The 72,089-nt window shown below is 39.6% G+C and overlaps 2 long non-coding RNA genes across 2 annotated transcripts; one reads left to right on the top strand and one right to left on the bottom strand.

Annotated features, from left to right (window-relative positions):
* Positions 1–13,509: 13,509 nt before the first annotated feature.
* Positions 13,510–14,765, bottom strand: LOC147376520 (uncharacterized). The gene is made up of 2 exons (XR_015161681.1): positions 14,728–14,765; positions 13,510–14,047 (listed from the first exon to the last, which is right to left on the bottom strand). It is a non-coding gene; the product is annotated as an uncharacterized LOC147376520 (long non-coding RNA).
* A 38,727-nt stretch (positions 14,766–53,492) lies between these two features.
* Positions 53,493–54,762, top strand: LOC147376519 (uncharacterized). Its single transcript, XR_015161680.1, has 2 exons — positions 53,493–53,532; positions 54,226–54,762. It is a non-coding gene; the product is annotated as an uncharacterized LOC147376519 (long non-coding RNA).
* Positions 54,763–72,089: the final 17,327 nt, after the last annotated feature.

Below are 72,089 nucleotides of genomic sequence, written 5' to 3'. Positions count from 1 at the left end.
AGAGATTGAAAAAAAAATCATACCCCTGATCTTGAGAATGTTATCTAGTGGGGGATCAGACTTTCCTGCAGAAGATCAGAACATAGGGGCATGGAAGCATGGAAAGAACAATGCACAGAGTTGAGTGCAGCTTTGCTCACATGTGATTTGAAGAAAAAGTAACTGAAGGACTAGTGGACAAACTGTCTTTCTCATGGATGAGGTTATATTCAGAAAATGAGAATGTAATTTGCTGTACATTCCAAAAAGGAGACTATCTGTGCCAAAGGCATGTGATTTCTAAGGCAAATAGTCTTTCCACTACGTTCAGTTCAGTTCGATCACTCAGTCATGTCTGACTCTTTGCGACCCCATGAACTGCAGCACGCCAGGCCTCCCTGTCCATCACCAACTCCCGGAGCTTACCCAAACTCATGTCCATTGAGTCGCTGATGCAATCCAGCCATCTCATCCTCTGTCGTCCCCTTCTCCTCCTGCCCCCAGTTCCTCGCAGCATTAGGGTCTTTTCCACTACCTTCAGTTCAGTTCAGAGCAGTTCAGTCGCTCAGTCATGTCTGACTCTTTGCGACCCCATGAATCGCAGCATGCCAGGCCTCCCTGTCCATCACCAACTCCCGGAGTTCACTCAGACTCACATCCATCTAGTCAGTGATGCCATCCAGCCATCTCATCCTCTGTCGTCCCCTTCTCCTCCTGACCCCAATCTCTCCCAGCAGCAGAGTCTTTTCCAATGAGTCAACTCTTCACATGAGGTGGCCAAAGTACTGGAGTTTCAACTTTAGCATCATTTCTTCCAAAGAAATCCCAGGGCTAATCTCCTTCAGAATGGACTGGTTGGATCTCCTTGCAGTCCCTTGGAAGACTCTCAAGAGTCTTTTCCAACACCACAGTTCAAAAGCATCAATTCTTCGGTGCTCAGCTTTCTTCACAGTCCAACTCTCACAGCCATATATGACCACTGGGAAAACCATAGCCTTGACTAGATGGACCTTTGTTGGCAAAGTAATGTCTCTGCTTTTCAACACCTCAGCCTTCCTCAAAAATACACCGACCTATAGCAACTGGAATTACAAGGGACAGAGCCTTGACTATGTCTGAGGCTTATGTATTTAATTCTCCCCGGAAAAATTTCCCCATATATATAATTGCTGAATAATTTTTGTAAATTCCTTGTATCTTGCTAATGGATAAAAAAACCAGTCTGAAGCAGTTTTAAAGGCACTGACACAGCAGGATTTCTTTGGTTCATGTCTTGTATATGCAGGACATAAGCGAGAAGACTCTAAAATGTTCATGCTAGACGGGCCACATAGGAAAAGAGCAATAGATGTTCAAAATCATAATTGGGTAACAGTGTATATCAATTCCAAAACAAAAATGGAAAGGAGTGACCCACCTTCTTTTAGAACCTAAAATGAAGCCCTCAAATCCCTCGAACCTTGGCATTCTGTCCTCAGAAATTTTTACTCACCTTAACCCTTTGCTGTTCTCCTTTCTTAAGTTTTCACCCCATTTCACTGTATTTGTGTCTCAGCCCTGAGGAGGGGCCAGAGAACCATTAACATTTCTAAATACTCAGTTAACATCTCCACCTGGAATTCTCATGTGCTTTAACACAGTGTTCCCAAAATGACACCCATTTCCTTCCTTCATAACCTTGTACTCTTCTGAGAGACCAAAATTCTATGTCAACATAATCTATTCTGTCTCTCCGGGTCCAAAATGTGGAGTCACCGAAATACTTCCATAGTTCCCTGTCCTCACCAAATCTGTATATAGCATTTCATACTGATGTCAAATAGTACCGATAATATCAAAGCTATTAGAAAGGAGTGTATGTCATTATCATTTTTTCCTATCTGGAGATAGGAGATATGTCCAGGAGTGGGATTGTTGGATCATATGGTATCTCATTTTTAGTTTTTTGAGGAAAATTTCTAACCTCACTAAGAGAGTTAATTCAATCCCTCTTTGTTTATCCAACACTCTTGGTTATGAAATATTTTAGTTATCAACTGCAGTTTTCAAGTAGCAATTACTTGTGACATTTCAAGTAACATTTAAAAATCATGTAAAATACTATTTGATAAACAAAGTCATTCACAGCCCGAAGGACAGTGATAAAGATTATTTAAGTGCCCTTGGGGATGAAGAAGCAGAAGCCTCTGTCTGACAGGTTGACCTCAGCAATGAATCACTGTATCATGAGGAGAGGAAAAGAGATATGAGCTAGGCCAAAGGTGAGTACACCTGGAAGTTTTGCCCAACCAGTAACTATATTCCTGAGGACAATCAGTGAGTCTGGAAGTCCTGATATACTGCTGCTGGATGGACAGAGACTCATGAGAGCAATCTGAAGAGGGGAGGGAATTAAAGACCGTCTCTGTTATTTTAAAGTGACTTAGAGAAGAACAAATACTGTATGTTTTTATTTGTACTTGGAATGTAACAAATAAAACAAACAAATAGAATAGAAACAGACTCAGACATATAGAGAACAGACTTATAGTTATCAGAGAGGAGTAGGGTGTGGATGGAGGGGCAAAGTATGTGAAGGGGATTAAGAGGTACAAACTACTAAATAAGTTACAATTTTATACCTAGTAGTTTATTGTATGCAGGTCAGGAAGCAACAGTTAGAACTGGACATGGAACAACAGACTGGTTCCAAATAGGAAAAGGAGTTTGTCAAGGCTGTATATTGTCACTCTGTTTATTTAACTTATATGCAGAGTACATCATGAGAAATGCTGGACTGGAAGAAACACAAGCTGGAATCAAGATTGCCAGGAGAAATATCAATAACCTCAGATATGCAGATGACACCACCCTTATGGAAGAAAGTGAAGAGGAACTCAAAAGCCTCTTGATGGAAGTGAAAGTGGAGAGTGAAAAAGTTGGCTTAAAGCCCAACATTCAGAAAACGAAGATCATGGCATCTGGTCCCATCATTTCATGGGAAATAGATGGGGAAACAGTGGAAACAGTGTCAGACTTTATTTTTCTGGGCTCCAAAATCACTACAGATGGTGACTGCAGCCATGAAATTAAAAGACACTTACTCCTTGGAAGGAAAGTTATGACCAACCTAGATAGCATATTGAAAAGCAGAGACATTACTTTGCCAACAAAGGTTCATCTAGTCAAGGCTATGGTTTTTCCTGTGGTCCTGTATGGATGTGAGAGTTGGACTGTGAAGAAGGCTGAGCACCGAAGAATTGATGCTTTTGAACTGTGGTGTTGGAGACGACTCTTGAAAGTCCTTGGACTGCAAGGGGATCCAACCAGTCCATTCTGAAGGGGTTTCTTTGGAGGGAATGATGCTGAAGCTGAAGCTCCAGTACTTTGGCCACCTCATTTGAAGAGTTGACTCATTGGAAAAGACTCTGATGCTGGGAGGGATTGGGGGCAAGAGGAGAAGGGAACGACAGAGGATGAGATGGCTGGATGGCATCACTGACTAGATGGATGTGAGTCTGAGTGAACTCCGGGAGTTGGTGATGGACAGGGAGGCCTGGCATGCTGCAATTCATGGGGTCACAAAGAGTCGGACACGACTGAGTGACTGATTTGATCTGATCTCTGATACCTCTTAATAATATTTTATTTGTTAGATTCCACTCACAAGTGAAGATATACAGAATTTGCTCTTTACATTTGTACATGGACAACACAGAGAATATAGGGTTTCCCTTGTAGCTCAGCTGGTTAAGAATCTGTCTACAATGCAGGAGATCCTGGTTCAATTTCTGGGTTAGGAAGATCTTGAGAAGGGATAGGCTGCCCACGCAAGTATTCTTGGGCTTCCCTGGTGGATCAGCTGGTAAAGAATCCACCTGCAATGCAGGAGGCCTGGGTTTGATCCCTGGGTTGGGAAGATCCCCTGGAGAAGGGAAAGGCTACCTATTGCAGTAATCTGGCCTGGAAAATTCCATGGACTGTATAGTCCATTATATTACAAAGAATCAGACATGACTGAGTGACTCGCACTATATTTCCAATAAATACTAGCCACAGGAAATATAATCAATATTTTATAATAACTTAGTATGGAGTGTAGCTTATAAAATTTCTATTACTAGTGTAATCTGTAAAATTTCCAATTCAGGTGTTGTATGGCTGAAGTTAGACAAGACTGTGGTACATGTGATCAGTTTGTTTAGTTTTCTGTGATTGTGGTTTTCATTCTGTCTGCCCTCTGATGGATAAGGGTAAGAGGCTTATGGAAGCTTCCTGGTGGGAGAGACTGACTGAAGGGGAAACTGGGTCTTGTTCTGATGGGTGGGACCATGCTCAATAAATCTTTAATCTAATTTTCTGTTGATGGGCAGGGCTGTGTTCCCTCCTTGTTGTTGGACCTGGGGCCAAACTATGGTGGAGATAATTAAGATAAGGTAATGGCACCCCACTCCAGTACTCTTGCCTGGAAAATCCCATGGATGGAGGAGCCTGGAAGGCTGCAGTCCATGGGGTCCCTGAGGGTCGGACACGACTGAACGACTTCACTTTCACTTTTCACTTTCATGCATTGGAGAAGGAAATGGCAACCCACTCCAGTGTTCTTGCCTGCCGTCTATAGGGTCACACAAGTCGAACACGACTGAAGTGACTTAGCAGCAGCAGCAGCAATGAAGATAATGGCGACCTCCTTCAAAAGGTCCCATGCACACACTGCCACACTCAGGGCCTCCAACCCTGCAGCAGGCCACTGCTGACCCATGCCTCTGCTGGAGACTTCTGGATACTCACAGGCAAGTCAGGGTCAGTCTCTTGTGGGGTCACTGCTCCTTTCTCCTGGGTTCTGGTGTGCACAAGGTTTTGTTTGTGCCCTCCAAGAGTTTGTTTCGCCAGTCCAGTGTAAGTTCTGGCGGCTCTGTGGTGGGGTTAAGGTGACCTCCTCTAAGAGGGCTTATGCCATACCAAGGTCTGCTGCACCCAGAGCCCTTCCTCTGCAGCAGGCCACTGCTGATCTGTACTTCCACAGGAGACACTCAAACACAGTTCTGACTCAGTCTCTGTGGTGTCATTGGGTCTTGCTGTGCACAAAGTTTGTTTGAGCCCTCCGAGTGTCTCTGGCAGGTATGGGGTTTGATTCTGAATGTGATTTCACCCCTCCTACCATCTTGCTGGGGCTTCTCCTTTGCCCTTGGATTTGGGGTATCTTTTTTTGGTTGGATCCAACATTTTCCTATCAATGGTTGTTCAACAGCAAGTTGTAATTTTGGTGTTCTTTCAGGAGAAGAGGCCCACACGTCCTTCTAACCCACCATCTTGAAACTTGTCTGGCTCAGTGAAACTATGAGGCATGCCATGTAGGGCCACCCAAGACAGACAGGTCATGGTGGAGAGTTCTGACAAAACGTGGTCCACTGGAGAAGCAAATGGCAAGCCACTTAAGTATTCTTTCCTTGAGAAATCCATGAACAGTATGAAAAGGCAAAAAGATAGGACCCTGAAAGATGAACTCCCCAGGTCGGTAGGTGCCCAATATGCTACTAGAGATCAGTGGAGAAATAACTCCAGAAAGAATGAAGAGGTGGAGTCAAAGCAAAAACAACACCCAGTTGTGGATGTGAATCCTGATGGAAGTAAAATCAGATGCTGTAAAGAATAATATTGCATAGGAACCTGGAATGTTAGGTCCATGAATCAAGGTATATTGGAAATGGTCAAACAGGAGATGGCACGAGTGAACATCAACATTTTAGGAATCAGTGAATGTAAATGGACTGGAATGGGTGAATTTAATTCAGATGACTATTATATCTACTACTGTGGGCAAGAATCCCTTAGAAGAAGTGGAGTAGCCATCGTAGTCAACAAAAGAATAAAAAATGCAGTACTTGGCTGCAGTCTCAAAAATGACAGAATGATCTCTGTTTGTTTCCAAGGCAAACCACTCAATACCACAGTAATCCAAGTCTATGCCCCAACCACCAATGCTGAAGAAGCTAAAGTTGAGTGGTTCTAAGCAGACCTACAAGACCTTCAAGAACTAACACCAAAAAAAGAAATCCTTTTCATTATATAGGACTGGAATGCAAAAGTAGGAAGTCAAGAGATACCTGGAGTAACCAACAAATTTAGCCTTGGAGTACAAAATAAAGCAGGGAAAAGGCTAACAAGAGTTTTGCCAAGAGAACACACTGGTCATTACAAACATCTTCTTTCAACAACACAAGAGAAGGTTGTACACATTGATATCACCAGATGGTCAATAACAAAATCAGATTGATTATATTCTTTGCAGCCAAAGATGGAGAAGCTCTATACAGTCAGAAAAAAATAAGACCAGGAGCTGACCATGGCTCAGATCATGAACTCCTTATTGCTAAATTCAGACTTAAATGGAAGAAAATAGGGAAAACCACTGGACCATTCAGGTATGACCTAAATCAAATGCCTTATGATTCTACAGTGGAAGTGACAAATAGATTCAAGCATTTAGATTTGATAGACATAGTGCCTGAAGAACTATGGACAGAGGTTCATGACATTGTACAAGAGGCAGTGATCAAGACCATCCCCAAGAGAAAGAAATGCAAAAAAGGTGCAATGGTTGTCTGAAGAGACCTTACAAATAGTGAGAAAAGAAGAGAAAGGCAAAGCAGAGAAGGAAAGATACACCCATTTGAATGTAGAGTTCCAAAGAATAGCAAGGAGAGATAAGAAACACTTCCTCAGTGATCAGTGCAAAAAAATAGAGGAAAACAATAGAATGGGAGACTAGAGATCTCTTCAGGAAAATTAGATATACCAAGGGAACATTTCATGCAAAGATGGACCCAATAAAGGACAGAAATGGTATGGACCTAACAGAAGCAGAAGATATCAAGAAGAGGTGACAAGAATGCACAGAAGAACTATATCAAAAAAAAAAAAAAAAAAAAGATCTTCATGAACCATATAACCATGATGGTGTGATCACTCACCTAGAGCCAGACAGCCTGGATTGCGAAATCAAATGAGCCCTAGGAAACATCACTACAAACAAAGCTAGTGGAGGTGACAGAATTCCAGGTGAGCTATTTCAAATCCTAAAAGATGATGCTGTGATAGTGCTGTACTCAATATGCCAGCAGATTTGGAAAACTCAGCAGTGGCCACAGGACAGGAAAATGTCAGTTTTCATTCCAATCCCAAAGAAAGGCAATGCCAAAGAATGCTCAAACTACCACACAATTGCACTCATCTCACACACTAGCAAAGTAATGCTCAGAATTCTCCAAGCCAGGCTTCAACAATACATGAACCATGAACTTGCAGATGTTCAAACTGGATTTAGCAAAAGCAGAGAACCAGAGATCAAACTGCCAACATCTGTTGGATCATCAAAAAAGCAAGAAAGTTCCAGAAAAATAATCTACTTCTGCTTTATTGACTATTGCAAAGCTTTTGACTGTGTGGATCACAACAAAATGTGGAAAATTTTTCAAGATATAGGAATACCAGACCACCTTATCTGCCTCCCTATATATCTGTATGCAAGTCAAGAAGCAATAGTTAGAAGTGGCCATGAAACAACAGACTGGTTCCAAATAGGAAAAAGAGTATGTCAAGGCTGTATATTTTCACTCTGCTTATTTAACTTGTATGCAGGGTACATCATGTGAAATGCCAGGCTGGATGAAGCACAAGCTGGAATCAAGATTTCTGGGAGAAAAAACAAAAACCTCAGATATGCAGATGATACCACCCTTATGGCAGAAAGCGAAGAAGAACTAAAGAGCCTCTTGATGAGAGTGAAAGAGGAGAGTGAAACAGTAGGCTTAAAACTCAACGTTTAGAAGACTAAGATCATGGCATCCAGTCCAATCACTTCATGGCATATAGATGATGAAACAATGGAAACAGTGAGAGACTTTACTTTGGGGGCCTCCAAATTCACTACAGATAGTGACTTCAGCCATGAAATGAAAAGGCACCTGTTCCCTGGAAGGAAAGCTATGATTAACCTAGCTGCTGCTGCTGCTAAGTCACTTCAGTCGTGTCGACTCTGTGCGACCCCATAGACAGCAACCCACCAGGCTGCCCCATCCCTGGGATTCTCCAGGCAAGAACACTGGAGTGGTTTGCCATTTCCTTCTCCAATGCATGAAAGTGAAAAGTGAAAGTGAAGTCACTCAGCCGTGTCCGACTCTTAGCAACCCCATGGACTGCAGCCTACCAGGTTCCTCCATCCATGGGATTTTCCAGGCAAAAATAATGAAGTGGGGTGTCATTGCCTTCTCCGATGATCAACCTAGACAGCATATTAAAAAGTAGAAACATTACTTTGCTGACAAAGGTCCGTCTACTCAAGGCTATGGCTTTTCCAGTAATAATGTATGTATGTGAGAGTTAGAATATAAAGAAAGCCGAGCACCGAAGATTTGATGCTTTTGAACTGTGGTGTTGGAGAAGACTCTTGAAAGTCCCTTGGACCGCAAGGAGATTCAACCAGTCCATCCTAAAGGAAATCAGTCCTGAATATTCATTGGAAGGACTGATGCTGAAGCTGAAACTCCAATACTTTGGCCACCTGATGCAAAGAGCTGACTCATTGGAAAAGACCCTGATTCTGGGAAAGATTGAATGTGAGAGGAGAAGGGGTCAACAGAGAATGAGATGGTTGGATAGTATCACTGACTTGATAGAAATGAGTTTGAGTAAGCTCCAGGAGTTGATGATGGACAGGGAAGCCTGGTGTGCAGCTGTCCATGGGGTTGCAAAAGTCTCAGATGATTGAGCAACTCAACTGAACTGATAAGCATGGTTAAGTCAACTATACTTCCATTAATAAATAATATATTTAAGAAATAATAACAAAAATACAGATAATTTAAGGACAAACTACATTTAATGGATCTATAATCTCCCCTCAAGCTGGAGGATAAGATTACTCTTTCTATATAAACTTTTCATTGCTCCCTGATGCAAATAGCTTGGAAAACTCTTTCCATTTCCATCAACCAAGTTAACCCAGGATAAAAGCCACTTGTGTCCTCTGAGAATAGAGGAACTTGAAGAGGATGATGAAGAAAATGGTTCTGCCTAGCAAGACAGGTTTTCATCCCACACATCCTTGATGGATTCCCATTGAGACCAAAAAGTGAATCCATCTTAGCTGGACCCAATCGGGCTTCCAGGTAAGATTTAGAGGGAAAAGATGCCTAGACAGGTAGATGGATAAATGGATGGATAGAGATATAGGTAGATCCTAAATATTGACAGTTATTGAATTATTAGTCTAAATAGTAAGTTCTAAATGGGAGGAATTTCAAAGATCATTAGTCCAAATACAGAAGGATCCTATTACAGGCATGAAACGGAACCCCAGAGCACATAATTGATTTCTCAACTATCCCATACCTAGATTTAGAAAAAGACAGAATTCTCCAGACTCCAGAGCTTGGTTCCTTTTTCTGTATTTGCTGACTTCTATTTGCCTAATTCACAATGTAAGTCCCTGGCTTCTCAGAGCATCAAAGAGAGACTCAGACTCCATACCTTAACAGCAAACTGCAAGTGGAAGTGGCTGTGACACATCCTGAGTGTTATCTTCTCTCCCAGGTCTCCTTTGGTTTAGGGATAATATATAAAATGTCTTAAGACTACAGCATGAATCAGGATGGGCAAGTGCCAGAAACAAAAAACCATTTAACCATTTCCAAAAAGTTTCTTTAAAAGATCATATGTACTTTCTGTTAAAAGAAAACAGATGTGATAGTAGAGAATTACATAGGAAGTTGAGACTCTGAACTTCAGCATAGTATGGATGGAAAACTGTGAATAAATTATCAAAATCTTTGATACATCTTTCAGATCCAATGTCTTCAACCCCATTTGGAGACATTGTCTCTCTGATGACTGTTCTCCCTGCAGTTACTCTGCCCTGCCTCAGCACTCACCATCTGCTCTCACTGGTACAGTGTACCCCAGATACTCAAGACTCACTCTTCCCTTCACTCAAGTCTTTGCCTAAAAGCCACTTTGGAAGAGCTTTTCTACACAGTTGTCTCTAACATACCCCCTGCATCACTATTATTTGCCTTGTATGTGCACGTGTGTGTGTGTGTGTGTGTGTGTTTGTGCAAAATCTCTTCAAGAGTTTAGATGGAAAAAGGACTTTAGTCACCATCCTCATGTTCCTAGCACATAAGAGACTGCCTGGTATGTGTTAATAATTGGGAAACATTTGTGATTACATTAATTTCTATGAGTACACTGAGTTGAATAGAGTCTGCCTACTGGTTTTACAAATAAGGAAACTGAGACTGAGAGAATTAAATTCTTTTCATGGTCTTCAAGGTAGACAAAGAAACAAGTCTGAAACCAATGAAGGAATTCTTTGATGGATCCAGTCCAAAAGACATATTTCAGGCAAAGCTGAACTCAATGATGGAAAAGTCTAATTCTGATAATCCAATGGGAATGAAAAGGAACACTCAGAAGAGTACTTGTAGTTGACAGAAGAGATGAAAAACACTATATGCAAAAGAAAAAGAAAGAAATAAAGAAATACATATTTCTGTCTTTGTGCCAGTACCATACTGTCTTGATAACTGTGGCTTTGTAGTAGAGCCTGAAGTCAGGTAGGTTGATTCCTCCAGTTCCATTCTTCTTTCTCAAGATAGCTTTGGCTATTCGAGGTTTTTTGTATTTCCATACAAATTGTGAAATTATTTGTTCTAGCTCTGTGAAGAATACTGTTGGTAGCTTGATAGGGATTGCATTGAATCTATAAATTGCTTTGGGTAGTATACTCATTTTCACTATATTGATTCTTCCAATCCATGAACATGGTATATTTGTCCATCTATTAGTGTCCTCTTTGATTTCTTTCACCAGTGTTTTATAGTTTTCTATATACAGGTCTTTAGTTTCTTTAGGTAGATATATTCCTAAGTATTTTATTCTTTCCGTTGCAATGGTGAATGGGATTATTTCCTTAATTTCTCTTTCTGTTTTCTCATTATTAGTGTATAGGAATGCAAGGGATTTCTGTGTGTTGATTTTATATCCTGCAACTTTACTATAGTCATTGATTACTTCTAGTAATTTTCTGGTGGAGTCTTCAGGGTTTTGTATGTAGAGGATCATGTCATCTGCAAATAGTGAGAGTTTTACTTCTTTTCCAATTTGGATTCCTTTTATTTCTTTTTCTGCTCTGATTGCTGTGGCCAAAACTTCCAAAACTATGTTGAATAGTAATGGTGAAAGTGGGCACCCTTGTCTTGTTCCTGACTTTAGAGGAAATGCTTTCAATTTTTCACCATTGAGGATAATGTTTGCTGTGGGTTTGTCATATACAGCTTTTATTATGTTGAGGTATGTTCCTTCTATTCCTGCTTTCTGGAGAGTTTTTTTTTTATCATAAATGGGTGTTGAATTTTGTCAAAGGCTTTCTCTGCATCTATTGAGATAATCATATGGTTTTTATTTTTCAATTTGTTAATGTGGTGTATTACATTGATTGATTTGTGGATATTGAAGAATCCTTGCATCCCTGGGATAAAGCCCACTTGGTCATGGTGTATGATCTTTTTAATGTGTTGTTGGATTCTGATTGCTAGAATTTTGTTAAGGATTTTTGCATCTATGTTCATCAGTGATATTGGCCTGTAGTTTTCTTTTTTTGTGGGATCTTTGTCAGGTTTTGGTATTAGGGTGATGGTGGCCTCATAGAATGAGTTTGGAAGTTTACCTTCCTCTGCAATTTTCTGGAAGAGTTTGAGCAGGATAGGTGTTAGCTTTTCTCTAAATTTTTGGTAGAATTCAGCTGTGAAGCCGTCTGGACCTGGGCTTTTGTTTGCTGGAAGATTTTTGATTACAGTTTCAATTTCCATGCTTGTGATGGGTCTGTTAAGATTTTCTATTTCTTCCTGGTCCAGTTTTGGAAAGTTGTACTTTTCTAAGAATTTGTCCATTTCTTCCACATTGTCCATTTTATTGGCATATAATTGTTGATAGTAGTCTCTTATGATCCTTTGTATTTCTGTGTTGTCTGTTGTGATCTCTCCATTTTCATTTCTAATTTTATTGATTTGATTTTTCTCCCTTTGTTTCTTGATGAGTCTGGCTAATGTTTGTCAATTTTATTTATCCTTTCAAAGAACCAGATTTTGGTTTTGTTGGTTTTTGGTATGGTCTCTTTTGTTTCTTTTGCATTTATTTCTGCTCTAATTTTTAAGATTTCTTTCCTTCTACTAACCCTGGGGTTCTTAATTTCTTCCTATTCTAGTTGCTTTAGGTGTAGAGTTAGGTTATTTATTTGACTTTTTTCTTGTTTCTTGAGATGTGCCTGTATTGCTATGAACTTTCCCCTTAGGACTGCTTTTACCGTGTCCCACAGGTTTTGGGTTGTTGTGTTTTCATTTTCATTCGTTTCTATGCAAATTTTTATTTCTTTCTTGATTTCTTCTGTGATTTGTTGGTTATTTAGCAGCGTGTTGTTCAGCCTCCATATGTTGGAATTTTTAATAGTTTTTCTCCTGTAATTGAGATCTAATCTTACTGCATTGTGGTCAGAAAAGATGCTTGGAATGATTTCTATTTTTTTGAATTTACCAATTTACCAAGGCTAGCTTTATGGCCCAGGATGTGATCTATCCTGGAGAAGGTTCCATGTACGCTTGAGAAAAAGGTGTAATTCATTGTTTTGGGATGAAATGTCCTATAGATATCAATTAGGTCTAACTGGTAGCGATCCAAAAGTCTACAAATAATAAATGCTGGAGAGGATGTGGAGAAAAGGGAACCCTCTTACACTGTTGGTGGGAATGCAAACTAGTACAGCCACTATGGAGAACAGTGTGGAGATTCCTTAAAAAACTGGAAATAGAACTGTCTTATGATCCAGCAATCCCACTGCTGGGCATTCACAGTGAGGAAAACAGAAGGGAAAGAGACACGTGTACCCCAATGTTCATCACAGCACTGTTCATAATAGCCAGGACATGGAAGCAACCTAGATGTCCATCAGCAGATGAATGGATAAGAAAGCTGTGGTACATATACACAATGGAGTATTACTCAGCCATTAAAAAGAATACATTTGAATCAGTTCTAATGAGGTGGATGAAACTGGAGCCTATTATACAGAGTGAAGTAAGCCAGAAGGAAAAACACCAATACAGTATACTAACGCATATATATGGAATTTAAAAAGAGGGTAACATTAACCCTGTGTACGAGACAGCAAAAGAGACACTGATGTATAGAACAGTCTTATGGACTCTGGGAGAGGGAGAGGGTGGGAAGATTTGGGAGAATGGCATTGAAACATGTAAAAATCATATATGAAACGAGATGCCAGTCCAGGTTTGAAGCCCGATACTGGATGCTTGGGGCTAGAACACTGGGACGACCCAGAGGGATGGTATGGGGAGGGAGGAGGGAGGAGGGTTCAGGATGGGGAACACATGTATACCTGTGGTGGATTCATTTTGATATTTGGCAAAACTAATACAATTATGTAAAGTTTAAAAATAAAATAAAATTAAAGTTAAAAAAAAAGAAAGAAATACATAATGGGCAATGGATATGCTTTATTGGAGAAGCAAAAGAATAGACACACTAATTGTTCATGGGTTAGATATCACAACACAGATTACAGACAGGCACATGGCAAAGAGAGATCAAGCAATGATTCTGCTACTCTTCTTCCAACAACGTGGTGTCAGCTTCAGGAAGCAAGCCTTTCCTCTGTCAGCTGTTGGTTGAGGAGGGAGATTAAGGAAGATGGAATCCGTCACCATGGTCAAAGGGAGGACAATGGAAGAGCCTGGATCTTGTTTCTTGGTCCAGATGAAATCTGATGCTGTTACTTCCACTTGGGTGGACACTTCTGCTCCCATGGTGGGCATGGTGGCCCAGGAGGGCATTTCTTCTGGCTCGGTGGAGATGGGCATGGATGAGGTGGGCAAGGCTCATGGCACTTGGGTGGGCACACTTTTGGAGGTGGATGGCAGGGCTCCTTGCACTGATGGTGATGCTGATGCTGATGTTGATGCGGATGCGGATGCGGATGCGGATGGTTAGACATGCTTCCTGGGTCTCAAGGAATCTGAAATACAGACAACTTTCTTCATAGCAGAGAGTCCAATTGGTAGAACATTTAGCTGTGCCAACAACCCTCCTGTCACTAAGGACTCTTCTTGATTCTTAAAACAGTCTTTATGGTTTTTGTAGCTTCTTCACCATTCTTTTTTAGTATCTCTTGCCCTCAGATCATCAGTCTTTTCTGGTTAGTCTCTCCTTCTACCACATTCTAAAACAGAATTACCTACACAGGTGTTATATGAATATAAACAAACTCAGAAGAAGAATCTGGATAATAAGCTTGTAGCAATCCCCAAACAAATCTCTACTTATTTCTCCCATCAGGTCTTGGTTGCTGGACAAGCTGACCTGACTGTGGGCTTCTGAGGAGAAATGCAAAGGCCCAAACTAGGCATTCAATGGGACTGAATGCTGAGAAGGGTGCATCTGGAACTAATGTGTGCTGTGCTGTAGCACAGTATCTCATCCCCCCTACTCTCTCTCAGGTTAAGACTGTGCCTCTGACTCCATTTTCTCTTCACATTTAAGATCGCATATGTGACCAAATATCAAAAATTTACCCCTAAACCCTCATTATCTTCTTTTTCCCATTAAGAGCACTAATTGCTTCAGTTAAAGCCACTTCTACCCCCAAATTAAACCCAACACCCAAGTTCCATCAAGATCTCTAAGAGTTGTGCTCACCAGAGGCTCCAAAGAAGACCTATGACCGTCACGACAATGACAGCACTGTGATGGAGACTCCTTTTATAAGGACCAGGCAGCTCCACCCAAAGGGAACATCCCAGGACTGGCATGATGCACTTGTTTCCCACCCCAAATACCACGTGCTTGCAATCTCAAAAATAAATTGCCACACTAATGCTGATATCACAAATTTCCCTTGTCCATGGATTTCTTTATCCTTCATAAGGAAGTGCAGAGTGATTCACTGGAGACCTGGTCACGTACTCCCTGTGCCATTGTTATGCACCGGTTAGGAAATATGAGGAATTCTTTGACAATAGTGTTGCTCCTCCATTGTCAGACTTGGTGATTCTTTCACTCCCCAGCCCCCAAGAAACTGCTATGTAAAACTTCCTCCCTATTCCATTTCACCTGCCAGAACCCAGCTTTGTTTCCCTTGATGGTCGAGACTAGGATTTACTAACCTCACATATCTTAACCCCTACGCACAGTTTTTTTAAACTCACCTTCCTTACACCATGCCCCACTGGTCTCTAGCCTTTTCTTGACAATTAAATGACTTGGGACCACAAAGTTGAATCTTGTTTTCCTAACTTTCTAGTTTCTGGTGTTGGCGGTCTCATGCCAGGTGTGTTTTCACATTGCTCCATTCATGGACCCGACAGGAAAACTTGATCCTTCAGTTTTCTGGGCCATAAGGTCACAAGTTGAGATGCTTTACTGAAGCTCTACTTCTGCAGATGTATACACTGATCTGGTCTCTGCAGCCACATGACCATGAGCAACTTGTAGTCTACTAGAAACCCAAATTCCTCTCTTCTCATTATTTTCAAAATTGACTCAATGTCTAGGCTGTATCCATTAAGAAGCTTTTCCACTAATACTCCCCAAATATCCTTTGCCACTTTACCCTACAACAGTTAATTCAATTGACTCTATCCTGCCATTTTTTTTTTTTTGAAATGACATTTAGTGTGTTTTCTGACATTCTTAGTTTACTCATGGAATGAAGCTCCATGAGTCATTGACCCCACCATTCAATCCATGGATATTTTCCTCTAAACAAATAAACTAAGGGTGACATAGAACCCGTTAGGAATTTATTAGTACAGTTTGCTGAAATACAGCAACCCTTCAGCTAATACTAAGCAATAAGCCTTCCATGGGGGACCTTGAGTGCCCTGGGTATGCAGACATCTATAGTCACTGGTACTTTGTGACATTAAATGTTTCCCAACCACTCTGAAGATCAGCTTACTAACACTGCTGTAAATTAAAGACAAAAGCTATACTTGCCTCTATTTTTTGCTATGAAAACAACAAAATGTCTAATCTAAGACACATGACATAGTCTGTACCAAGCCCATGCTTGCTCTGCTTGCTGTCGTGAATCTGAGATGAGGTGTCTAGACTAGGAAAAGGAGAAAACGAAATGAAAAATTTCATGTTTCACCCAGGAATCAAACCCAAGTCTCCTGCATTGCAGGCAGATTCTTTTTTTTTTTTCTGGATGTAATTTCATTCATTTTATTAACAAAATTGAGTTTACTCCTAATTATAAAAAGAATATTTTTTAAATGTAAGTATATCTACCAGTGCTCTCTAGTACATATAGCAAAAAAAGTGGAGTTATGTCTTATCTGCTGTACAAATTTAAGTAATTTTCTTTTTTATTTATTTTTTTTTCTAATTTTATTTTATTTTTAATCTTTACATAATTGTATTAGTTTTGCCAAATATCAAAATGAATCCGCCACAGGTATACATGTGTTCCCCATCCCGAACCCTCCTCCCTCCTCCCTCCCTATACCAACCCTCTGGGCCGTCCAGTGCACCAGCCCCAAGCATCCAGCATCGATTCTTTAACGACTGAGCTATGAGGGAATTCCTGGGTATGCAGACATCTATAGGCACCATCTAGGCTAGAAAGGGACTTTATTAGGGAACCCACGGGCTGAGACAATGACAAGCTAGTGCCTGAAAAATCATCTTGCTGGGGCCTGCTTGCCAGGTTCTTTTATGGGTCAGAAATGGGGTGCAGGTAAGGAAACAAAGTAAAAGACTACTCAATCTTGCAAATTTCCCCTAGTATGGCAAGCCTCAGGTGGGAGAATGTGTTAGATTCACTTCCTTACAGTCATTCACAGGTGGGCAGTTCAGGTTATCTCCCAAAGACAGTCCATTATGTATGCTTACAATAACAAAAGTGGCAAGATGAGGGTTAAAATCCAGAAGCTGATCCAGCATAAATTCAAAATTAACTCTTCCTGGTTATAAGGCTTAAGGAAATATGAACCCCATATATATGATAAGGGGTTAATTTCCAAAGTATGTAAGAAGCTCCTACAACATAATTGAAGACAATTTAACAACCTTAATTTTAAATAGGTAAAGGACTTGAATAGAGCTTTCTTTAAAGAAGACATATATATATATATATATATATATATATATATATATATATATATATAAAACCACAGGGACATGAAAAGGATTTTAATATCACTACTAATAACCAGGGAAATGCAAATTAAAACCACAATGATGTATCACTTCACTCCTGAAGAATGACTATAATCAAAAAAGCAAAATAACAAATGTTGGTGAGATTATGGAGAAAAGAAGAACCCTTGTACCTGGCAGTGGAGGGCACAATGGTGTGACCATTATGAAGAATATGAAGGTCACTCAAAAAGTTAAAAATAGAAAAAACAGAACTACCATAGGTTTCACCCATTCTACATCTAAATCATTGACCCAAAATAATTTAAATCAAAGTCTCAAAGACATATTAGCACTCCCAAGTTCACTGCAGCAGTACTCACAGTAGCCAAAGTGTGGTAACAACCTAAATGTCCATCAACAGATGAGTGGATAAGTAAACTGTAGTATATACATACAAAGGATTATTATCCCTTCTTAAAAAGAAGAAAATCCTGTCCTATGAGACAACATGAACTCACCTGGAAGACATTATGCCAAGAGAAATAAGCCAGAAACAGATGGACAAGTACCACATGAATCCCCTTATATGAGGTATCGAAAAGAGTCAAGCTCATGGAATAAAGAATAGAATAGTAGTTGCCAGGAACTGAAGGAGCAAGGGCATGGACTAAAACAGGGTGTTGCTAATCAATAGGTATTGTGAAATGTAAAGCTCTACTGCCAAATCAATAAACAAGAAATGTCACAGCCATCAGCGATTTCTGGCCTCCAAATGTGAATGCGGGCTCCCAAAGCTCAATCCAGCAGATGCCGTCACCTGCCATGGTGATTGCTGAGGAGCTGGGGGAACTCAAGGAGCAGCCATCTGCCACAGCTGCCACTGCTTAAGGTGAACAAGGAAACAGGATTTGGCCCACATAGCTGAGGTACATATGAAAGCAATGAATTCAGTGAGCCCAGAGGCTTGAATCTTCCCATACAGACCATGCTAAATTCCTTAATTTGATATCTGATCTTTGATGTTCAGACTGCCTGCTCCCTTTGCTGTAAATTTCTATGCAGCCTGACTCCCACTCCCATGTTCCAAGGGGAACACTTTTCTCAGAGCTACTGAGATGCTGTCTCCTGGGCTTGGAGTCCTAAACTTTCCAAACAAATAAAACAAAAGTCTCCTTTCAGGTTGTGACTGTATTTTTTAGTTGACGGTATAAAATTACAATCTTGAAAGGTATGTCAGTTCTAGAGATCTTCTCACACCATCAAGCCTGTGTATAACAACACTGCATTATACACTTAAAATATGTTAAGAGAATACACCTCATGTTTAGTGTTCCTAACACAATAAAACTTTTTTAAAAAAGTAAATTGATACAGCCACTATGGAGAACAATATTTGCTAAGCTGCTAAGTCACTTCAGTCATGTCTGACTCTGTGCGACCACATAAAGGTTAGCCCACCAGGCTCCCCCGTCCCTGGGATTTTCCAGGCAAGAACACTGGAGTGGGTTGCCATGTCCTTCCTCAATGCATGAAAGTGAAAGGCGAAAGTGAATTCGCTCAGTCATGTCCGACTTAGCGACCCCATGGATTGCAACCTACCAGGCTCCTCCATCCATGGGATTTTCCAGGCAAGAGTACTGGAGTTGGGTGCCATTGCCTTCTCCGATGGAGAACAATCTGGAGATTCATTAAAAAACTAGGAGTAAAACTAACAAGTGGCCCAGCATATGCCCTGAGAAAACCGTGATTCAAAAGGTCATGTATACCCTAGTGTTCAATGCAGCACTATTTACAATAGCCAAGACATGGAAGCAACCTAGATGTCAATCAACAGATGAGTGGATAAAGATGTTGTGGCACATGTATACAATGAAATATTACTCAGCCAATAAAAAGGAACAAATCCGAGTCAGTTGAACTGAGGTGGCCAAATCTAGAGCCTTTTACACACAGTGAGGTAATTCAGGAAGAGAAAAACAAATATTGTATATTAACACATACGTATGGAATCTAGAGAAATAGCCCGGATGAACCTCTTTCAAGTGCAGGAATAGAAATGCTGATGTAGAAAACAAACTTGTGAGTACACTGAGTGAAGGAGAGGGTGGAACTTATTGAGACAGTAGCATTGAAATACAAGCATTGCCATGTGTAGAATAGATGACTGATGGAAAATTGTTTTGTAGCTCAGGGAGTTCAGCCTGGTTCTCTGTGACAACCTAGAGGGGTGGGATGGGGTCAGCGGGGTGGAAGTGAGGTTCAAGGTCCACATTGTTGCATGGTAGAAACCAACAGAACATAGTAAAGCAATTATCTTCGAATTAAAAATAAATTTAAAAATTATATGTGTGAGCTCTAAAAGGTAGAAAAACTAATAATTATGAATAACTACTCAAAATAACTGATCAATAATGTCAAAGATGCTCCAAATCTTATAAAGAATAGCAGTGTGTAGACTAAGGTCTCCCTTGCTATGACCCCTGCCTGCTCCTCTCTTTCTCCTGCTGTTATCACTGCTAGTTAGAAGGAGTAGGTCAGAAGTCACTTGAAGAATCCACATCTTTTTACTGGTAACAGAGGTCTTCCTTCTCCACTGCCTGAGGGAAGATTTCAAGCATTGTGCTCTTTCCTGAAAAAAGACCATGAAGCATCTGCTGTGTTTCTATCTTGACTGGGCTGATGTAGTTGAGAAAAAGATCATTGGCATAACCTGGGTGTTTGAAGAGGTAGGAACTTCTTTAGATGGAGTCCTGCTCCTGATCTCTTTCTCAGTCTCTCAGAGAACCAAGATGAGGACCGCTGTTCCTGCCCAGTCCTCTGAGATTGCACAATGCAGTAACCAGGATCACCATTAGGAAACAGACGCCCTTCAGGAATCCTGGAAGGAACAGCAATGTCTTGGGATGGATTAGGTGCTTTCACAACATTCTTTTCATGATGAAGTCTTAGGAACTAGGTGGTACCTGCTGGAGTAAGAGAATTATCTATGGAATACATGACATAGAACAGTTCTGCCAACATAATTTTATACCTGCTTTTCTTTCTCCATGTATTACTAATGGATTTCAAGATATTTTTACCAATAAATTCTATGGGTTGTCTCTCATGTTTGGTAAGTTGAAGGAACATTTGGCTTTCTTAAGAAAAAGGTGCTTAATGAGGTTGCGGACTTAGAAAGAGGGATAATTAGTTCTTGATAAAAGAGAAAGTGACTCAAGGACAAATGGTCCTCATTTGTTTGAAATAATGGATATATTTTCATATAATGGATATTTTCCATTTTACAAATGGAAGCATTTGTAGCAAACTGAATCTCTGAATCTCTCTGAAAATCATGTAATATCTACCTGAAAGTTTGCTAGATGTTACTTAGAAACTAGTAACAGTGGTTATCTAGGAGAAAAGCTGACTGCGGAATGAGTAGAACAGAGGTTAAGTAAGCCGTGAAGTAGAAAAGAAATCATCAGTAAATATTAATGCTTGACGAGTAAAGAGCAGTGCCTCTAAAATTTCAAAGGAAAATATTTTTTGAACCTAAAATGTTATATGTAACCAAACTATTAGTCAAATATGAATAAAATAATATAATTTCCACAAATATATTTTTTAAATTTAAATTTATTTATTTTAATTGAAGGCTAATTACTTTAAAATACTGTATTGGTTTTTTCCATACATCAACATGAATCTGCCACGGGTGTACACGTGTATCCCATGCTGAAGCCCCCTCCCACCTCCCTCCCCGTACCATCCCTCTGGGTCATCTGAGTGCACAAGCCCCAAGCATCCTGTATCCTGCATCAAACCTGGACTGGTGATTTGTTTCATATATGATATTATATGTGTTTCAATGCCATTCTCCAAAATCATCCCACCCTCTCCCTCTCCCACAGAGTCCAAAATGTACTTGAGTACCTTGGCTATCAGTTCAGTTCAGTTCAGTCCAGTCACTCAGTCATGATTCTTTGCAACCCCATGAAACTGCAGTACCCTAGGTTTCCCTGTCTGTCACCAGCTCCCAGAACCTACTCAAGCTCATGTCCATCAAGTTGGTGATGCCATCCAAACATCACATCCTCTGTCATCCCCTTTTTCTCCTGCCTTCAATCTTTCCCATCATCAGCATCTTGTCCAGTGGGTCAGTTCTTCACATCAAGTGGCCAAATTGGCGCTTCAGCCTCAGCATCAGTCCTTCCAATGAATATTCAGGACTGATTATCTTTACTATTGACTGGTTGGATCTCCTTGCAGTCCAAGGGACTCTAAAGGGTCTTCTCCAACACCACAGTTCAAAAGCATCAATTATCTGGCACTCAGCTTTCTTTATGGTCCAACTCTCACACCCATATATGAATGACTACTGGAAAAAACATAGTTTTGACTAGATGGCCCTTTGTTGGCAAAGTTATGTCTCTGCTTTTTAATATGCTGTCTAGGTTGGTCATAGCTTTTCTTCTGATGAGCAAGTGTCTTTTAATTTCATGGCTGCAGTCACCATCTGCAGTGATTTGGAGACCAAGAAAATGAAGTCTCTTACTGTTGTTTCCACTGTTTCCCCATCTTTTTGCCATGAAGTGATGGGACCAGATGCCATGATCTTAGTTTTCTGAATGTTGAGTTTTAAGCCAGCTTTTTCACTCTCCTCTTTCACTTTCATCAAGAGACTGTTTAGTTCCTCACTTTCTGCCATAAGGGTGATGTCATCTGCATATCTGAAGTTATTGGTATTTCTTCCAACAATCTCGATTCCAGCTTGTGCTTCATCCAGACCAGCATTTCTCGTGATGTAATCTGCATATAAGTTAAATAAGCCTTGTGACAATATGCAGGCTTGATGCACTGCTTTCCCAATTTTGAACCAGTCCATTGCTCCATGTCTGGTTCTAATTGTTGTTCCTTGACCTGCGTACGCATTTCTCAGGAGACAGGTAAGGTGGTCTGGTATTCCCATCTTTTTAAGAATTTTCCACAATTTGTTCTGATTTACACAGTCAAAACCTTTAGCATAGTTGATGAAGCAGAAGTAGATATTTTTGGCATTCTCTTGTCTTTTATACGATCCAACAGATACTGGTAATTTGATCTCTGGTTCTTCTGTCTTTTCATTTCTTTTTTTAAATGAATACTTTATTTTAATTGGACGATAGCTTTACAACATTGTGGTGATTTTTGCCATACACTGAATCGGCATCAGTCAGCCAGGAGGCACATGTGTCCACCTATTGTGAACTCTCCTCCCAGCTCCCTCCCCACCCTGTCCTGCTGGGTTGTCCCAGAGCAACGGCCTTGAGTGCCCCACTTCATGCATTGAACCTGCACTGGTCATCTATTTTACATATGGTAATATACATGTTTCAATGCTATTCTGTCAAATCCTCCCACCCTTGCCTTCTCCCACATAGTTCAAAAGTCTATTCTTTACATCTGTGTTTCTTTTGCTGCCATAGACTCGTTTCATCCATGTCATTAGAACTGACTCAAATGAGTTCTTTTATAAAGCTAAGTAATATTCCATTGTATATATGTAACACAACTTCCTTATCTATTTGAATGCTGATGGACATCAGGTTGCTTCATGTCCTACCTATTGTAAACAGTGCAGCCATGAACATTGGGGTACATGTGCTTCTTTCAATTCTAGTTTCCTTGGTGTGCATGCCCAGCAGTGGGATTGCTTGGTCATAGGGCAGTTCTATCTCCAGTTTTTGAAGGCATCTCCACACTGTTCTCCATAGTTGCTGTACCAGTTTGCATTCCCATCAATAGTGTAAGAGGGTTCCCTTTTCTCCACATCCTCTCCAGCATTTATTGCTTGTAGACTTTTTGATGATGGCCATTCTGACTCACATGAGATGATACCTCATTGTGGTTTTGATTTGCATTTCTCTAGTAATGAGTGATGTTGAGCATCTTTACATGTGTTTGTTAGCCATCTGCATGTCTTCTTGGGGGAATTGTTTACTTAGTATTTTTGCCCACTTTTTGACTGGGTTGTTTGTTTTTCTGGTATTGAGCTGCATGAGCTGTTTGTATATTTTGGAGATTAATTATTTGTCAGTTGTTTCATTTGTTATTATTTTCTCCTGTTCTGAAGGCTGCCTTTTCACCTTGTTTATAGTTTCCTTCAAGGTGCAAAAACTTTTAAATTTACTTAGGTCTCATTTATTTGTTTATTTTTTTATTTCTATGTCTCTGGGAGGTGGGTCATAGAGGTTCTTGCTGTGATTTACATCAGAGAGTGTTCTTCCTATGTTTTCTTCTAAGAATTTTATAGTTTCTGGACTTACATTTAGATCTTTAATTAATTTTGAGTTTATTTTTGTATATGGTGTCAAAAATGTTCCACTTTCATTCTTTTACACATGGTTCACCAGTATTCCCAGCACCAGTTGTTAAAGAGATTGTCTTTTTTAAATTGTATATTTTTGCCTCCTCTGCCAAAGATAAGGTGTCTATGGGTGCGTGGATTTATCTATGGTGTTTCTATTTTGTTCCATTGATCTGTATTTCTGTCTTTGTGCCAGTACCATATTGTCCTGATGACTGTAGCTTTGTAGTATAGTCTGAAGTCAGGAAGCTTGATTCCTCCAGTTCCATTTTTCTTTCTCATTATTGCTCTGGCTATTTGAGGTTTTTGTGTTTCCATACAAAGTGTGAATTATTTGTTCTAGTTCTGTGAAAAATACCATTGGTAACTTGATAGGGATTGCACTGAATCTATAGATTGTTTGGGGTAGTATGCTTATTTTCATTTTATTGATTCTTACAATCCACAAACATGGTATATTTCTCCATCTATTTGTATCCTCTTTGATATCTTTCATCAGTGTTTTATAATTTTCTTTACTTAGGTCTTTTGTTTCTTTAGGTAAATTTATTCCTAAGTATTTTATTCTTTTTGTTGCAATGGTTAGTGGGATTGTATCCTTAATTTCTCTTTCTGTTCCTTCATCATTAGTGTTTAGAAATGCAAGGGAGTTCTGTGTATTAATTTTATATCCTGCCACTTTACTATATTAATTGATTAGCTCTAGCAATTTTCCAGCAGTATCTTTTGGGTTTTCTATGTAAAGGATCATGTCATCTGCAAACAATGAGTTTTACTTCTTTCCCAGTCTGGATTCCTTTGATTTCTTTTTCATCTCTGACTGCTGTGCTAGGACTTCCAAAATTATGTTGGATAGTGGTGAGAGTGGGCACTCTTGTCTTGTTCCTGATTTTAGAGGAAATGCTTTCAGTTTTTTTGCCATTGAGAATAATGTTTGGTGTGGGTTTGTCATATATGGCTTTTATTATGTTGAGGTATGTTCTTTCTATGCCTACTTTCTGGAAAGTTTATTTATTTTTTAATCATAAATGGGTGTCTAATTTTGTCAAAGGCTTTCTCAACATCTATTGAAATAATCATATGGTTTTTATCTTTCAATTTGTTAATATGGTGTATAACATTGATTGATTTGCAAATATTGAAGAATCTTTGCACCCCTGGAATAAAGCACATTTGGTCATGATATATGATCTTTTAAATATGTTGTTGAATTCTGTTTGCTAAAATTTTGTTGAGGATTTTTGCAACTATGTTCATCAGTGATATTGGCCTGCACATTTCTTTTTGTGTGCAAAACATTTCAGGTTTTGGTATTAGGGTGATGGTGGCCTCATAGAATGAATTTGGGAGTTTTACCTTCCTCTGCAATTTTTTGGCAGAATTTGAGTCAAATAAGTGTTCTGTTCAGTTCAGTCCAGTCACTCAGTCGTGCCCGACTCTTTGTGACCCCATGAATTGCAGCATGCCAGGCCTCCCTGCCTATCACCAACTCCCGGAGTTCACTCAGACTCACGTCCATCGAGTCGATGATGCCATCCAGTCATCTCATCCTCTGTCATCCCCTTCTTCTCCTGGCTTGTTTTTTTTTTGTTTGTTTTTTTGTTTTTTGGTCTCCCTGGCCATCCCATGATTTGGGTTGCTATGTCACCTTAGTCCCTTCAGATTTTCCTCAGGGCACTCAAGGCCAGTCCTTACCCTAAGGACCAAAAATGCAGCCCACGCCTCCCTGCCCAGCCCCCAGTCTCTGCTGGTGGATGTGAGTGGCTGAGCCACTTCTCTGTTAGTAGTTGCAGTTAGGCACATATTCTGTGCATTTTTTTCTGTTATGTTGCCCTCTGAGATTTCAAAGCACCCCACAGACACACCTGTGAGAGGGTTTCCAATTGTGTGGATACTTCTCCTCCATGACTCCCTCCCCAGGACGGGTCTCCATCCCTAAATCCTTTGTCTCTGCTTTCATCTTTTATAATCTGTCCTACCTCCTTTTGAAGAGATTGGGCTGCCCTTCCTGGGTGCCTGGTGTCCTCCACCAGTGTTCAGAAGTTGTTTTGTGAAAGTTGCTCAACATTCAAATGATCTTTTGATGAATTTGTGGGGGAGAAAGTGGTCTTCCCATCCTATTCCTCCACCATCTTGGGACCACCTTCCCTCTCTGCCTTTTCTAAATCCAGCCTGAACATCTGGAAGTTCTTGGTTCTTGTACTGTTGAAGCCCAGCTTGGAGAATTTTCAGTATTACTTTGCTAGCATGTGAGATGAGTGCCATTGTGTGGTAGTTTGAACATTCTCTAGCATTGCCTTTCTTTGGGATTGGAATGAAAACTGACCTTTACCAGTCCTGTGGCCACTGTTGACTTTTCCAAATTTGCCGGCATATTGAGTGCAGCACTTTCAAAACATCATCTTTCAGGATTTGGAATAGCTCAGCTAGAATTCCTAAGGCCCATTTTACTTCACATTCCAGATATCTAGCTCTAGTTGAGTGATCACACCATCATGGTTATTTGGGTCATGAATATCTTTTTTGTATAGTTCTTCTGTGTATTCTTGCCAACTCTTCTTAATATATTCTGCTTCTATTAGGTCCATACCATTTCTCTCCTTTATTGTGTACATCTTTGCATGAAATGTTCCCTTGGTATATTTAATTTCCTGAAGATATCTCTAGTCTTAACCATTCTATTTTTTTCTCTATTTTTTTTGTATTGATCACTGAGGAGGGCTTTCTTACCTTTCCTTGCTATTTGTTGGAACTCTGCGCTCAGATGTGTGTATCTTTCCTTTTCTCCTTTGCCTTTCACTTCTCTCTTCTCAGCTATTTGTAAGGCCTCCTCAGATAACCATTTTGCCTTTTTGCATTTCTTTTTCTTGGGAATGGTCTTGATCATTACTTCCTGTACAATGTTACAACCCCCCCTTCTATGGCTCTTCAGGCACTCTATCAGATCTAATCCCTTGAATCTATTTGTCATTTTCACTTTGTCATTGTAAAAAAGTGTCACTTTGACACTTTTTCACTGTACAATCATAAGGGATTTAAGTCATACTTTATGGCCTAGTGGTTTTCCCTACTTTCTTCAATTTAAGTCTGAATATGGCAATAAGGTTTTAATGATCTGAGCCACAGTCAGCTCCCAGTCTTGTTTTTGGTGACTGTATAGAGCTTCTCCATCTTCAGCTGCAAAGAATATAATCAATCCGATTTTGGTATTGACCAATTGGTGATGTCCATGTGGAGAGTTGTCTGTTCTGTTGTTGGAAAAGGGTGTTTGCTATGACCAGTGCATTCTCTTGGCAAAACCCTGTTAGCCTTTTCCCTGCTTCATTTTGTACATATATAGGTACCTGTACTTTATTGCCGAGGACCAGCCCCGGCTGATCCAGGGTATTCGAAGGGGAGACGGCGTCGGCGACTATTTATATGCTAATTAGAGATATAGAGAACAATAGAATGAGGATAGCTCAGTAGGAAAATTTAGTGGAGAAAAGAAGCTGAGTAGCTTGGTTTACGCGGGAGACCAATAAAACTTCAAGACAAGAAGTTTGCACCACTTACGTAGGCCGCAGGCGCCCTCTCGAATAGCGGAAGGGGTCTCACCCTAGACACCTTCTCGAGTGGGTCTTAGAAGCCCAGGCATGATTAGTAAGCGTGGTGGGTTCCGCGCTCCAGATGGAGACTCAGCTGGAAGTTAAAGGGAAGAATGACATGGGGAGACCAAGCGTTGGTGAGCAAGGCCCATAGCTTTATTTTTAACAGGGGCTTTTATACCCTAAGTTACACATAGACGATAATAGGGGATGCAAAGTCAGCAGTCTTTGGTTCTTATCAAAAACCAAGGTTTCTTTCCTGCAAATGTATCGTATACAAATGGTTTAGGTGATTTACATCATCTTCTGGCCAGAAGGCCTACTAACATTTTATGACTCTTGACAAGGACTTATCAACAAAGACTTATTTTCTCTAAGAGTAATTATTTCAAGGTTTGGCACCATCTTCCAAAGATAAAATTGCATTCCTATAGGGCGGATGTGTAATGGGTTTACAACAAAGAAAGAATTTATTACCTTAAGGGTCTAAAGTTACTAACACCAAGGCCACTACTTATTTTTTCTACATACCCACTATTAATTGATACATATTCAAGGATACAATTCAGGGGATGTGAAAACTTGGCAACAAGCATTGACTCATCAATGAAATCCTTTACTAGTTTATTCTGACAGTTTTTAACTCTCTGAGAGGCTCTAAGCTATTTGAATATCTTAAGCTTCCCATGCCTCTCGAGGCTGGGAGACTGTAAACAATCGTATGCATAGCTGCAGGAGTCCGGGTAAACTTGTCAGGCGAGTTAGAGAGCCATCAGAGGGGTTTGGATTTAAACACTCCTAATTGCCCAGGAACTTTATTAATTGGAGCTGTAAGTTAACTCTTTGACAGAGAGAGAGAGAGATGGTGGTAGGGGACAGCCCCCAGTAAAGTCAGAGGTGAGAGCACAAAGCAATAAAGTAGGCAGACTCTGGTTTTTTGGGGGAAAATGCTCGAGAATATCCGGGGGGACTCTTGAGGCTCGATCCCGCCTTTGCGTATGCCGAGCCTCCTTCCTCATGACCTTTGTCACGAGTGGAATGCCTCACCGGCTCCCCGCACTTTATGACATTAAATAATCCCAACCTCCCTGAAGATCAGTTCACTTTCACATTTTGTAATTAGAGATAAAAACTATACCTGCCCCCAAATTTGGCTACAAAAACAATAAAATGTCTAATAAGAGGCACATTACACAGTCAGTCTTAAGGACATATGAGTGCCCATATATCTGAAAGATGTTAATTTCCAAAATATATAGGAAATTTCTGCAACATAATAGCAAACATTTTTAACAACCTTAGTTTTAGATAGACAAGGGCCTTGAGTAAAGGTCTCTTTAAAGAAGACATATAAATAACCACAGGTACATGAAAAGTTTAATATCACTACTGATCAACAGGGAAATGCAAATCAAAAACAGAATGACATATCACTTCACACCTATTAGAATGACTGTTAAGAAAAAATACTAACAAACTTTGGTGAGGTTGTGAAGATGTAAAGAACCCTTGTACCTGTTAGTGGGATGGCAAAATGGCTCAATCATTATGAAAAATATGAAGGCTACACAAAAATTGAAAATAGAAAACATTGAATTATCATATGATTTACCCATTTCACATTTTGTATTTATCCAACATAATCTAAATCAGGATCTTGAAAACATTAGCACTTCCAACTTCATTTCAGCAGTACTTACAGTAGCTTTGATGTGATAACAACCCAAGTGTCCATCAGCAGATGAAGTGGTAAATAAACTGTAGTGTGTGTGTGTATATATATATACACACACACACAACACATACACACAATGGATTATTATCCTTCCTTAAAAATAAAGAAATTCTGCCATATGAGACAACATGAAGCAACCTGGAAGATACACCAAGGGAGATAAGCCAGAAAAAGGAGGCCATATAGTGTATGAATCCCCTTATATGAGGTATCAAATACAATCAAACTCATTGAAGTAAAGAGTATAATAGTAGTTGCCAGAAACTTTGAGGAAAGGGAAACAGGGTGTTGCTAATCAATAGGTATAATATTTCAGTCCTGCAAAGTGAACTAGTTTGAGACGTCTGCTTACTATATCAAGCTTGTATATATAAAACACTTTATACACTTTGTTGTATATCCACATTGTTGTATGGTAGAAACCAACAGAATATCATATAGCAATTACCCTCCAATTAAAAATAAATTTTAAGAAAGGAAATGTGAGCTTGAAAAGGTAGAAAAACTAATAAGAATTATGAATAACTATTCACAATAACTACTCACAATAATGTTAAATGTACCTCAAAATGTGATTGCAATAGTATTGTTTAGAATAAGGGCCCCCAAAACTCCTCTGTCTTCCACTCTCTCCCAGAGTTTGCTGAAAACCATGTCCATTGATTTGGTGATGCTACACAACCATCTCATCCTTTCCCACCCCCTTTTCCTTTTGCTTTCCAGGTTTCCCAGCTTCAGGGCCTTTTCTAATGAGTCAGTTCTTCGGATTAGGTAGCCAAAGTATTGGAGCTTCAGCTTCAGCAACAGTCTTTCCAAAGACTATTCAGCTTGATTCCTTTAGGATTGAGGGTTTGATCTTCTTGCAGTCCAAGAGACTTTCAAGAGTTTTCTCCAGCACCACAGTTCAAAAGCATCAATTCTTCAGTGCTCAGCCTTCTTTTTGGAACAGTTCTCACATCCTTACATGACTACTGGAAAAATCAAAGCTTTGACTATAAAAATCTTTGTGGGCAAAGTGATATCTCTGGTATTTGGTAACATTGTCTAGGTTTGTCATTGCTTTCCTTTCAAGGAACAAGCATCTTTAATTTCATGACTGCAGTGACAGTCTGCAGTGATTTTGGAGCACAAGGAAATAAAATCGATTACTGCTCCCAATCTTTCCCCTATTTACCATGAAATGTTGTCATTAGATGCTGTGATCTTAGTTTTTTTATGTTGAGTTCCAAGCCACTCTCCTCTATCACCCTCATCAAGATTACTTCCTCTTCACCTTCTGCCATTATATTGGTATCACCTGCATATCCAAGGTTGTTATTTTTCCCAGGAATCTTGGTCCAACTTGTGATTCTTCCAGCCTGGCATTTTCTACGATGTACTCTGCATGTAAGTTAAATATACAGCCAATTTTGAACCAGTCCTTTGTTCCATGTCCTGTTCTAACTGTTGTTCTTGACTGGCACACAGATTTATCAGAAGACAGGTAAGGTGGTCTGGTACTCCAGTCTCATGAAGAATTTTCCAGTTTGTTGTGATCCACACATTCAAAGGCATAGTGAATGAAGCCGAAGTAGATATATTTCTGGAATTCCCTTGATCTATCCATGATTCAATGATGGTTGGCAATTTGATATCTGGTTTCTCTGCCTTTTTAAACTCAGCATGTATATTTTGAAGATTTTGGTTCACATACTACTGAGGCCTAGCTTAAAGGATTTTGAACATAATCTTTCTACCATGTGAAATGAGTACAATTGTATGGTAGTTTGAACATCGTTTGGGATTGGAATGAAAACTAAACTTTTCTAGTCCTGTGGCCACTGCTGTGCTTTCCAAATTTGCTGACATATTGAATGCAGCACTTTAACAGCATTAGTGTTTTAAATAGCTCAGCTGGAATTTTATCACCTCCACTAGCTTTGTTTGTAATAATGCTTTCTATGTTTCACTTGACTTCACACTCCATGATGTCTGGTGCTATGTGAATGATCACACCATTGTGGTTATCTGCACTATTATGACCTTTTGTGTTTAGTTCTTCTTGCCACCTCTCCTTCTGCTTCTGTTAGGTCCTTTTCATTTCTGTTCTTAACTGTGTGCATCCTTGCAGGAAATATTCCCTTAGTATCACCAATTTTCTTCAAGGAATCTCTGGTCTTTCCCATTCTATTGTTCACCTCTATTTTTTTTTTTTTTTTTACATTGCTCATTGAAGAAGGGTGTTTACAATGATCAGCAGGTTCTCTTGACAAAATTCTGTTAGCCATAGCCCTGCTTCATTGTGTAATCCAAGGCCAAACTTGCCTGTTATTCCGGGTATCTAACTTCCTACTTTTGCATTCCAATCCCCTATGATGAAAAGGGTATCTTTCTTTGGTGCTAGTTCCAGAAGAAGTTGTATGTCTTCATCAAACTGCTCAACTTCATTCCCTGCATCAGTGGTTGGGGCACATACCTGGATTACTGTGATGTTGAATTATTTTCCTTGGGAATGAACTGAGATCATAGTGTTGTTTTTGAGGTTGCATGCAAGTACTGCTTTTGGACTCTTCTGTTAACTTATGAGGGCTACTCCATTTCTTCTATGGGTTCTTGCCCACAGTAGTAGATATAATGGTCATCTGCATGATATTCACCACTTCCCCTCCATTTTAGTTGACTAATTCCTAAGATGTTGATGCTCAATCTTCCTATCTCTGCCTTGACGACTTCCAATTTTCCTTGATTTATGGACCTAACATTCCAGATTCTTATGCAATATTTACAACATCTAATAAGAAACTTGGGATTTTATCCCCTGCCTCTAATTTTATTGAGAAGGGAGATGGGCTGAAAATGAAGCCATCATAAAAATTCTGGGATTTTCAATGACCCCCTTCTTGGGCTAAATTACTCACCAAGAGCAGCTCACAGAACCTATGGAAAGAGTTTACATACACTCACTGCTTTATTATAAAATGATAGGATAACAGAAACAGATGAAAATGCAAACAGTTGGAGTGCAGTGAGAGTGGCACACCTGGGGAGGGCATGGAAACTCGGTGCCCGGCCGCATATTTCCTCTGTGCATTTCTTCTGTTTGGATGCTCATCTGTATCCAAGGGAGGGGTCATTGAACCTCTGGTCTGTAATTAGTTGGTCAGAAGCACACGTGACGACCTGGACTTTGTACTGGTGTCTTAAGTGGGATAGGGGGTTAATCTTGAAGGATAGAGCATTTAGTCTATGGAATTTGAGGCTATCTGCAAATAAATAGTGGCAGCATTAAGTTGAATTGTAGGATATCCAATTAGTGTTCAAGAATTGTTTGGTAGTTTTTGGAAACCCTCCATACCTCTGTATTTGGTGCAGATTTTTTACCTTTACAACTAGAAATTGCTCTAAATTAGGAAATATAAGGATAAGGCAATGGCACCCCACTCCAGTTCTCTTGCCTGGAAAATCCCATGGACGGAGGAGCCTGGTAGGCTGCTGTCCATGGGGTCGCTAGGAGTCGGACACGACTGAGCGACTTCACTTTCACTTTTCACTTTCATGCACTGGAGAAGGAAGTGGCAACCCACTCCAGTGTTTTTGCCTGGAGAATCCCGGGGACGGGGGAGCCTGGTGGGCTGCCCTCTCTGGGGTCGCACAGAGTCGGACACGACTGAAGCGACTTAGCCGCAGCAGGAAACATTAAAGATTGATCTAATATTTAAGAAATATATTAATTTACCACTCTAACAAGAGATTCCATTTTCAATTTCTTAATTTTGGTAGAAAAGAAATGTCACAAATAAGAATAAATATAAACTGTTTTAAAAACTTCAATCTTTGGGGCATGTATTAAATTATGCATTCAAAAATTAGAACATATAAATGTTGATATGAAGGAAAAATGTCAAAGAAATTTTGTGAATTAAAGATTTCTGACAGAAAATTCAGTCTTTCACAGATGCAAATATCCTTTCAGCTTGATTCAGTGATTGGTCAAAGAACAAAAGCATCTAAGTGGTATATGTTATCATTTCTAATAGAAAATTGTTTCCTAATATTATCCCTAATATTATGCACTTATTATTATGCCCTATGTTTTTTGGTGGAAAAAGGAAGATGCTTATTCAGAAACCCTACAACCTGAAAAGATGGCAGATTAGCACTCCCACAAACAATTTCCTAAATGCCCTATATTTTATAGCTGGCATTTCATAAAGGTGTTTTTTAAAATAATAAAAAAACAAAAAGTCTCCAAAATATAGTGTAACTATTTTAATCACACAAATATGGAATGCTCAGAAGATATCCTGACATACTGGGAAAAATACAATATCAATAAATTTCAAAGAATAATGTCATGCAAAGCATATTGATAATCAATGCACAGTTAAATTAGAAGTAAAAATTTTAAATATTTATAGTCATTTATTTGATATTTAAATACATTTTTTTGTTTTTTAAAAATTTTATTTTATTTTTATTTGGAGGATAATTACTTTTCAATATTTTGATGATCTCTGCATATTTCAACATGAATCATAGGTATACATATGTCCCCTCCCTCTTAATATCCCCCCTCCCTCTTAATCCTACCTCTAGGTTTTCACAGAGCACTGGCTTAGGATTTCTGTTTCATACAGCAAATGCCCACTGGTCACCTACTTTATATGTGGTAATGCATATGTTCCAGTGCCACTCCCCCAAGTCTTACCACCTGTCTTTCTCCTTCACTGTTTCCAAACTTCTGTTCTGTGGATCTGCATCTCCACTGCTGCTCCAGATAGGTTTATCAGTATCATCTTTCTAGATTCCATATGCATGCATTCATATTCCATGTATGTCTTTCTCTTTCTGATTTATTTCATTTTGTATAATAAGCTCTAGGTTTATCCACCTCATTAGAACTGACTCTATGAATCTCCAGTCCAGGTTCGATGCAGGATACAGGATGCTTGGAGCTGGTGCACTCAAATACATTACTTTTTATAGTTGAGTAATATTTGACTGTGCATCTATTCATCTTTCGATGGACATCTAGGTTGCTTGCATGTCCTAGCTATTGTGAATGTTGAGGCAATGAACATTGAGGTACTTGTGTCTTTTCCAATTATGATTTTCTCAGGATAGTGGGATTCCTGGGTCATATGGTAGTTTTATTCCTAGTTTTTTAAGGAATCTCCATACTTTTTTCCATAGTGGTTGTATCAATTTATGTTCCTACCAACACTGCAAGAGGGTTTCCTTTTCTCCACATCCTCCCCAGTATTTATTGTTTATAGACCTTTTAATAATGGTCATTGTAACTGGTGTGAGATGAGACCTTATTGTAGTTTTGATTTGCATCTCTCTAATAATGAGCAATGTTCAGCATCTTTTCAGGTGTTTATTAGCCATCTGCATGTCTTCTTTGGAGAGATGTCTGTTTAGGTCTTCTGCCCACCTTTTGATTGGGTTATGATTCCAAACTCACTTTATGAGGCCACCATTACCCTGATACCAAAACTGGGCAAGGATACCACAAAAAAGAAAATTGCATGGTAATATTACTGATGAATATAGATGCAAAAATCCTCAATGAAATTGTAGCAAGCAGAATCCAGCAACACATTAAAAAGACCATATGTCATGACCAAGTGGTCTTTATCCCAGGGATGCAAATATTCTTTAATACAGGAAATTTAAAAGAGAAATAAAAAGAATCCTAGTTAGAAAGAAGACTTAAAACTATCACTGTTTTCAGATGACTTGATTCTTATTTAGAAAACCCTAAAGTAGCCATCAGAATATTACTATGGCTAATCAATGATTTTAGTATATTTTCAGATTATAAAATTAAGTCACAGAAGTCCTTCACACTCTTGTAAATTAACAATGAAAAATCATAAAGAGAAATTAAATAAACAATCCAATTCACCAATGCAACCAAAGCAATAATACACCTATGAATAAAATCACCTAAAGAGACAAAAGAGCTGTATGTAGAAAACTGCAAGATGCTGATGAAAGATGTCAAAGATGACACAAACAGATGGAGAGATAAACCATTTTTTTTTTTGGATTAAAGAATCAATATTGTGAAAATGACTATACTAACCAAAGTAATCTATAAATTCAGTACAATCCTCATCAAATTACCAATTGTATTATTCACAGAACTACAACAAATAATTTCATGATGTGTATAAAAACATGAAAGAACCTGAATAGCCAAAGCAATCTTGAGAACGAAAAAAGGAGTTGGAAGAATCCAACTTGCTGACTTCAGACTTTACTACAAATTACATTCATCAAGACAGTATGGTACTGGCACAAAAACAGAAATATATACCAATGGAACAAGATAGAAAGCCCAGAGATAAACCCATGCACCTATGTGCGGGGAGCCGGTGAGGCATTCCACTCGTGATAAAGGTCATGAGGAAGGAGGCTCGGCATACGCAAAGGTGGGATCGAGCCTCAGGAGTCCCCCCGGATATTCTCGAGCATTTTCCCCCAAAAAACCAGAGTCTGCCTACTTTATTGCTTTGTGCTCTCACCTCTGACTTTACTGGGGGCTGTCCCCTACCACCATCTCTCTCTCTCTCTGTCAAAGAGTTAACTTACAGCTCCAATTAATAAAGTTCCTGGGCAATTAGGAGTGTTTAAATCCAAACCCCTCTGATGGCTCTCTAACTCGCCTGACAAGTTTACCCGGACTCCTGCAGCTATGCATACGATTGTTTACAGTCTCCCAGCCTCGAGAGGCATGGGAAGCTTAAGATATTCAAATAGCTTAGAGCCTCTCAGAGAGTTAGAAACTGTCAGAATAAACTAATAAAGGATTTCATTGATGAGTCAATGCTTGTTGCCAAGTTTTCACATCCCCTGAATTGTATCCTTGAATGTGTATTAATTAATAGTTGGTATATAGAAAAAATAAGTAGTGGCCTTGGTGTTAGTAACTTTAGACCCTTAAGGTAATAAATTCTTTCTTTGTTGTAAGCCCATTACACATCCGCCCTATAGGAATGCAATTTTATCTTTGGAAGATGGTGCCAAACCTTAAAATAATTACTCTTAGAGAAAATAAGTCTTTGTTGATAAGTCCTTGTCAAGAGTCATAAAATGTTAGTAGGCCTTCTGGCCAGAAGATGATGTAAATCACCTAAACCATTTGTATACGATACATTTGCAGGAAAGAAACCTTGGTTTTTGATAAGAACCAAAGACTGCTGACTTTGCATCCCCTATTATCCTCTATGTGTAACTTAGGGTACAAAAGCCCCTGTTAAAAATAAAGCTATGGGCCTTGTTCACCAACGCTTGGTCTCCCCATGTCATTCTTCCCTTTAACTTCCAGCTGAGTCTCCATCTGGAGCGCGGAACCCACCACGCTTACTAATTATGCCTGGGCTTCTAAGACCCACTCGAGAAGGTGTCTAGGGTGAGGCACCTTCCGCTATTCGAGAGGGCGCCTGCGGCCTACGTAAGTGGTGCAAACTTCTTGTCTTGAAGTTTTATTGGTCTCCCGCGTAAACCAAACTACTCAGCTTCTTTTCTCCACTGAATTTTCCTACTGAGCTATCCTCATTCTATTGTTCTCTATATCTCTAATTAGCATATAAATAGTCGCCGACGCCGTCTCCCCTTCGAATACCCTGGATCAGCCGGGGCTGGTCCTCGGCACCTATGGACACCTTATCTTTGGCAAAGGAGGTGAGAATATACAGTACAGAAAAGACAGTCTCTTCAATAAGTGGTGCTGGTTAAACCGGACAGCTATGGGTAAAAGAACGAGATTGGAACACTTCCTAACACAATACAGAAAGATAACTTCAAAACAGATTAATGACTTAAATGTAAGATAAGAAAGTATAAAACTTTTAAAGGAAAACTTAGGCTGAACACTCTGACATTAAACACAGCAAGATCCTCTGTGACCCACTTCCTAGAGTAATGGAAATAAAACAAAAATAAATAAATGGGACCTAATTAAACTTAAAAGCTTTGGCACAGCAAAGGAAACCATTACAGGATGAAAACACAACCCTGAGAATGAAAGAAACTAATTGCAAATGAAGCAACTGACAAAGAGTTATACTCCAAAATATACAAGCATCTCATACAGCTCAATATTAGAAAAACAAACAACCCAATAAAAAAGTGGACAGAAGACTGTAACACATTTTTCCAAAGAAGACCTACAGATGATTAGCACATGAAAAAATGTTCAACATCACTTATCATTAGACAAATGCAAATCAAAACCTCAATGAGATATTACCTCCCACTGGTAAGAATGACCACTATCAAAATATCTACAAACAATAAATAATGGAGAGGATGTGGAGAAGAGTGAAGCCTCTTGGATTGTTGGTGGGGATGTAAATTGATACAGTCACTATGGAGAACTATATGGAGATTTCTTAAAAAAATAAACAAACAAAACTAGGATTAAAACTATCAAATGACCCAGGGATTCCACTACAGGGCATATCCCCTGAAGAAACCGTAATTGAAAAAGACACATGTACCCCAATGTTCATTGCAGCAATACTGAAAATAGCCAGGACATGGAAGCAAGCTAGATGTCAATTTACAGATAAATGGGTGAAGAAGTTGTGGTACATACACACAATGAAATGTTATTCATACATAAAAAGGAATAAATGTGAGTTAGTTCTGGTGAGTTGGATGAACCTACAGTCTGTTGTACAGAGTGAAGTAAGTCAGAAAGAGAGAAACAAATAGCATATTAATGCATATATAGGGTGTCTAGAAAAATGGCACTGATGAACCTATTTGCATGGCAAAAATTCAGATGCAGACATAGAGGACAGCTTTGTGGACAGTGCGAGAAGGAGAGGGCAGGATGGATTGAGAAAGTAGCACAGAAACATACACATGGCCATATGTGAAACAGAAAGGCAGTTGGACCTCACTGCTTGATGGCAGGGAGCTCAATTGAATGCTCTGTGACCATCTAGTGAGTGAGATAGGGTGGGGATTGGGAGAGAGGCTCAAGAGGGAGGGAATGTAGGTATGCCTACATCTGATTCATGTTGATATATGGCAGAAAATGACACAACATTGTTTAGCAATTATCCTTCAATCAAAAAAAAAAAAACAAAGAAAGTGAAAGTCACTCAATTGTGTCCGACTCTTTGTGACCCCCATGGACTACATAGTCCATGGAAATCTCCAGGCCAGAATACTGGAATGGGTAGCTGTCCCTTCTCCAGGGGATCTTCCCAACCCAGGAATCTAACCCAGGTTTCCCACATTGCAGGTGGATTCTTTACCAGCTGATCCACAAGGGAAGCCTAAGAATACTGGAGTGGGTAGCCTATCCCTTCTCCAGTGGATCTTCCCAACTCAGGAACTGAACCGGGGTCTTCTGCTTTGCAGGCAGATTCTTTACCACCTGAACTATCAGGGAAGCCTGATAGTGTCACCCTAGGGCTCTCATTCTCTTAATTACTCTCAATTATTTCTGTAATTTTTTGCCTTTTGGGTCTTTCTCATTTTGGATTCTTACCTTTGTTTTGTGGTAGCAAAACCTCAGGAAGCTACATCAGAAAGATAAACTTAGAATTTTGATTTTGTGGGAATTATTCATATTTGATGAATAGTTTGTCTCCATGTAAAATTGTAGATTAAAAGAAAATTTCCCTTGGAATTTTATAGGCATTGTTCTTTACTCTTCAAGCATGCATATTTGCTGATGATGTCTTCTTTGCCTCCTGGCTTACTTAGTCTCTCTTCTACTCATCCCCCAGACAGTCAGTTTCTTTCCTAGTTAACCACTATTTCCAGTTTCTAATAAAATCTAGCAAATTCTCAAGTAGATATTACATGATTATCATAGATTCAATTTGCTACAATGCTTCAGTTATCAATTATTTGAAAAATATAAGGGCCACCTATCCTTTAATCATTTTCTCTGTTTATCAGGAAGTAATTATCCCTCTTTCTATGTCAGCAACCTTATTAGAAGTCTCTTCTTAAGAAAGCCAGATCCTCCTTTAATTTGTCAAATGTAAGTGACAACCCACAGCTGCCCTCATTTTGGTTCTCTGAGATACTGAGAAAGAGATCAGGACCAGGGCTCAATCTACACCCCCAGGTTATGCCTCTGATTCTTTTCTGTACCATAACAAACCAATGAAGATAAAAAGACTAATGACGCTACACAGCTTTCTTCCAAGAAAGAGCACAAGTCGTGAACTCCTCTCTCAGGCAGTGGGAAGGGCCTTTCTTACTGGTAAAATGATGTGAACTCTGATGCCTTCAGATGACACATTCTAATTAACAGTGACGCCAGCTAGAAGAAAGTGGAGCAGGGCAAGGATCTTAGCGAAGGAGTCCTTACTCCACATAATGACATTCTTTATCACATTTTGGGGCACGTTTCACAGTATTGACTAGCAATTGTGAATACTTATTCATAATTCTTATTTCTTCACCTTTTAGAGCTCACATTTCTTTACTTTTTAAAGAATTTATTTATAATTGGAGGATAATTGCTTCATAACATTCTGTTGGTCTCTGCCCTACAACAACATGGATCAGCCTTAAGTGCACATTTGAACCTTCTTCCTAGAGCCCCCCTCCACCCCGATGTTCCACTGCATCACTCTAGGGCATCACAGAGCACCAGCCTGAGCTCCCTGTGCTATACAGGAGCTCCCAATCAGCCTTCCATACAGGGCAAGGCATATATGTTAACATGCCACTCTCAATTCATCCCAGCTTCTCCTTCCCCTTCTGGTTCACATATTTTTCTTTGTCTGAATTTCTGTTCTTGCCATGCGAATACTGTTCATTGGTACTATTTTTTCTAGATTCCATATATATGCGTTAATACGTGATACTTGTTTTTTTCTGTCTTCCTTCACTCTGTGTAATAGGCTCTAGGGTTCTCCGTTTCAGTTCCAGTGACACAGATTTGCTTCTTTTACGGCTGAGTAATATTCCACTACATACACGTACCACTAGTTTTCTTCTTTCCTCTGTCAGTGGACATGTAGGTAGCTTCCATGTCTTGGATATTGTAAATAGTGCTGCAGTGAACATTGGGGTACATGTGTTTTTTGAATTGTGGTTTTTTCATGGCATATGCCCGGTAATGGGATTGCTGTGTCATATGGTAGTTTTATTCTTAGTTTTTTAAGGAAGCTCCATACTGTTCTCCATAGTGGCTGTATCAGTTTATCTTTTAAAAAATTTTATTGTATTAAGAACACTTAACATGAGGTGTATTTTCTTAACAGCATTTTAAGTATATAATGCAGTGTTGTTATATATAGGCATGATGTTGGAAGCAGATCTGTAGAACTGATCACCATGGAGGGCTGAAATCTTATACCTATTGATTAGCAACACCCTGTTTTCCTTTCCTCCTAGTTACTGGAAACTACTATTCTATTCTTTACTTCCACGAGCTTGTTTTTGACACCTCATATAAGGGGATTCTTGCAGTATTTATCAGTCTCTGTGGCTTATTTCTCTTAGCATAACATCTTTCAGATTGTCCCATGTTTTCTCATATGGCAGGATTTCCTTCTTTTTAATGTGAAATAATTATCCAGTCATCATATATACTGCATTTATTCATCTGTTCATCTCTAATGAACATTGAGGTTGTTTCCATATTTTGAATACTGTGAGTACTGCTGAAGTGAACTTGAAAATGCTAATATCTCTCTCAGATCCTGATTTAAGTTTTCTTGGGAAACTATGTTGCAAATGTGGAATGATTGAAATATATGATAGTTCTACTATTTAATTTTTGAGTAACTTTCAAATTTTTATGATTGATGCAATTTTAAAGATAATGAAAGGAGAAGAATTTGAGTTTCTAGTAGACCACTGTGACTCATAGTCATAGGGCTATAGAGACTAGGTCAGTGTATAAATCTGAAAACTTAGAGCTTCACAAAGGGGCCAAGCCTGTGATTTATGACCTAGAAAATGAAGGGTCATGTGGTCTGGCTCAAGTCCATGTATGGATCCATGTCAAAACACACTCAGCGTGGGTTAGGTTGCACTGGGAAATCAAGATAGACTTTATGGCCGTGTTTAAGTCATTTAATTTTCAAGAAAAGCTAGACACAAGTAGGACTTGTGAAACTGTATTAAGAAACTATGTTAAGATACGTGTGGTTAGTAAATCCTAGTCTCTATCATCAGCAGAAAGAAGCTGGGTACTGGCAGGTGAAACAGAATGGGGCAGTATGACTTACATACCAGATGCTTGGGGAGCTGGGCAGTGAGGGAAGCACCACCTCTCATTACAGAGGAGCAACACCATTGTCAAAGAATTCCTCAATTTCCTAAGTGGTGCATGACATTGGCAGGGGAGTATGGGGCAAAATATTGTTTGAATAACTATACTTCCTCAGTGAAAGGTGAGGAAGATCATGGACAAGGGAGCTATGTGATATCAGCATGAGTGCGGCCAGTTACTTTTGAGTTGGAAGCACGTGATATTTGGGGTGGGGAAAAAAGTGCACCATGCCTGTCCTGGGCAGTTCCCCTAGGTGGAGCTGCTTGGTCCTTCTAAAAGGAATCTCCATCACAGTGCTGTCATCTTCGAGACACTCAGTCATAGGTCTTCTTTGGAGCCTCTGGAGAGTACAACACTTAGAGGTCTTTTAGGCACTTGGCTGGCAGAGTTTCATCTGAGGGTAGAAGTGGCTGTATTTTAAGCAAGTAGTGCTCTCTGTGGGGAAGAGAAGGCAATGAGATTTAGGGGTAAGTTTGGACACTTGGTCTTGCAGTCCTGATTGTGACTTTAATGTGATGAGAGGATTCAGGGAGAGTAAGGGAGAGGAGACGCTGCGCTGCAGCGCGCCCCACAGTGGTTGCCGACGCGCCCTCCTCCGCAGTCAGCCCCGCTGAGTGCTGAGCGTGCGCCTTTGCGTTTCTCCTCACCCTCCAGCAGTTAGATCAGTTAGGCCAGAAACTAGGAACCCACGGGAGAAACAAGTAGAGATTTATTTTGGGTTTTGTTATAATCTTATTATCTAGATTCTTCTTCAGAGTATGTTTGTACTCACACAACAACTGTGTAAGTAATTTTGTCTTTAGAAAGTGGTAGAGAGATTAACAAGAACAGCTTGAAGGTCTGAGAGTAAGAGATGCTAAAGAAAAGGGGTGAAGTACTTACAGAAACCATAAAGACTATATTAGGGATCAATAGGAGTCCTTAGAGATGGGAGAATTGTTGGCACGACTGTTTATTCTAACAATAAAAGTCTCTGTTATGAAGAATGTTGTCTGTTTGTATTTCAGATTCCTTGAGACTCAGGAAGGATGTCTTACCATCTGCATCCTCATGCCTCATCAGCATCCACATCCACATTATATCAACATAACCATAAGTGAAAGCCTTGCCATCCACTTCCAATAGTGTACCCACCAAAGTGCCATGAGCCTTGCCCACCTCCAAAATGTGTGGAGCCATGTCCACCTTATCCATGCCCACCTGTGTATGGCCCACCTCCAGTGAGCCAGCAGAAATGCCCCCCGGGCCACCATGCCCACCCGGCGATCATAAGAGTCCACCCAAGAGCAAGTAATAGACCAGATTTCATCCTGACTTTGGAACAATAGGATCCAGGCTCTTCCATTGTCCTCGCTCAAGCCATGTGATGGATTGCATCTTCCTAACCTCCTTCCTGGACTGACAGCTGACAGAGAAAAGGTTTCGTTGCTGAATCTGACACCATGTTGTTGGAAGAAGGAAGCAGGATCATTGCCTGATCGCTCTTTGCCATGCGTCCATCTGTAATCCACGTTGTGATCTCCACCCCGTGAGCACTTAGTGTGTCTATTCCTTTATTCTCCAATAAAGAACGTTCATACTTGAACCCATACTTCTTTCTTTCTTTCTTTCTTTTTTCATATAGTGTTTTTAATCTCTTCTGTCAACTACAAGTATTCTGAGTGTTCCTTTTTATTCCCATTGGATTATCAGAGTTAGACTTTTCCATCACTGAGTTCAGTTTTGCCTGAAATATGTATTTTGGATTGGGTTCATCAAAGAATTCTTTTATTTATTTCAAACTCATTTCTATCTTTGTTTACCTTGAAGAACCTGAAAATAATTGAATTGGCTCAGCCTCAGTTTCCTTATCTGTAAAAAGTTAGAACGAATATATTCAACTCAGTTTATTCATAGAAATTAATTTATTCATGAATGTTTCCTAATTATGAACATGTACCAGGCAGTCTCTTGTGTGCTAGGGGCATGAGGAGGGTGACCAAATCCTTCTTCATCTAAATTCTTGAGGGGATTTTGTACACACACACTTACACATAAGACAAATAATAGTCAAGCATGGCTATATGTTAGAGACAATTGTGTAGAAAAGCTCTTTTGAAGTGGCTTTTGGGGCAAAGACCTCGGTGAAGAGTGAGCTTTGAGTGTGTCTGTGGTACATTGATGATGAAAAGGGATGGCGAGTGCTAAGGCAGTGGAAAGAAACCACAGAGAGAACAGTGATCAAGGAGACACTGTCTCCAATGGAGTCAGAGAAGCTAGATCTCAAAGGTTTAGTGAAAATTTTGATAATTTATACAGTTTGACAGTCATACTGTGCTGGAGATCAAAGGCTTCAAATTTTATATCTATGTAATTCTCAACTATCACAAATAATTTCTTTTAACTTGGAGTACATATGTCTTTTTATAAGGACATTCAAATAAAGTTGAAAAGAACTGAGGAATAAATTAAAACTCCTTTGCATAATGAAAATTTACTTTGTGGGAGTGACTATATGAAAATCGGGCCTATTAGTAGCAGTTTCCCGCCTTCAGGGAAGTCATCTACATTAATTTCCATCACCTGCTGTTACTGTTGTTCAGTCGTTCAGTCATGTCTGACTCTTTGACCCCGTGACCTGTAGCCCACCAGGCTTCCCTGACCTTTACCATCTACCAAAGTTTGTTCAAATTCATGTCCGTTGAGCCAGTGATGTCATCCATCTATCTCATCCTCTATTGCCACTTCTCCTCCTGCCTTCAGTCTTTCCCAACATCAGGATATTTTCCAATGAGTCGACAATTCACATCAGGCAGCCAAAGGACTGGAGCTTCGATGTTAGCATCAGTCCTTCCAATGAATATTCAGGGTTGATTTCCTTTAGGATTGATTGGTTTGATCTCTTTGCTGTCCCAGGGATTCTCAGGAGTCTTCTTCAACACCATAGTTCTTTGATTGAAAGTATAATTTCATCAGCAATCAGCCTTCTTCATGATCCAACTCTCACATCTATACATGACTACTGGAAAAACTATAGCTTTGACTAGATGGCCCATTGTTGGCAAAGTGATGTCTCTGCTTTTCAATATACTGTCTAGGTTTGTCATAGCTTTTCTTCCAAGAAGCAAGGGTCTTTTAATTTTGTGACTGTAGTTACTGTCTGCAGTGATTTTGGAGCTCAAGAAAATGAAATCTGGCTCTGTTTTCATTTTTTCTCTATCTATTTGCCATGAAGTGGTGGGGCCATATGCCATGATTTTTCTTTTTTGAATGTTGAGATTTAAGCCAGCTTTTCCACTCTCCTCTTTCACCTTCATCAAGAGGCTCTTTAGTTCCTCTTCACTTTCTACCTTTAAAGTGGTAACATTTGTATATCTGCGGTTGTTGATATTTCTCCTGGCATTCTTGATTCCAGCCTGAGAATCATCCAGGCCAACATTTCATATGATGTACTCTGCATATACGTTAAATAAGCAGAGTGACAATACACAGCCTTGATGCACAATTTTGAACCAATCTGTTGTTCCATGTGCTGTTCTAACTGTTGCTTCTTGTCCTGCACACAGGTTTCTCAGGAGGCAGGGAAGGTGCTCTGGTATTCCTATCTCTTCAAGAATAGTCCACAGTTTGTTGTGATCCACACAGTAAGCCTTTAGCATAGTCAATGAAGCAGAAATAGATGTTTTTCTGGAATTCTCTTGCTTTTTGATGATCCACTGGATGTTGGCAATTTGATCTCTGGTGTCTCTGCCCTTTCTAAATCCGGCTTGTACATCTGGAAGTTCCCAGTTCACGTACTGCTGAAGCCTAGCTTGAATGTATGTATGATGTTGCTAGCATGTGAAATGAGTGCAATTGTACAGTAATTTGACCATCCTTTGGCATTTCCTTTCTTTGAGATTGGAATCAAAACAGACTTTTTCCAGTCCTGTGGCCACTGCTGTATTTTCCAAATTTGCTGGCATATTGAGTGCAGTACTTTAACAGCATCATCTTTTAGGATTTGAAACAGCTCTGCTGGAATTCCATCACCTCCTTTAGTTTTGTTCATAGCAATGCTTCCTAAGGCCCACTTGACTACATGTTCCAGGGTGTCTGGCTCCAGGTGTGTGATCACACCATTGAAGTTATCTGGGTCCTTAAGGGCTTTACTGTACAGTTCTTCTGTGTATTTTTATCATCTCTTCTTAATCTCTTCTTCCATTAGATCCTTGGCATTTTTGTCCTTTATTGTGCCTATCTTGAGGTAGTGTTCCCTTCGTATCTCCAATTTTCTTAAAGAGATCTCTAGTCTTTTCTATTCTATTGCTTTCCTCTATTTCTTCGCATTGTTCACATAAGGAGACTTCCTTATCTGTCCTTGGTATTCTCTGAATCTCTGCATTCAGTTGGGTGTATTGTTTGCTTTCTTCTTTTCTTTTCACTTCTCCTCTTTTCTCAGCTGTTTGTAAGCCACCCTCAGACAGTCACTTTGCTTTCTTGCATTTCTTTTTCTTGGGTCTGGTTTTGGTCACCACTTACTGTTATGAACTTGCTTCCATAGTACTTCAGGCACTCTGTCTACCAGATCTGGTCCCTTGAATTTATTTGTCACCTCCACTGTATAATCATAATAGATTAGATTTGTCATACCCGAATGGCTTAGTGGTTTCCCTACTTTCTTCAATATAATTCTGAATTTTGCAATAGGAGCTGATAATCCAAGATTGCTGGGAGAAATATCAATAACCTCAGATATGCAGATGACCCCACCCTTATGGCAGAAACTGAAGAACTAAAGAGCCTCTTGATGAAAGTGAAAGAGGAGAGTGAAAAAGCTGGCTTAAAACTCAACATTTAGAAAACTAAGATCATGGCATCTGGTCCCATCACTTCATGGCAAATAGATGAGGAAACAGTGGAAGCAGTGGCTGACTATTTTTTAGGGCTCCAAAATCACTGCAGATGGTGATTGCAGCCATGAAATTAAAAGAAAAAAAGTTATGACTAACCTAGACCACATATTAAAAAGCAGAGACATTACTTTGCCAACAAAGGTCCATCTAGTCAAGGCTATGGTTTTTCCAGTAATCATGTATGGATGTGAGAGTTGGAATATAAAGCATGGAAGAATTGATGCTTTTGAACTGTGGTGTTGGAGAAGACTCTTGAGAGTCCCTTGGACTGCAAGGAGATCCAAGCAGTCCATTCTAAAGGAGTTCAGTCCTGGGTGTTCATTGGAAGGCCTGATGTTGAAGCTGAAGCACCAATACTTTGGCCACCTGATGCAAAGAAATAACTCCTTAGAAAAGACCCTAATGCTGGGAAAAATTGAAGGCAGGAGAAGAAAGGGACGACAGATGATGAGATGGCTGGATGGCATCACTGACTCGATGGACGTGAGTTTGAGTCAACTCTGAGAGTTGGTGATGGACAGGGAGGCCTGGCATGCTGTGGTTCATGGCATCGCAAAGAGCTGGACATGAGTGAGTGACTGAACTGAACTGAAGCTGAGCCACAGTGGGCTCCTGGTCTAGTTTTTTCTGACTGTATAGATTTCTCTATCTTTGACTGCATAGAGTATAATCAATCTGATTTCGGTATTGACCATCTGGTGATGTCCATGTGTAGAGTCATCTCTTGTATTGTTTGAAGAGGGTATTTAGTATGACCAATGTGCTCTCTTGGCGAAGCTCTGTTAGCCTTTGCCCTGCTCCATTTTGTATTCAAGGCCAAGCTTGTCTCTTACTCCAGGTATCTCTTGACTTCCTACTTTTGCATTCCAATCCCCTATGATGAAAAGGACATTTGTGTGTGTGTGTGTGTGTTAGTTCTAGGAGGTCTTGTAGGTCTTCATAGAATCTTCATTCTGCCTTCATATAATCAACTTCGTCTTCTTCTGCATTAGTAGTTGGGGCATAGACTTGGATTACTGTGATGTTGAATGATTTGATAGAAGAGAGACAAGAGAAAACATGTGAATATGTTCACTAGCAGGCAAGAAGAAAATGTCATATGTTCCTAAATCTCCAAATAGGAAATGATAAAGGTCAATCAAGAGTACAACAAAGAGAGAAATAAAGTGTTATATAGCATAACAAAAAGGTGGTATGCTGTATAATTCCCTTTGTATGAAGAAATATCTCAAAATATTATAGCTAAATTACTCATTTTTAAGCTTCATATAAAAGGAATTATACTGCATACCATCTTCTTGTCTCTCTTCTCTAAGTTGACACTATGCAGTTTTAGTTTACTCACTGGTGTGTTTTGTATACCATTGCATCCTATGTAATACTTAACTTCTCTCTTTGTTGTACTCTTGGTTGAGCTTTATGTCGTTTCCTATTGGAGATATAGGAACACTACGGCATTCTTCATGCCTGCTGGTGAACATAGTCATACATTTTCTAGGGTATGTTCCCAAAAGCACATGCATCTTCACATGCCACCCCAGGGTTTCATTCTCTTAATTACCATCAATTATTTCAAAAGCTTTTGCCTTTAGATCTTTCTCATCTTGAGTCATTACTTTTGTTGGAGCAAAACCTCAAGAAGCTGCATCAGAAAACATAAGCCTAGACTTTTGTATTTGTGGAAAATATATTATTTTATTCATATTTGATGAATAGTTTGTCTCCATGTAAAATTGTAGGTTCAAAAAGTATTCCCCCCTTGAAATTTTAAAGGCTTTGCTCTTTAATCTTTGAGCATTCATATTTGCTGATGATTTCTTCTTTCTCTCATGGCTTACTTAGTCTCTCTTCTGCTCATCCCCAAGACAGTCAACTTCTCTCCTGGATAAACACTATTACTGGTTTCTAAGTAACATCCAGCTAATGATCATGCAGATATACAAGGTTTTCAGAGATTCAATTTGCTACAAACGCTTCAATTATTCATCATTGAAAACAGTAAGGATCACCAGTCCTTTAGTCATTTTTCCTGTGTATCAAGAAGTAATTATTCTTCTTTCTAAGTCAGTAACCTCATTAAGCACTCTTTTCTTAAGAAAACCCAATTCTCCTTCAATTTATCAAACATAAGTGACAACCCATATAATTTATTGGTAAAAAAGTAACTTTGGAATCCATTAGTAATTCATCAGGCAAGAAAAGCAAGTTTAAAATTATGTTGGTAGAACTGTTCTAAGTCACATGTTCCTTAGATAATTCTTTTGCTCCAGCAGGCCCCACCTAGTTCTCGGACTTCAACATGAAAAGAATGTCACGAGAGCACTTGACCCATCCCAAGACATGCCTCTTCCTTCTGGAATCGGTGAAGAATGTCTGTTTCCTAATAATGATCTTGGTTACTCCATTGTGAAATCTCAGAGGACTAGGCAGGAACAGCTGTCTTCATTTTGGTTCTCTGAGATACTGAGAAAGAGATCAGGAACAAGGCTCAATCTACAGAATTTCCTACCTCTTTAAACACCCAGGTTATGTCACTGATTTTTTTCTGTATGACAGCAACCCAGTCAAGAGAGAAACATGGCAGATGCCACACAGTATTCTTTCAAGAACGGGCACCAGTGTGAACTCTTCCCTCAGGCTGTGGGGAGGACCTTTCTTACTGTTAAGAAGATGTGGACTCTGAAAATGCCTTCAGACTGATGCCTTCTAATTAACAGTGACATCAGCTAGAACAAAACAGGGAGCAGGGCAAGAGTCTTAGCAAGGGAGCCCTTACTCTACATAATGCTATTATTTACCACATTTTGGGACATGTTTGACATTATGAGTAGCTATTCACAGTTATTAGTTTTTTATTACTTTTTTCTACCTTTTAGAGTTCACATATCTTTTTTAAAATTTATTTTTAATTGAAAGATAGTTGCTTTACCATATCCTGTTGATTTCTACCATACAATAATGTGGATCAGATTTAAGTACACATATATTTCCTCTCCCTTCTGTCTCCCTTTCACCCCACTCCTCCCACTCACCTCTCTAGGCCATCATAAAGCACCAAGCTGAGCTCCTTGTACTATATAGCAACTTTTCATCAACCATCTATTCTACATGTGGCAATGTATGTATTTCAATGGAACTCTCTCAGTTCACCCCACTCTCTCCTTCCTCTGCTGTGTTCATAGATATGTTCTCTATGTTTTCATTTCTATTTGTACCATGCAAATAGGTTTATCATTGTCATTTTTATAGATTCCATTTATATGTGTTAATATGTGATCTTTATTTTACACTTTCTGACATACTTCACTATGTATAACAGCTCTAAGTTTACCCAACTCAGTTCAACTGACTTAGATTCTTTTCTTTACATGGGTGAGTGATATTCCATTATATATAAGTACCACAACTCCTTTATTCATTCATCTGTCAATGGATATCTATCTAGGTTGCTTCCATGTCCTGCTATTGTAAATAGTGCTGCAGTGAACATTGGGGTACATGTGTCTTTTTGAATTATGGTTTTCTCAGGGCATATGCAGGCTTCCCTGGTGGCTCAGACAGTAAAGTGTCTGTCTGCAGTGCAGGAGACCTGAGTTTGATCCCTGGGTTGGGAAGATCCCCTGGAGAAGGAAATGGCAGCCCACTCCAGTCCTCTTGCCTGGAAAATCCCATGGAGGGAGGAGCCTGGTAGGCTACAGTCCATGGGGTAGCAAAGAGTCATACATGACTGAGCGACTTCATTTTCACTTTCACTTTCAGGGCATATGCTCAGTAGTGAAATTACTGGGTCATATGGTAGCTTTATTCTTAGTTTTTAAAGGAATCTCCATATGGTTCTCCATAGTGGCAATTCACCTTCTTAAAATTTTTTATTGTGTTAAAAGCACTTACCATGAGGTGTATTCTCTTAACAATATTTTAAATATATAATACAGTGTTTTTGTATACAAGCTTGATGTGGTAAACAGATCTCTCGAACTGATTGACCTTGCAGGACTGAAACTTTATACCTGTTGATTAGCAGCACCTTGTTTTCTTTCCCCACAGTTCCTGGCAACTACTATTCTATTCTTCACTTCCGTGAGTTTAACTGTTTCCAATCTCCTTCATATAAGGAGATTCATGCAGTATTTGTTCTTCTGTGTCTGGTTTATTTCCCTTGGCACACAGTCTTTCAGGTTGATCTATGTTGTCTCATATGGCAGGATTTCCTTCTTTTTAAGGAGGAATAATAATACATTGATGCCGGAGTCCAGCTCCAGCAGCCAGGGAATCAGCCTGAAGGGGTGAGCAGTGTCGGCGGACGATGACGTAGTCTCTGACTCATAGTATGGAACTACATGTTTATTTCAAGCTTTTATACTTGACCAAAGCATTATATCAGAGGTTTGACATTTTCAGTTTCCCCCACCCAGATTTTTTGTCTCCAGAAATCATTGTTGTCTTTCAAACAGAGTTCCTGCTTCAGCGATTCTCTCAGAATTGGCTTTACTATCTATTATCTACTTTCTCTTATGTGTCCTATACTTAACTTGTGATTACATTGTAACTCATGCTACATTCCTCAGTTTATTTCTTATCTTTCTAAATCCTGTTTTCCCCCAGCATCTTAAGATCACTATCTCCTAAAATGGCTTCTAGCTATTCTTAATTATCCCTAAACCCTAAACTCAACAAACTTCTTTTGCCATAAATATTTCCCTCACAAACAGGTCTCAGACAACAATCCTTCTCATGGCCTCAAGCTGCAGCCTGCAAGCTCATCCTGGGACATTCTTTGTAAAGATCCTTGAACAAATGTCAATGATTACCTTATAGATTATTTTCTGGGCACAACTGTAGAAGACTTTGTGCTTTCTCAGGCTTCTCTCAAGCACCTTAACATTCTTTCCAGCCAACTCAACTGAAGAAAGGGAAGAACAAGTCAGAATCACAAGGCCTAACTCCTTCATCCCGGGACTGTGCCTGTGAGATGAGGAGAGGGGGTTGGGGCCATGCCTTCATTTTGTCAGTAATGCCTAACGCGGCTCCCGACACATTGAATGTATACGGTAGAGGATATTTATCCATTCATCTATTGATGGACGTTTGAGTTGTAACCACATTTTGGCTACAGTGAGTACTGCTGCAGTGAACTTCGAAGTGCTAATATGTCTTTGAGACCCTTATTTAAATTATCCTATATAAATACACAGATTTGAAATGGGTGAATCATATGGCAGCACTTTTTTCTCTTTTTAAATTTTTGATTAACCTTCATATTTTTCACAGTGGTTGCACCATTTTGCCATCCCACCAACAGGTTCAAGGATTATTTTTTCTCCACAACCACACCAATATTTGTTATTTGTGTGTGTGTGTGTTTGATTATAGTCACTCTAACAGGTGTGAAGTGACATGTCATTGTGCTTTTGATTTGCATTTCCCTGTTGATCAGTAATGATATTAAGCTCCTTTTCATGTATATCTGTGGTTATTTATAGGTCATCTTTAAAGAGAATTCATCGCAGCACTGTTTATAATAGCCAGGACATGGAAGCAACCTAGATGTCCATCAGCAGATGAATGGATAAGAAAGCTGGGGTACATATACACAATGGAGTATTACTCAGCCATTAAAAAAAATACATTTGAATCAGTTCTAATGAGGTGGATGAAACTGGAGCCTATTATACAGAGTGAAGTAATCCAGAAGGAAAAACACCAATACAGTATACTAACACATATATATGGAATTTAGAAAGATGGTAACAATAACCCTGTGTATGAGACAGCAAAAGAGACACTGATGTATAGAACAGTCTTATGGACTCTGTGGGAGAGGGAGAGGGTGGCAAGATTTGGGAGAATGGCATTGAAACATGTAAAATATCATGTAAGAAACGAGTCGCCAGTCCAGGTTCGATGCACGATACTGGATGCTTGGGGCTAGTGCACTGGGATGACCCAGAGGGATGGTATGGGGAGGAAGGAGGGAGGAGGGTTCAGGATGGGGAACACATGTATACCTGTGGTGGATTCATTTTGATATTTGGCAAAACTAATACAATTATGTAAAGTTTAAAAATAAAATAAAATTTAAAAAAAAGAGAGAATTCAAGTCCATTGCCTATTTTAAATTAAAGTTGTTGTTAAATTTTCTTTGTTATTATGTTGTAGAAGTTTCTTATGTAGTTTGGAAATTAACCTCTTATTATTAGATATTATTAGATCTAATTATTAGATATATGGTAGCTCATACTTACTTAAGACTGACTATGCAATGTGCCTTTTATTAGGCATTTTGTTGCATTTATAGGAACATTTTGAGGCAGGTGTAGTTTTATCCTTAATTAACAGCTGATTAATATACTGATCTTCAAGGCGGTTGGGAAGTATTTAATGCCACAGAGTACTGGTGTGTATGGATGTCTGCATAGCCAAGGCACTCAAGCTTTCCCCTGGAAGGCACAGTGAATAATATTAGCTGAAATGCTACTGTAGTTCTACAAATTATACTAATAAATTATCAGCGGGTTCTATGTCACCTATATTTTATTTATTTAAGAAAAAATACTCATGGATTGAATGGCTGAATCAGTGATTCATTGAGGTTCATTCTCTGAGTGTACAAAGAATGTCTGAAAACACACTAAATGTTATTTAAAATAAAGGGCCTGATAGAGTCAATTGAATTACTGTTGTAGGGGAAAGAAGCACAAGATATTTAGGAGTCAATAGTGGAAAAACTTCTAAAAAGGATATAGCTCAGACACTGAGTTCATTTTGAAGATAATGAGAGAAGAGGAATTTGGGTTCCTAGCAGACCACAAGTGACACATATCATGGGACTGCAGAGATCAGATCAGTGTATAAATCTGCAAAAGTAGAGCGTCACGAAGGGGCCAGAGCCTTATTTATGATTTATGGCCTAGAAAACTGAGGGATCACGTTGTCCTCTTCAACTCACATATGGAGCCATGTGAAAAAGACCTAGCATGAGAGTGTTTGCCCTGGATAATCAAGATAGACTTTGTGGTCAGGTTTAAGTCACTTAATTGTCAAGTAAAGCCCAGAGACCAGTAGGATATGGTACAAGGGGAAATTAGAAAAAATGTGTGCGTGGGTTAAGGTATGTCCTTTTAGTAAACCCTGGTTTCTACCATCAAAGGAAACAAAGGCGAGTGCTGTCAGGTGAAATGGAGTGGAGTGATGAATTTTACATACCAGATGCTTGGAGAGCTGGGGAGTGGGGGAAGTACCAAGTCTGACAATGGAAGAGGAGCACCATTGTCAAAGAATTCCTCATATTTCCTGGCTGGTGCACAACATTGGCCAAGGGAGTATGTGACAAAGTATTGAATGAATCACCTATACTTCCTCAGTGAAGATAAGGAAGTCCATGGACAAGGGAGCTATGTGATATCAGCATGAGTGTGGCAAGTTACTTTTGAGATTGGAAGCATGTGGTATTTGGGGTGGGAAACAAGTGCATCATGAGAGTGCTAGGCTGTTCCCCTGGGTGGAGCTCTCTGATCCTGATAAAAGGAGTTTCCATCACAGTGCTGCTAGCTTCGTGATACTCAGTTAGGTCTTCTTTGGAGCCTCTGGTGAGTACAACTCTTAGAGGTCTTTTTGGCACTTGGCTGGCAGAGTTTCATCTGAGGGTAGAAGTGACTTTACTTTAGCCATTTAGTATTCTCTATGGGAAAAAGAAGATAATGTGTTTTAGGAGTATATTTTGTTAATTGGTCTTGAATGCCATCTTGAATGTGATGAGAGACTTGGAATCAGAGGCACAATCTTCCCCTGCGGGAGAGTAAGTGAGACGAGATGCTGTGCTGTAGCATATCCTACATTAGTTCCAAATGCATCATTCTCAGCATTCAATCCCACTGAATGCTAGATTTGGGCCTTTGCATTTCTCCTCAGAAATCAACAGCAAGTCAGTTGGACTAGCAAACAAGACCTCATGGGAGGTATAAGTAGAGACTTATTCTGAGATTGGCTACAATTTTAATATCCAAATTCTTCTTCTTCAGACTATATCTGTACTGAGAGTAGACCTGTGTAGGAAATTTTGTCTTTAGAAAGTGGTAGGATGAGAGATTAACCAGAAAAGACTGAAGGTCTGAGGGCAAGAGGTTCTAAAAATGAAGGGTAAAGAAGCTACAAAAAACCACAAGGACTATATTAGGGACCATAAAGGGTTCTTGGAAATGGGAGGGTTGTTGGCTCAGCTAATTGTTCTACTTACTAGTAGGACTCTCTGTTATGAACAATGTTGCCTGTTTGTATTTCAGATTCTGTGAGACCCAGGAAGGATGTCTCACCACCCGCATCCCCATCCCCATCCACATCCGCATCCACATCAGCATCACCATCAGTGCAAGGAGCCCTGCCATCCACCTCCAAAAGTGTGCCCACCCAAGTGCCATGAGCCTTGCCCACCTCATCCATGCCCACCTCCACTGGGCCAGAAGAAATGCCCTCCTGGGCCACCATGCCCACCTTGCGAGCAGAAGTGTCCACCCAAGTGGAAGTAATAAGCACCAGATTTCACCTGGACCAAGAAACAAGATCCAGGCTCTTCCATTGTCCTCTCTTCAGCCGTGGTGATGGACTGCATCTTCCTTAATCTCCCTCCTCAACTGACAGCTGACAGAGAAAAGGCTTGCTTCCTGAAGCTGACACCACATTGTTGGAAGAAAAGCAGCAGGATCATCGCTTGATCTCTCTGTGCCATGTGCCCGTCTGTAATCTGCATTGTGATCTCTACCCCATGAGCAATTAGTGTGTCTATTCTTTCGCTTCTCCAGTAAAGCACATTCATACTTGAACCCATAGTTCTCTCTTTTTTTGTGTGTGTATAATGTTTTTAATCTCTTATGTCGACTACAAGTATTCTGAGTGTTCCTTTCCATTTCCATTGGATTATCAGAGTTAGACTTTTTCATTTGTGAGTTCAGCTTTGCCTGAAATATGTCTTTTGGACTGGCTACATCAAAGAATTCTTTTATTGGTTTCAAGCCCATTTCTATCTCTTCCCACCTTGTAAGACCTTGAAAAGAATTGAATTCCTTCAGCCTCAGTTTCCTTATCTGTAAAAAACTAGGAAAGAATATATTCAAGTTAGTGTACTCATAGAAATTAATTTATTTGTAAATGTTTCCTAATTATTAACACATGTCAGGCAGTCTCTCATGTACTAGGGACATGATGATGGTGACCAAAGTCTTTGTCTAAATTCTTGAGTGGATTTTACAAGCACACACCTACACATAAGAAAATAATAGTGATGCATGGGTATATGTTAGAGATAGTTGTTTAGGAAAGCTCTTCCAAAATGGTTTTACGTACAAAACATTGAGTGAAGAGAACAGTGAGCTGTGAGTGTATCTGGGGTACATTGTACCTTGAGAGGAGATGCTGAGGCAGAGGAAAGGAGCCATAGACACAACAGCGATCAAGGAAACGCTGTCCCTAATGGGATCAGACACATTGGATCTCAAAGATGTAATAAAAGTTTTGAAAATTTGTTTACAGTTTGACAGCCATATTATACTGATGGCCAAAGGAATCAGATTTTATATTTATATGTGTGCATGTTAAGTCGCTTCAGTCATATCTGACACTTTGCAACCCTATGGACTGTAGCCCACCAGGCTTTTCTGTCCATGGGATATTCCAGGCAAGAATACAATCAGTAGTGGATTGCTGTGCCCTGCTCCAGGGGATCAACCTGCATCTCTTGTGTCTCCAGCACTAGCAGATGGGTTCTTTACCACTAGTGCCACCTGGGAAACCCTTTTTATCTATATACTTCTCAACTATCCCATACAATTTCTTTTAACTGAAAGTATATATGGTCTTAAAGACATTTTCAAAAAAGTCAGAGTATTAAAGAATAAATTTCAAGGGCTTCCCAGGTGGTGCTAGAGGTAAAGAACCCCCCTGACAATGCAGGAGACATAAGAGATGTGGGTTTGATCCCTGGGGTTGGGGAAATCCCTTGGAGGAGGGCATGGTAATCCACTCCAGTATTCTTGCCTGGAGAATTCCATGGACAGAGGAGCCTGGTGGGCTACAGTCCATAGAGTTGAAAAGAGTCGGATGCTAAGTCACTTCAGTCATATCTGACTCTTTGCAACCGTATGGACTGTAGCCCACCAGGCTTTTCTGTCCACGGGATTCTCCAGGCAAGAATACAACTGGAGTGGGTTGCCGTGCCCTGCTCCAGGGGATCATCCTGACCTAGGGATTGAACCTGCATGTCTTACGGCTCTAGCATTAGCAGATGGGTTCTTTACCACTAGTGCCACCTGGGAAGCCTTTTTTATCTATATAATTCTCAACTACCCCATATAATTTCTTTTAACTAAAAGACAATGTCTTAAAGACATTTTCCAAAAGATCAAAACTATTGAAGAATAAATTTAAAACTCCTTTGCCAAATGAAAATTTATTTTGTGGGCATGACTATATGAGAAGTAAATCTATTATTAGTAGTTTTCCCATCCTACAGTGAAATTGACTCCATTAATTTCTATCACCTTATAGGTAACAACAAAAATGTGTAGAGAATTTTACTCTTGTTGTGCCTCCAACACTAAAAAGAATTGATTCTCTTTTTAAGAGGGTTGACTTTGCACTCTTGGAAAAGGCTCTGGACTACTATTATTGTTGACAGATTCTCTCTCCATTTTTGTCTCGAAGTAAAACAAAAATATAAGCCCTTTGATTTTAGGAGAACAGGATTGACACACTCAGAAAGTTCATAAACTTTTGCTGTATAAACTGGATAATTATAAATTGATGACTCTCTTATAGTCAAGAAACTCAACGTCAAGAAAAATAACCTTATCAGTCCTTCAAAAGACGCAGGTTTCCTTATTAGATTATATTCCATATGTTCTCCACTAGAAATAACCACAATCCTCACTCCTAATAATCACTTTCTGTTTTTTTTTTGTGTGTGTGTTTTTTTGTCCACCAGTATAGAAATAGCTCTAAAAATTATAGTTAAGTTACTAGCTTTTTCACTTTGTATAAATGGGATTATACTGCATTCCATCTTTTTTTCTCTCTTCTTTCAACTGACGGTATATAGTTTGGTTCGCTCACTAGTTTGCTTTAGTATATTGTTGTATGGCTATATCACACTTCATTTCTCTCTTTGTTCTACTCATCTTGACCTTTAAGTTGTTTCCTGTTTGGAGCTGTTAGGAACACTAGGATGTCTTCTTCATGCCCGCTGTACATGCTCACACATTTCTCTAGGGTATATTCCCCAAAGTACATGCATCTTCTGCTTCGATAGATAATTAATGCTCAACTGCTTTCCAACATTGTTGCACTAATTCAAACCCTCTGACAGGAGTGTAATGTATTTCCTGCTTATTCTATCTCTTTAAATTAGTTGATCATTTCCATACTTTTGAAAGTTTTGCCCATCTGTCTGCAGATGGTGACTGCAGCCATGAAATTAAGAGACGCTTACTCCTTGGAAGAAGAATTATGACCAACCTAGATAACATATTGAAAAGCAGAGACATTATTTTGCCAACAAAGGTCTGTCTAGTCAAGGCTATGGTTTTTCCTGTGGTCATGTATGGATGTGAGAGTTGGACTGTGAAGAAAGCTGAGCACCGAAGAATTGATGCCTTTGAACTGTGGTGTTGGAGAAGACTTTTTTTTTTTTTCCTTGAGAGTCCCTTGGACTGCAAGGAGATCCAACCAGTCCATTCTAAAGATCAGCCCTGGGTGTTCTTTGGAAGGAATGATGCTAAAGCTGAAACTCCAGTACTTTGGCCACCTCATGCAAAGAGTTGACTCATTGGAAAAGACTCTGATGCTGGGAGGGATTGGGGACAGGAGGAGAAGGGGACGACAGAGGATGAGATGGCTGGATGGCATCACCGACTCAATGGACGTGAGTTTGAGTGAACTCCAGGAGATGGTGATGGACAGGGAGGCCCGGTGTGCTGCGATTCATGGGGTCGCAAAGAGTTGGACACGACTGAGTGACTGAAGTGAACACTAGTTGTAGTGATCTTTCCTTGCATTTTGAATAAAGTCTTTACTAAATATTAATAACTTTCAGAAGCTCTAAAATACTTTTATTGGCTGTTTGGAGGCATCCTTTTTTATGAAGGGACTGTTGCCCATTTTTCTATTGAGCTGTTTTTTAATGTTTGATTTTATGAGTTATTTATGTATTTTGGATACTGATTTTTAATAACTATTTTCCTAACCCACGGTAACTAATTTTGTCCTATGTTTTCTCCCAGAAATTGTACAGTCTTAGATTTTATGTTTTAGTGTGTGATATATCTGAGTTAATTTTCATATGATGTGAAGTGCAGGCCAAACTTTGTTTATTTCTGTATCAGCATCCACCATTTGTTGACAAGATTATTATTTTTTTTGTCCATTGAATTACTTTGACCCTTTTATTGAAAATCAGTTGGCTATATATGTTTTAGAGCCAATTTTTCAGCTTCTCATAGCAAAAGTTAGGCTTAAACTAAAGAAAGCAGGGAAAACTACTAGGCCAGTCAGGTACGACTCAAATCAAATCCCCTATGAATATTCAATGGAGGTGATAAATAGATTCAAGGGATTAGATATAGTAAACAGTGTGCCTAAAGAACTGTTGATGGAAGCCCATAGTATTGTACAGGAGGCAGAGAACAAAATCATCCCAGAGGTGGGGAAAAAAAAAAAGCAAGACGACAAAGTAGTTATCTGAGGAGGCTTTACAAATAGCTGAATAAAGAAGAGAAGCTAAAAACAAAAGGAAAAAGGGAAAGGCATTCCAACTAAATGCAGAGTTCCAAAGACTAGCAAAGAGAGACAAGAAGACCTTCTTCAATGAACAGTGCATAAAAAGAGAGGCAAACAGCAGAAAGGGAAAGACTCTCTCTTCCCCCTTCTTCAAGAAAATTGGAAATACAAGGGAATATTTCACCCAAATATGGGCACAATAAAAGACAAAAATGGTAGAGACCTAGTAGACACAGAAGAGATAGGAAGATTACACAGAAGAACTATACAAAAATGATCTTAATGAACAGGATAACTACAATGGTGTGGTCAGTCACCCAGAGCCAGATATTCTGGAGTGTGAAGTCAAGTGGGCCTTAGGAAGCACTGCTATCAATAAAGCTAGTGGGTGTCATGGAATTTCAGTAGAGTTATTCAAAACCCTAAAAGATGATGCTATCAAAGTGTTGTACTCAATATTTCAGGAAATCTGGAAGACCCTGCAGTGGCCACAGGACTGGAAAAGGTCAATCTTTATCCCAATTCCCAAGAAGGGTAGTACTAAAGAATGTTCAAAAACATCAGACAATTACACTCATTTCCCAAGCTAGAAAGGTAATGTTTAAAACTTTGCATGCTAGGCTTCAGTATTACATGAATCAAGAAATTTTAGACACCCAAGGTGGGTTTAGAAAAGACAGAGGAACCAGAGATCAAATTGTCAACATTCCCTGGATCATAAAAAAAGCAAGGGAATTCCAGAAAAACATTTGCCTCCGACTCAACTATCCTAAAGCCTTTGACTGTGTAGAATATAACCGTGGAAAGCTCTTAAAGAAATGGAAATACTAGACTGTCTTATCTAACTCCTGAGAAACCTGTATATGCGTCAAGAAGCAACAGTTAGAACCCTGTATGGAGCAACTGATTGGTTCAGGATTGAGAAAGGAGTATGACACCCTGTTTTTTAGCCTGTATGCGGAACACATCATGAGAAATGCTGGGGTGGATGAGTTACAAGCTGGAACCAAGATAGGTGCAAGAAACATCAACAACCTCAGATATGCAGATGATACCACTCTAATGGCAGAAAGCGAAGAAGAACTAAAGAGCCTCTTGATGAAAGTGAAGGAAGAGCGTGAAAGAGCTGGTTTAAAACTAAATATTAAATATGCTCTATATTTTTTTAGTTGGAATTTCATAAAGGTGTTTTTAAAATAATTTAAAATGCCCCAAATTAGAGTGTAAACAATTTTATTCAACAAATATGAAATACTCAGAAAACCTATAGACCTACTAGGCCACAAAGCAAGTGTCAATAAATTTCAAGGAATAAAATTATACAAAGCATATTCACTAATCAAAACACAGTTAGTTTAGAAGTAAAATTCAAGCGTTAAACACAAAGTCATTTACTTAAAAGTTTAAATAATTTTTTTATATGGAAAAGCACCTTAGAATCAAGTAATACTTAAAACATAGCATTATCAATTAGAGAAATACAGAGAAAGCTGTGTTTCTAGGCAAATTTGTAGAAATAGATGCTTTTTATTATATTTATTTAATATATTTCTTATAAAATAAAAAATTAGAAAAAGTTATAAATGTTCAGAGTACATCATGCAAAATGTTGGGCTGGATGAATCACAAGCTAGAATCTAGACTGCTGGGAGAAAGATAAAAACCTCAGATATGCAGATAATACCCCTCTAATTGCAGAAAGTGAAGAGGACTAAAGTGCCTCTTGATGAGGGTGAAAGAGTGAAAAAGCTGGATTGAAACTCAATATCAAAAAAAAACTAAGATCATGGCACTGGGTTCCATTACTTCATAGCAAATAGAAGGGGAAATAGTGGAAGCCATGGCAGATTTTGCTTCCTTGGGCTCAAAAATCACTGCAAATGGTGACTGCAGCCATGAAATTAAAATATGCTTGCTCCTTGAAAGGAAAGCTATGACAAACCTAGATAGCATATTAAAGAGCAGAGCCATCACTTTGCTGACAAAGTTCTATATAAAGCTATGATTTTTCTAGTAGTTATGCACATATGTAACAGTTGGAGCATAAAGAAGCCTAGCACCAAAGAATTGAAGCTTCTGAGTTATGGTGCTGGAGAAGACTCAAGAGAGTCCCTTTGATCACAAGATCAAACTAGTCAATCCTAAAGGAAATTAAACCTGAATATTCAGAAAACGAAGATCATGGCATCCTGTCCCACCACTTCATGGGAAATAGATGGGGAAACAGTGGAAACAGTGTCAGACTTTATTTTTCTGGGCTCCAAAATCACTACAGATGGTGACTGCAGCCATGAAATTAAAAGACGTTTACTCCTTGGAAGGAAAGTTATGACCAACCTAGATAGCATATTCAAAAGCGGAGACATTACTTTGCCAACAAAGATTCGTCTAGTCAAGGCTATGGTTTTTCCTGTGATCATGTATGGATGTGAGAGTTGGACTGTGAAGAAGGCTGAGTGCCGAAGAATTGATGCTTTTGAACTGTGGTGTTGGAGAAGACTCTTGTGAGCCCCTTGGACTGCAAGGAGATCCAACCAGTCCATTCTGAAGGAGATCAGCCCTGGGATTTCTTTGGAAGGAATGATGCTAAAGCTGAAACTCCAGTCCTTTGGCCACCTCATGCGAAGAGTTGAATCATTGGAAAAGAGTCTGATGCTGGGAGGGGTTGGGGGTAGGAGGAGAAGGGGACGACAGAGGATGAGATGGCTGGATGGCATCACTGACTAGATGGACGTGAGTCTGGGTGAACTCCGGGAGTTGGTGATAGACAGGGAGGCCTGGCATGCTGCGATTCATGGGGTCGCAAAGAGTCGGACACGACTGAGCAACTGATCTGAGTTGATTCACTGAAAAGACTGTTGCTGAAACTGAAGCTCCAAAACTTTTGGCAACTAATGTGTAGAGTCAGTTACATTGGAAGAGACCTTGGTGCTGGGAAAGATTGAAGGCAAAAGGAGAAGGGTAGCAGCGGAAGATGAAATGGCTAGATAGTATCACTGATTCAATGGACATGAATTTGAGCAAAGTCCCAGAGATAGGGGCTTCCCTTGTGGCTCAGCTGGTAAAGAATCCACCTGCCATGTGGGAGACCTGGGTTCTATCCCTGGGTTGGGAAGATCCCCTGGAGAAGGGAAAGGGTACCCACTCCAGTATTCTGGCCTGGAGAATTACATGGACATATAGTCCCCGGGGTCACAAAGCGTTGTCCAAGACTGAGCGACTTTCACTTTCACTTTTCACTTTCCAGAGACAGTGGAGAACAGAGGAGTCTGGTGTGCTACAGTCCATGGGGTTGCAAAAAGTTGGACATGACTCAGCAACTCAACGACAATATCTATCAAAGCATTTTTTTTTTGGAAAAGTACAACATAAAAGAGGGAGAAATGAGATAATTAAAATATGACCAGGAATTGATAATATGGAAAAGAAAGATACAGTTTTGAGAAAAATCAAGACAAAAACTAGATTTTTGAAAAAGCAATAAAAATGATGGAAATCTGGTAAGATAAAAAACAGAAAATAAATTGCATGTATCGTATATATGTGTGTGTGTAATATATATACCCGAGAAGGCGATGGCACCCCACTCCAGTACTCTTGCCTGGAAAATCCCATGGACGGAGGAGCCTGGTGAGCTGCAGTCCATGGGGTCACTAAGAGTCGGAGATGACTGAGCGACTTCACTTTCACTTTTCACTTCCATGCATTGGAGAAAGAAATGGCAACCCACTCCAGTGTTCTTGCCTGGAGAATCCCAGGGACGGGGGAGCCTGGTGGGCTGCCGTCTATGGGGTCGCACAGAGTCGGACACGACTGAAGCGACTTAGCAGCAGCAGCAATATATATACACACAGGCATGTGTGTGTGTGTGTGTGTGTGTGCTGAGAATACTGCCACGCCCTCCTCCAGGGGATCTTTCTGATCTAGGGATCCAACTTGCATCTATTATGTCTCCTGCTAGCAACACCTGGGAAGCCCCCTATATATATATATAGAGAGAGAGAGAGAGAGAGATAATTTTATTCTAGCCAACCTGAGAATTGTAACCAGGGAGACAGTCTTTCAGAATACTCTGAGGACTCATCTGCTTGTTAGAAACTGAAGACATAGTCATACGCACTTTTTTTTTAAATTTTATTTTATTTTTAAACTTTACATAATTGTATTAGTTTTGCCAAATACCGAAATGAATCTGCCACAGGTATACATATGTTCCCCATCCTGAACCCTCCTCCCTCCTCCCTCCCCATACCATCCCTCTGGGTCCTCCCAGTGCACCAGCCCCAAGCGTCCAATATCGTGCATCGAACCTGGACTGGCAACTCGTTTCATACATGATATTATACATGTTTCAATGCCATTCTCCCAAATCATCCCACCTTCTCCCTCTCCAACAGAGTCCATAAGACTGTTCTATACATCAGTGTCTCTTTTGCTGTCTCGTACACAGGGTTATTGTTACCATCTTTCTAAATTCCATATATATGCGTTAGTATACTGTATTGGTGTTTTTCTTTCTGGCTTACTTCACTCTGTATAATAGGCTCCAGTTTCATCCACCTCATTAGAACTGATTCAAATGTATTCTTTTTAATGGTTGAGTAATACTCCATTGTGTATAGGTACCATAGTTTTCTTATCCATTCATCTGCTGATGGACATCTAGGTTGCTTCCATGTCCTGGCTATTATAAACAGTGCTGCGATGAACATTGGGGTACACGTGTCTCTTTCCCTTCTGGTTTCCTCAGTCTGTATGCCCAGCAGTGGGATTGCTGGATCATAAGGCAGTTCTATTTCCAGTTTTTTAAGGAATCTCCACACTGTTCTCCATAGTGGCTGTATTAGTTTGCATTCCCACCAACAGTGTAAGAGAGTTCCCTTTTCTCCCTCTCCAGCATTTATTGCTTGTAGACTTTTGGATCACAGCCATTCTGACTGGTGTGAAATGGTACCTCATAGTGGTTTTGATTTGCATTTCTCTGATAATGAGTGATGTTGAGCATCTTTTCGTGTGTTTGTTAGCCATCTGTATGTCTTCTTTGGAGAAATGTCTATTTAGTTCTTTGGCCCATTTTTTGATTGGGTCATTTATTTTTCTGGAGTTGAACTGTAGGAGTTGCTTGTATATTTTTGAGATTAGTTGTTTTGAGGAAAAGATTGTACATCAAAATAACACACTGAAATTTTATGTAAAGTTCACTAATATACGTAGCCCAGATCTGCAAGAGGAAGACGTGCAATAGGTCATGATGACCACATGCAGAATTAGGAAAGAAAAATTTATCTTCTCAGGAGTTACAATGCTGGCATTAGAATAAGGAAAAACAACATTGATCTTTATGGTCAAGCAGGCTTTCCCACCTTTGAGGAGATCTGGTTAATATATAATACAGATGTATACTGCACATTAGGGAGGGCTCAGTAGGGGCAGGAAGTATGTTATGCTTAACTTTGCTTGTCTTGCCTTCAAACATAAATTTTGTTTCATCAGATAACATTCTTTATAACACAGTTAAATTTTCTGCAAAGAACTGGCTAGTAAATACTGTATGTTTTGAGTGCAATGTAATCTCTGTTGCAAGTATTTAATTCTGTTACGAAGAAAACAACCATAGAGAATAGATAAATGAGTGGAGGCAGCTGTATCTCACTGGAACTTTGTTTACAAATTTGAAAAACAGGTGGCAGGCCGGATTCAGCACAAGCTGTATAGTATCTTCTTTATATTACTAATACCTGTTTTAATTTCATTCCTACTATTGGCAATGTGTGCTTTCTCCATTTTTACTTACTAGCTTACATAGAAGTCTATCAATTACGTTGGCATTTTCAAAAAACCGATTTGTGTCTTTGTTAATTTTCTGTGTTCTTCTTCCTTGAGATTTAACTTTCTGTTCTTTTACCAGCTTTAGAAAGTGCTAGGTTATTGCTTAGTTTGTCCAAGCTTAGGTTATTGATTTTGATGTCTGTCTAAAGTATGCACTTACTGCTATACATTTCCTCTAATCAGTTCTTAGCCATATTTAATAAATTTTGATAATTTTAATTTTACTATGATTCAACTAAAATTAAAACAAGCAATTCCATTGTTATTCCCTCTTTGACTCAAGGGTTATTTAGAAGTGTAATGCACTTTCAAGCACTTGAGGATTGTCTTGTTACATTTTATTTTTTAATTTCTAGCTTTATTTTACATGATTTGTAATATTCTTAATGATTGAAACTTTAACAATTTTGAAAGTTGGTTTATGTCAGTTGTGGTCATTAAAAAATGAAACATGCATTTTAGAAGAATGTGCATTCTTCAGATATTGTATGTGATGTTTTTGACCTGTCAATTAGGTTAAGTGTACTAATTATGTTTTTCAAATCTTTTCTGTACTTACTGATTTGTGCCTATTTATCATATCAATTATTGCAAAAGGTGTGTGAAACTCTCTCACTGTGATTATGGATTTATCTATTTCTTCATTTATTTCTGTCAGTTATTATTTACATATTTAGGGTCATGAAAATTTAGAATTGCTATACTTCCTGATTGATTGACCTTTTCTTATTTTTGAAATGCCCTTTTTCAAATGCCGGAGGTGAATAATTTTATGTCTAGATAATGGCAGGCCTGTCTGTCAGGGCTGTTAGTATGGGAATTGGGTAAACCTGCTAAGGAGTGGAGGTGAATCTGGGATTCTTCCGTTGCTATGGTTATGTCTGGGCAACTCAGATTTCAAATTCTTCTAGTATTAGCTCATGCTTAGGGTGGAGGCTGGGGTGATGGAGGATTTTTCTCAGTTTTCCTACTCCACCCTCAGCTCCAAGTTTTCCTGGTACACTTATACTACAGAATTGGTCTCTTTCTACACTCTTTCCTGCCCTCCACTGGTAGACTTGCTTTGTTGTCGTTCAGTCCCTAAGTCGTGTCCAACTCTTTGAGACCCCATGGACCTCAGCACACCAGGCTCCTCTGTCCTCCACTATCTCCCAGAGTTTGCTCAAACTTATGTCCACTGAGTTGGTGATGCCATCCAACCATCTCATCTGCTGCTGCCCTCTTCTCCTCCTGCCCTCAGCCTTTCATTACTTGATGCTTATGAGCCTGGTAAGGGGACTAGGGCATTATCTATCACCCTGGTCCATCCTCAGTCTTAGGCAGGACCCCACTGCTTGTGTCTTGAATATGGGGCTTTCTCAGTGGTCTTGTGTCTGCTTCCTCTAGCAACCAAACTCTTCTTTGTATTGTTGGAAGATTTATATGAGAGAAAGTTTCTGCCATCTCCTAATATAAAAACCTCTAATGGTATTTGTACATGAATTTGGGACCAAGACGTTCCCTTCTATCCCCCCTAGGAATATAAAAAGTTTCTTTGCTTCTACTTTTCCCCTAGTCAGTCACGATGTATCTTTATCTGTGCTGTGGGGGCAACAGAGTTTGAAACCTCCCCCTCCAAACAGGCAGGAAACGTCTTAGTGGGGCTTTGTGCCTTTCTTACAATAATGGTTGCTCCCTCCTCTATGTCAGCACCACTGAAGGTATTTGCCTTCTCCTTCTTGGAGAAGGAAATGGCAACCCACTCCGGTGTTCTTGCCTGGAGAATCCCAGGGATGGGGAAGCCTGTTGGGCTGCCATCTATGGGGTCGCACAGAGTCGGACACGACTGAAGCGACCTAGCAGCAGCAGCAGAATTTCTCATGAGCACCAAATGGGGAATCAAGCAGAATCTTCAAGTGGTGCAAAGTCCCCTGTTTCTGTGATACCCGGGCATGCTAGCTCACACTCAGGTTTTGGCAATTTGTTACACACTTTGTCTGTGTTCACCTTGTTTGATTTACAGCACTTAATCTCTGTTTCTCCAGTGTCTGACATAGGTAGTCAGTGCTCACCTTCTGCCGCCTTGTGAGTCTCAAGATCTTTGATTATTTTGAAATGTCTGCCCTGGTGACTTTGAGAAAGTTTGGCTCTGTAGTTTATGTGATGTTCGCCTTTTGTTGAGGTGAACGTGAAGCTCTCGCCAACTTTTTTCATCCTCACTGGAACTGGAACTCTTCTCCCATCGCTTTAACATCCCTTTATGTCCCCGCTCTTGCCTCCTTTTATTGTTTTACTTCTCTTTTTTATGCTTTGTTTTTAGCCACGAAGTATGTGGGATCTTAACTCCCTGACCAGGGATCGAACCCACACACCCTGCATTGGGAGGTGAAATCTTAACCACTGGACCACCATGGAAGTCCCTTGCCTCCTTTTAGATTGAGTAAATGCTCTGGATTATACCTCCCTCCCCCTACACTTTTCAGGTTTTTTTAAAAAAATTTCTTTTAGAGGGTGCTCCAGAGATTATCGGATTTGATCCCTGGGTTGGGAAGATTCCCCTGGAATCTAGTATTCTTGCCTGGAGAATCCCATGGACAGAGAAGCCTGGTGGGCAATGGTCAAAAGGATTGCAAAGAGGTGGAAACAACTGAAGCAATTTAACACACACACACACCAGAGATTATAACATACGTCTTTGATTTATAATCTAATATATATGAGTGTTTACACTCTTTCTCAGAAAAATCTAGGGAACTTAGAATGTTTTAAATTTGCTAGCTTACTTCCAGGCTCATGTGTTATTGTTGTCATGCAATTTAATTATACATACACTTTGAACCTTGGACATCATTATTATTAACACATTGTATTTATTTACATTAAGAGACATCTAGATTTCCTTTGCTCTGTATTTTTTCCACTCCAAGTGTTGAGTTTCACGTCACTCTTGTGTTTTAGGTCAAACTTGAACTGAGGCTGAAGTGATGAAGTAGTTCATTTTTGGCTTTTGCCTACTCACTGAGCTAGTCATCCATGAATCAAATCTGGGCTTTTTCTCCCTGTCAGCTGGTTTCAGGGACTCTATATTAGTCAAGGAGGAGGTGTTGGTGGCCAGCTGACCTAACAGGTTAACACTGACTGAGTGGCTGGAGGAGCTGTCATGCCCTCTTCACTTAATGGCAGCTGCAGTGATTGTAGCCATGAAATTAAAAGATTCTTACTCCTTGGAAGGAAAGGTATGACAAACCTAGACAGTGTATTAAAAAACAGAAATATCACTTTGCAGTCAAAGTTCCACATAGTCAAAGCTACGGTTTTTCCAGAAGTTATGTATGGGTGTGAGGTGGACAATAAAAAGTCTGAGGGCCAAAGAATTGGTGCTGGAGAAGACTCTTGAGAGTCCCTTGGACAGAAAGAAGATCAAACCAGTAAGTCCTAAAGGAAATCAACCCTGAATATTGATTTGGAAGGACTGATGCTGAGGCTGAAGCTCCAACACTTTGGCCAACTAATGCAAAGAACCAACTCATTGGAAAAGACCCTGATGCTGGGAAAAATTAAGGGCAGGAGGAGAAGGGGATGACAGAGGCTAAGTTGGTTGGACGGCATCATCAACTAAATGGACATAAGGTTGAGGGAACTCTTGGAGATAGTGAAGGACAGGGAAGCCTGGCACCCTGCAGTCCACAGGGTTGCAAAGAGTTGAACATGACTCAGTGACTGAACAACAACAACTTGTGGCTGGCTCAGTGCCTGAGGAAAAGTTTGTAGATCCAAGGGACCAAACTTGCAATAGAATTTTCTTTGAGAGGTCTAGGGACACTAAAGCTGAAGAAACACCAGTGTCTTCACCATCATGGACAGCAGCCGCCTTTTGGCAGGTGTGCCCTTAGAGACTCATGTTCTTGTCATTGTGACCCAGATTTAAGCAAATCATTCACAAATTCTGGATGGTAGAAGTCAGGCATTATTTTAAGGAATTATGTTTTGGGTGTGTTTCTTGGATACAAGGAATCACTTTCTGTTAGGGAAAGTCCCTTGGCGTATCCAAGAGCATGTCCCAGTAATCCCAAGATTATTGACAGTGGCAATGACTCAGTTTGCAGATACCTGTTCTTAAGCTATTGAGGGTGGAGGCTTTACGCCTGGTAGTTATGACCGATACTCACCTCACACAAAACTCCCTGTTTCCTATGAGGTCAGATACCTGCTTCCCTGAGTGGGAGCTTAGATGGTTCAGTGTTTCTGCCCTGTCCTGAGATCATCCGGAGAGCAATGTCCTGCCCATACTTTTACATTTGGAAAACCACATCATAGGAAAGATTTTTGATGATCTCACTAGATAAAGTAAATTCAAATAAGGTCACTTCTGAGATTGAGGAGAGAAAAAAAAAAGAGAATAATAGAATCAATTCACTAAACCTTTCTTCATGGTCTACTATTTGCTAGACTCTATTTTGGATCATGTGGACATACTTATAAGAGGTCTCAGTTCTGTCCTTCTGAATCTTATACTTGAAAGTGGTGTAAGAGGGTCTGTGTATATCATTGGTGGAGTGTATAAAGATAAGACCAATATTAAACAAGTAGATAATATCAAACATGAAATTCCTTGCTTTGAAAGACTTAGAGCCTAGGTTTGGAAAGAGAAAACATGTATACCAGTCCTACAGACCTTAAGCCTCTTGTATTTTTCTGTATTCACTCCTCCTTTAATTATACAGTCAGTCGAGTATGTGTTTGTGTGCAAACTTAAAACACTATCTTACACTTTTCTTAGGTTTGTGCATGTTGAACCTTGTTTTATCCCTGGAGTTTAGGATGTATAGGGCATGGAGTATGCAGAAGTTGTCCTGAGATTCAGAGATAGAAGTGACCCTCTTTCTGTACCTTCATAAATGAGCAAAGGGTCCTTAAGCATTCAGGTAAAAAATGAGCAGCCTCGATGAAGGGCATGTAGAAGAAAAGCAACAGTGGTGAGTTCTGAGTAGGTTAAGGAAAAAGGAAACTACCAGGGATTTTTTGTGGCAAGTAAATCTCTGCCTAGGCAGAAATAAGGTTATTCTGGGAGGACCGGAAGATATTTTAGGAAGGTATTTTCCAAATTTCAATAAATTCCATGCTGCTTTTCTTATTTCTGCATATTGCCAATATTATTATATACATATTTTACTGAAATTCCCTTCAAATCAACAGACCTTAAAAACTTATACCAATTTGAGGCAGTACTATATATTACATAAATCTGAAATTCAACTTATGAACTTTTCAATACAGATGAAGCTTGATAATACTTAAGGTATAAAACATTGTTTGTCATGTGGGATTGTCTTCTGTAACAAGTTACACCATGGCAAACATTGGAAAATGCTGCAACAGGAATTCCTGTTCACAAATGGGTGGCTATAATATGAACAAAATAAAATTAAAATGAAGCATTACCTTCATAGGAGACCCTTCCCTTTCTAAAAAACTTTCATTCAGTTCTTTGATCGTTTCTCATGAGGGTAGAAATGAAAGGCAGGGAAAAGCACATTTCAAGTGGGCACCAGAAGAGGGGTGGGTAGGGCCTTGTTCTTCCCTGATTAAATTTCAGGCTGAAGATATATGAGGAGGGTAGGAAAGAGGAAGGGACAGTAGGAGTTATTGGAGGCTAAGGGAATACCAGACCACTTTACCTGTCTCCTGAGAAATCTGTATGCAGGTCAAGAAGCAAGAGCTAGAACTGGACACGAAACAACAGACTGGTTCCAAATCAGGAAAGGAGTATGTCAAGGATGTATATTTCACCCTGCTTCTTTAACTTATGTACAGTATACATCATGCGAAATGCTGAACTGGATGAAGCACAAGCTGGAATCAAGATTGCCGGGAGAAATATCAATAACCTCAGATATGCAGATGACACCACCCTTACGGCAGAAAGCAAAGAAGAACTAAAAAGCCTCTTGATGAAAGTGAAAGACAAGAGTGAAAAAATTGGTTTTAAACAACATTCAAAAAACTAATATCATGGCATCCAGTCCCATCACTTCATGGCAAATAGACAGGGAAACAATGCAAACAGTGATAGACTTTATTTTTTGGGGCTCCAAAATAACTGCAGATGGTGACTGAAGCCATGAAATTAAAGAAACTTGCTCCTTGGAAGAAAAGCTATGACCAACCTTGACATCATGTTAAAAAGCAGAGACATTACTTTGCCAACAAAGGTCCATCTAGTCAAAGCTATGGTTTTTCCATTAGTCATGTATGGATGTGAGAGTTGGATGATAAAGCTGAGCATTGAAGAATTGATGCTTCTGACCTGTGGTGTTGGAGAACAGTCTTGAGAGTCCCTTGGAATGCAAGGAGATCCAACCAGTCCATCTTAAAGGAAATCAGTCCTGAATATCCACTGGAAGGACTGATGCTGAAGCTGAAGCTCCAATACTTTGGCTACCTGATGTGAAGAACTGACTCATTGGAAAAGACCCTGATGCTGGGAAAGACTGAAGGTGGGAGGTGAAGGGGAAGACAGAAGATGAGATGGTTGGATGGCATCACTGACTCAATGGACCTGAGTTTGAGTAAACTCCAGGAGTTGGTGATGGACAGGGAGGCCTGGCATGCTGCAGTCCATGGGGTTGCAAAGAGTTGGACACAACTGAATGACTGAACTGAACTGAAATGAAGGGAAGCTGGGAGAAGGGCTTCTGGCTACTGTCTTGGTCTCACAGGGCACGCCAGGAACACTGTACAAGACAGCCTAGCTTGTTGTCTGCCACTCTACTAGCCTGTAATTGTTGGAAGGCAGGTTCAGTTCCTAATAAGGTATGCATTCAGGTTTCTGTAAATAATTATAATTAAATAAATATTTAAAATAGTCCTTATACTAAATATAAACAGTAAAGTTACTAAAAGGAATAGACCTAAGTAATCTTTCTGGAGGAAAGTAGAGATGGAGCAAGCTGAGGAGCTGGAGTACCATACGCAGGCAGTTCTAGAGGGACACAAACCTCCAGGGGTGAGATTGGAAACAGCATCCGTAAAGGAGCATCCAGTATCTGTCAGCAGGCAAGCAGACCCAGGAGGCAGTTAGGATCTGGGCTATGTCAAAGGAAAACTCAATGTGATCTCACCCCAAGGGTCTTATCTCCTACCACAATGCAAGAGTATATGAAAAAGTGGAACTAGAAACTCATGGTGCTAAGTCTCTTTGAGGAATATGATCACTAGGAACAATGTTAAAAGCCACAATCATTAATAACAATAATTTAGCAATAATTCATAGCTAAGATGTTCTCAAATAAAATAACAGTTAATAATAATGACCAAATTTTTAATAACCTGACATGAACATTTTCCTGAATTTATGTCTGGCTTCCCTGACAATCACACTGTCATTTAAATACATAGATCAATTAAAATAACAAATATATTTGTCCTTTGAGTGGCTGACTTATGAGGATATTTGGAGATTCAGTTTTTCAGAAATGGAACGGGGGTCAAAATGTATGTTTGCCTTTCAAATATGGAAGACGTGAAAGGAGATCATCTGGGAGTAATTCTGTAGGACAAACAACAACAACAA

The sequence above is a fragment of the Bos grunniens genome, chromosome 3 (assembly GCF_055505025.1).
Source record: "Bos grunniens cultivar Pamir isolate PY7600 chromosome 3, Bosgru_T2T1.0, whole genome shotgun sequence".
Taxonomy (NCBI): domain Eukaryota; kingdom Metazoa; phylum Chordata; class Mammalia; order Artiodactyla; family Bovidae; genus Bos; species Bos grunniens.
This window is presented reverse-complemented; position numbering and strand designations above follow the sequence as displayed.